Here is a 72,089-nt window from a genome sequence, read left to right on the forward strand (position 1 = left end):
ACAGTGTTAGTATCAGGTACAGACCTCAAAACAAGTGGGGTCTGTAAAAACTAACCCTGTTCTCGGCCGAACTGCGGTGTTGTATCAGGAAACCGAGTGTTGAATTGTGGCCAAGTCGTCCACACGCTGAGTAAGGCGTTGAATTAGAGCTGTTAGGTTGCCATCCATACTACTATCTTCATTGTGAGGCAAACCAGCTTCGGTGTTGGTTAAGAACGTACTTAGTGACTGCGATGGTTGGGTTCCGCTGTTATTAGCCATAAACTGAAAACTTGAAAACCAAAACTGAGAAAAGCAAAAATAACGCACCAACTGCAGTCAGATAAAACGTTGATAAAAACTGCTTTACTACGTGAGCGCTTTCATGCAGATAATCTCCGCACTTCTTCAGACAAACAAATGCACAATTGCTACAGCTTATATAGTCACATTCATAGTTAGATAATTGAACAATTAGCTACAATTAGTTCAGTTAAATTAACCTTTTACAATTTAAAGCAATTAAATACTGAAATAAACTCAAATGATTCAATATAATGTTAAAACATTCTTATATAGTTAATAATGAGAATATATACAAAAACCAACACCATGCTAAAAATAAAAAATTCATACAAATACTTGTTCATATAGCATAATTCCTAAATCATATATGCTTTGAGTAAAATACTTTCAAACTTGAATACATATTTACAAATCTGATAATAATAAGAAGTTATTAGCTTAAAGTTTCCTGATGTTCTAAAGTATAAAAAACAGGTACAATTTTTCTTTTTACTTTTTAGTAACTCCGTCAGAGTTACTATCTTAGAGTAGCCTTGAGTTTTAACAAACATTTAATCGAACAAAACTCATTAAGACCTGGGTACACTTGGGCATTAGTTTTTAATTGCCACAAAAGCTCTTGTTCTTCTAATAGCAAATTCCAAGGACCCCTCTCTTATCTTTTTTAATCTGCTGGACTACCATGAATAAAAATTTGTGTTCTGTGCACATTATAGTGTGTCTTGCCAAAGCGTTTAAAGTGTTGTTTTTTGTGATGGCATATAAATGTTCATATATGCGTTGGCGCAAAGGGCGCTCCGTCTTTCCAAAATAAAACGCGTTGCAAGATTGACATAGTGCTACATAGACCACTCCTTCAGTTTGGCAGTTGTATTTGCCATTAATGTAATATTTTACTCCTTTGATGTTAAAGGTATGTCCAGTTTTGATGTGTCTACAATAGTGACAGAAGCCACATTTAAACATCCCTTTTATGGTTAAGTGCTGTTGTAAAGGTCGTTCCAACAGTGTTTTTAAACACGGTGTTCTTTTGAACACCATTCTTGGCTTAAGGCCACAGCTTACACTACATAGTGTGTCCTGTGCAATTAATTCCCAGTTTATGTTTAAAACATTTCTGAATTCAGAAATGTGTTGATTGAATTGGGTAACCATACATGTGTTATAATTGTTCACCTCATGATTACTAGCTGCTGTAATGGATTGCTCCAGAGTAGATTGACTCTCTGTGTCAGGAACTGGTATAACAATGTTCTGATGTATTAAAAGAGGTGAAAGTAAACCATTATGACGTTTTAATTTAATTTCCTTAGTCAGATCATTGATTAGTTTACTTGGATAACCTCTATTCAGGAACATCTGTTTAAGCAAATCACATTCTTGATTAAATAGGTGATCATTAGAACACATTCTTGTGGCCCTCACCAATTGACCTTTCACAATGCCTTTTTTCTGTGTATACGGGTGGTTACTAGTGAAGTGTAATAATTAATTACTATATACTCTATTTAAGGGTTAACAACATAGTAAAACTCACAGAAAATAGAACTGATACCAAACCAAGTAGTAAAGAAATAAAGTCCAAACCACCACACTGGTAATAAAATCAATTCTTTTTACTTCCAACCACAACAGATGAGCGCTTTCATCTAATAGATAGACTTCATCAGATCTGATGAAGTCTATCTATTAGCTAAAAGCTCATCTGTTGTGGTTGAAGTAAAAGAATCGATTTTATTACCAGTGTGGTTTGACTTTTTCTTAACATAGTAAAACTCACAAACAAGCAGAGATTAACCACTTATAAGCAAAAACAGAGCTCACAGTATGAAACAATATAGTTAAATGGTAATGAAATTCAGTAAAATGTAGTTAAACAGCAATGAATTGCAGTAAATAGCAATGAAATAAGTTAAACAGTAATGAAATGCAGTTAATCAGTAAATTGCTTTAAAACAGTGCAAATGTGATAAATTAGCTCACAATCATAAAAGTTAAAAAAAAATAAGGCTACCAAGCAGAAACAAATGCAACAAACTAAATGTAGTTGAATACCTACGCACAAGCAGCAAAATGAAGTAGGAAGAGGCAAATGTTTTTTCTTTCTTTTTTTTTTTTTTTTTTTGTTAAGTAGAAAGTGTGGAGACAGAAGATAACTCAAAGTTAAGAAGCTAAAGAGGTGGGCCTTCACAACTGATCTAAATGTACTCAGTAGAATGAGCTGATGTAATGGGAGTGGGGGAGTGACCAAAATCAAATTTATAGTAGAGGCGGGAACTCAAAAGCCAGCAAGCTTTAATACCACAATAACAGTTGACTAGGTGGGTGGGATACAAGATCAGAACAGAGCTAAGGATTGAATTCACTAAGCCTAAAAAACAGTTGCACCGTTTAAGCAGATATGCAGATATTGTTTTAGTTAATAAGAAGTGCAGAAAATAGTTGAAAATAAGCAACTTATCTTTTGTAATCTCTCAGCATAAAACAGCAGAGCAAGAGCAGAAGGCCTAACTCACTGTAGCTTTGAGCAAACAAATACAAACTGGATAAACACTGGTATTTAAGGTGGAGAAACAGGAGCCAGCCAAATTATCCAATCAAAAAAAAAAAAAAAACAGAGCCCCGTATAGTAACTGTAGCCAGATCAGATCAGACTGAATCCTCCTCCTCCCATGAAGAAACAGCTAGGCCTCTCTTGACAAAAGATTGTACTACAAGCTCCAAAGGTCACAAACAGTAATAGATATTCATCTCTATGCTAGTGTTTGTCACATACAGCAATAAGTAAAATGCACAGAACAAACAGAGAAGCAAAAAGGAGACAACGATCAGAACAGAGGTAAGGACTGAATTCAGCTCTGTCCATCCCAGCCATAGGACCCACCACACAGAGCCTTTCGTTACATCTAATACATATGGTTTTACTGTATGAGCTGACCTACAATAGGACCCTCCCTAGTCAGTCAGGTGTACACCCTCACTGATTTTCTGTGGCCGGGTGAGTGATGCTTACAGCTGGTCTCAACATCTGGCGTTCATTTTAATTTGGGCAAGTACTTACTGAAATATTGCTTCAGGTAACAGGGAAGTGCTAGTATTCCTTCTTATTTCATTTTTTTAAACTCAGTTATTGAATTATCACTTGTGACAGGCAAACTTACATTTATATAAAAGTAATTAAAACATATTAATAAGTTCACATTTACATACATTGTGCATCAGATATATTGTTATATATCCTGTATTCTAGGCAACATTACATAAGCTATTCAGTTCCTGCCTTCCGTTAAACGGTATTTCCCCACCAAAACATTTTTTTTGCATGTATTGTTCCCACAGTTTGCATTTTTCGATGTAATTTGCACTTACCCTTTTCTAAAGATCCCATCTTCTGTTCTTGTATCTCTTTTACAGTATTCACTGCTTAGAGTATACTTGGTTTAGATTTTGATTTCCATTTTTCTAGTAATTGCTTTTTTTGGCTAACATCAGAATTAAACTTAACAAGGCCTTAATATGTCTAGGCAATTCAGTTCCCGTATCCCATCTCAAAAATATAATTTTTTTAATTACACTCATTTGCTCACCCTGTCTGCTTGACTGAGTACTCTGTATGGAATGTTTAAAGTTTGCCAACTCATTACACTCCCAAAACATATTTTCTAAGTTACCCTCTTTTCCCCCCCGATCATATCTCTAACATTTGCCATTTACCTGAGGAAAAATTCTTTGGAGTCTGTTTGGGGTATAAAAATATCTATGCAAACACTTCCAGGCAAAATCCTAAATCTTCTAGACTTTGCTGCATATTTGGAGACTCCACGTACATCCTCCTAATGTTTGTTTGTGAACTGCATATTTAATCTCTCTTCTCATTCTTTTTCTGACCTCTTCTGATTGATTCCTATAGTTATTGTGCAATATTTTATACGACCTACTAATTATCCCCCTTTCAACAGCAGCGTCTTTTCTAGATTCAATTAAAAACTCATCCAGTGCAGTTTTTTTTATTTAGGATTCTCTGTCTCTTTCTCATTGTTTGTACTCTGATATCAATCCCTGATAGGGAAGGCAATCAGTAGCCTGCAATCCAAGAGTCTTCTTGCACTCTTCTTATTTTATTACCTTTTTTTCTGCAATCATTTGTTCCCAATACCTTGGTTCCTTTGATAGCGTCCTTGAGTAAATGTCAGCCCCCTCTTGTCTAGTCTCTGTACCCCTAGTTGCAGTCATCCCTATCAGCAGAATCTCCTTTCTCCATTCCTGTGTTGGTTTAGTTCTTAGAATACTTTCTGCTAGTTTATGAATATGATATTCTGTATGACTGTTGTTCTCTTTATGGATCTGTGTCCAAAATCCCATTCTTCCCTTATTTATTGAATTGCCCCTGCTTTATCATCATTCTTTTCCTCTTTCAATTGTATTTTTCCATTTGTGTTATGTACAAGAGTCTTAACTGTGTAGCACTAAGACATCCCTTCAAATCAGGTAATCCTAAACCTCCTTGTTCTGTTGGGAGACTCAGCTTATCTCACTTAACTCTTGCCCTCTCCCCACCTTCCAAATTAAATCCCACAACTCTCTATTAATTACTGTCCATGACTTCTCCTTTGGTGTATAAAAATATGCATGACCTGTGTATAAAACTAAAGGGAAAGAAAACATTTTACTGCTTGCATCTTGCTCTCCATATTCATAGGCAACAGCTTCCAGTTTCTCAATTTTTGTGTCCTCTTTTGTTTAGTCTCCTCATACATATCCTTAGCTGCTGTAAATGAACCCTTTTTAATCCATACTCCTAAATGCTTCAGTTCATTATGTCCCCATAAAGATAGGTTTTGTTGGACCAATTCATGTCTGGGTACATAGTTTATAGCTATATTCTTTGTTTTATATTCATTAGTCTAAATCACCCATAGGTGTGTGTGTGTGTGTGTGTGTGTGTGTGTGTGTGTGTGTGTGTGTGTGTGTGTGTGTGTGTGGTACAAATGAATTACTGTGGCAGGACTAGACACCCAGAGGTGTAAATCTTGGCTCAATATGACTGTCACTGCTGAAGTGACACTTCAACCCCCCCCAAAAAAAGTGGAATTGTCTCAGAATATTTCACAAAACTGAGATGTTCTTTTCTTGTTCCATCAGGTACAAAATAACATAATCTGCAAATAAAGCCACCTTTTCTTGAACACCATATATCTCTGAATTTCTGTGTCCCTTATTTTCTTTGCCAGTGGAGAGGTTCTAAATAAAACACAAATAACAAAGGGGAAAGAGGGCATCCATGTCTGGTTCCTCTGTTCAGACACAACTTACCAAAAAGGAACAGTCCCACTTTGTTGCTTCTGATCTAGCATATATCCTTCTAATCAACCTTATTATTGTATCAGGAAATGCAAATGTTTCCATTGTCCTACTCATAAAATCACAGCTTACTCTGTTGAATGCTTTCTCTGCATCAAGACCCACCAATAACAGATGTATTTCTTACATTCTACTTCTCTCTGGATCATCACTGTTCTGTTAATGTTGTCAAATGTTTGTCTTTCCTCCACAAAACCACATTGGTCGATATGTATCAATGTTGGCCATTTGTAGCCATTATAAACATTATCACTTTATAATCATGGCTTAGAATTGAAATGGGCCTATATGAAGCTGGATCAGAGGGGTCTTTACCGTCTTTAGGTATTTCAGACACCATCGTTTTTTTTCCAGGATGTTAGTGCTTTTCCTTCTTTTAAAATACTATTTAACAAAACCTTTCACCTCTTTATCAATTTCTTCCCTCCTAACCTTCAAACTTCAACCAGAATACCATCTATTCCTGGAGACTTTCCTGTAGATTGGTTATAAATGACCACTTTTTTATCTAATCTCCTCCTATCCCAACTCTTAGCAACTGTGCCAAATCTACCTCTAACCTTTGTATATTTAAGTCTTCCATAATATTTTCATTTGTGTTTTTTCTTGATTTCCCCAGTTCTCTGCTTTATACAGACACTCATAAACTTTCCAAAATGTATGGAATACATCTATAAGATCTCTGGTTATTTTTCCTTTTATAGGCTCCCCAAGTTCGGAAACAACCCCTTTCTACTTTCTGTTGCTTAAGTCTTTGTGTAAGGTTTTTGTGCTCTGGAATTATTATAAAAAACAGTTGCTTAACAGCAATGTTTCTAAACGCATGCACATTATCCAGGTACTCCCTTATTTTCTCTTTAGCAGTCTTAAATTGCACCTTCCCTTGTTCAGTGACATTTCCCTTATTTTGCAATACTTTAACATTTGTCAGCCACTCTAAATATTTTTTTTACTTTGTATTACTTCTTAACCAGATCTCTTATTGTTTTATTTCTACCCTGTTCTTAACTTCCACTTTCATTTTATCCCACTCACTAGCTATAACTTCTGGAGTGGGAAGCACCGGTGTCTCATCTTAACCTCATTACCCTGCATTTTTATCTTAGTGATTACTGGTGCATGATCTGGAATACTTATTGGATGTGTGTCAAGTTTCTGAGTTAAATGTACATGTTCCTGAGAAGTATAATGTCTACTAAGTCTAGCCCCATTATTTACTTTGGGGAATAATATGTAAATTCTTCCTGAATTCCCTTGACATAATTTGTGTCTTGCATACCAAATATTTTCATCAATTTCTTCAGAAATCTACCCTCTTTTGTTATATTTCCCATATAGACCCTCAAATACATCTTCAATGTTGCAATGTGAATTTCAGTTCCCACTTATAAGTAGTATTCCCTGCTGAAAACTGATTATTTCTCCCAGTTTTTTAAACTCCATATTAGCAGTTTTAAATGGAATATAAATACATGCCAGTGCAATCCTCATCCATTGCTAGTGGCCCCTTACTACTACGAATCTATCATTATTCACTTTTTTCCTCTTCTATCACTATTGGCGCTCCTCTAGCAATTATTATAAGTACTCCTTTTATCCTTTGTCCCTCATATTCTGCAGAATATCCATACTAAAATCCTTTCTTTATCAAATCCACATGCCCTGTTCTTTCCAAATGTGTCTCCTGTAGTTTTGCTATTTGCATTCCGCATGTCTTAATATAATTAAGTATTCTTCCATTTTGTCTATACCTGTGAGACCACTGACATTCCAAGATAATATGGAAAGTGTCACCATTATGGCAAGAAGAAAGCTTTTGAAATGTATAAATGCATCCAATAATGTCTGGCAGGTTAATCCTTTATACATTTTTCTTACCATCAACATTGGAACATATGTCACATTTTGCAAGACTTTTTGTTTTAATAAAAACCTCAAACAAAAAACTCAAGCACCACTCCTAAACATCCCATAACCTATTAAGTCAATATAAACACACATATGTACATCCTTCAAATAATGCTATTAAACCCTTATAATAGGAGCATTTGTGCCAAATAGACAGCTGCTAACACAGGCCTTAGTTAACCTGAAACTGAGGTTATCCATGCTAAGATGCATGTTAATGCCTGTGCTTCTACTTACACTAATTAGTGCCTGTTCTTCTTTATCTCTGTTCCCCTTCCCACTGATGTGAAAACTCTTTGCATACTTTCAGAAATCATTAACTTTTAGTCTTAAAGAAACCAGTGTTCTGTCTTTTAGTACCTTATTATCAGCTTACATCCACAGAAAAGTAAGAGAAAAAAGAAAAAAATGTATTCCTCTGCTGCAGCTTGAAGGACAAGCAAAAACATGTATTGCTAATGGAAATATTTTCATTACATTCTGTGTTCTCTTTTTACTTGTTTCCACTTAAGATTTGTTATTAGATTAAGACAAGGGTCTTAATCCATACATTCACCTCTGCAAAAGTAAGACAAAACATATCAGCTCTACCTATATTATAGTCTGTGTACTTTTACACTCCATCTCCCACCTCAACAACCCAAAATTGCAGCCTATAAACTTAAGCACGATTTTGTTTAGCATTTCTTCTCTTTTTTCACTGTAATGCCTACATTTCTTAATACCAAAAAAGAGCTTCTCTTTACTTTAATAACATTATCACATACAAGAACAACTAAACATACTTTACTATAAAATATATAATTTATATTATGAATAGTTTCATGGAAATACTGTTAAAAGAAAACATTTTACTTACAGTCACCCTTTTCCTTCCCCCCTCCCCTCAGAGTTCTTCCAAGCACTAATGACATGATGTGAGGAAAATGCATTTCAGTTCCTCACAGATTTAACAAAGTCAACAAAAGTCTCATTTTCCAGTTATTCTTATACAGCCATATTTCACAAATGACTCAGTTTTTTTTTGGAAAATGTTTGCATTTCATCCTTAGCATATTCTGCATTAAAAAAAATACTTTGATTCTCCAGGAAAAATATTCTGAACACAGATGAATACAGCAGCTTGAAGCTCACACTTTGCTCTCAACATTCCCTGATTACTGGAATACATTTCTTTTCTGCCTGGTATATAGTGAACAATCATTTTCCACAAACATTCTTCTGTCTCCAACTTTTAATACTTTGCCCTTTTGCCACAATTCTGTCAGGATCAACTCTTTATGCTGGTAAGTTTGCATCTTTACTAATAAATGTATTGCCTGCTTTCTCATGGCAATGTTTGGAGCATACACATGGTGTGCCCTTTGAACTAACGGTTCTGGCAGTGAAATACCAGTCCAGTTGCTTATTTGTGGCTTCATAAAACAAATACAGCCTGTTCCTTCTACTTTCTCTGGTACAGTAGAAAATATCAGATTTTTCGCTACATGCACTGTCCTCTAATCCTACCATTTTTTGAAACACCTCTTCTTGAGCAGTCTCATACTCAGCCAGCCTTTTCTACATTTTATCCTCTAATTTTTGTAGTTTTATGAGCTTATCTGAGCATCTGTGTAAAGCTTTTTCTGTGTTCAGCCTTTGTTATTTGAGGTGATATATCCCTTCACTGTTTTGTGTATTTTCATCAGCTCTGACCACATTTGACTTATTTTTCTCTAGATTACTAGTAGCCATATATTTCAACAAAGCTGGAGCTTGAATTCCTTTTTGCTTTACAGCTGCAGGATTTTTTCCTGGCCAGTGTTTTCTCTTCACCTTTTCTAGTTCATTTTCTTTGAGGCTCTCTTAGTTTATTCTTTGCAGAAATCCAGGCAGTGTACTTACTAGCAAGTAATTGAATTTTACTCAAGATGACAATATCTCTGGCTGCAGTTTCTCAGTTCCTTTTTCATGGTAGGACAGCTGAGGTTAAGCTAGTGATCAGTGTTTGTCCATCTTAGAAGACCTTGTTTGTTATTTCATGATTTGCAGAAAGGTGTTCATTTGTGGTCAGTGTTGATCTAGGAAGCAGGGAAAAAAAGCAAAGCCCTTGTCTATGGGGTCAGAACATTACATCACTGCATGCATTTTATGAACATCATCTGTCCCCAAAACCCTGGAAATTCCAAGAAAATAAATACCTGCAAACAAAGGAGCAACAGTTATTTTATCATATATGTCTTTTTTTAATATTTAAATTAAGATTGTATTTCAAAATAAACAGACATAAACTAATATCAAAATAAGTATGTACAAAAGTGTCTACATCAAAAACTGTATGTAAAACAGTATTTTAAGACAAGATAATAGCACAGAACATCAAATAATATGTATCTAGTGAAGAATTAAATTTTATTCAATGCTTACAGTCAGATGTTATTTTTATCTTAAAAGAAGATGATTATTTTTGATGTATAACAACAGTAATATTTATAAATTCATGAATGTGTATTCTCTCTTTTCCATTATTTTGTAATGAATTTTCTAGTAATTGTTAAGAAACTCCAAAGAAAATAAAACTGAAATGTAGGTATGTACCTGGGCAGTAGAGCATTAATCAGCACTAAACAGTTGGTTAAAATTAATGTTTCTGACCACAGTACTTGTAAGAAAATGCGGATTTGTTCCTAAAATGTATAAATCACTTTGCAATAGTATGTTATTTGCCTGTTTTAGCTATTGATTTCCATATCAACAGCCCATATTGTCTTTTTAGCTATAACTTCAAGTAATAAATTATCTACTTAAAAACTTCCAAGAATATAATTTCTGAAATAAATATGATGCATTTTTGTCATATATGTCTCCATGCATGACACCTGGGATCAGGAAGGAGGGAGCAGAGGGAATAGGTGTTAAATACCAAGTACTCATTATGTCTGCAAAACTAATTTTCAGGGAGAGGGTTGTGGACCACTAGAGAAGATTACTGGAATTGGTGGTGCAGAGGGAATACAGGGGTGCATTCAAGAGGACAGAGGGCAGATGGAGAAAGGACAAGATGGAAGGTAGCAAAACATAAAAGGTAATGGCGCTTGTTGAGAAGACTAAATAGGTTCATTGGCTGCTGTCATCGAGTGTAATGTAATGCAACATTTAAATACAAATGTATTAGAGTACATACATCATTGCTCAGAAACGAGAAAGATGGGGAAGGTTTCATTTTCCCTGTACTGTGTGGGATGGAAATACAAAGCAAGTTAACTGCAGCAACCAGATACCTCAAGATTAAACCAGGAATCCCTATAAAAATATTTTGTTGGTTGAATACCGCTAATAATCTGGTTTAGTTTGACAGTGATTTATACCAAATGTTGCACAGTGTACTGAAACCTCAGTATAAATAAAATACAGCAGTACAGTGGCACAGTTTTCAAAGAACTCGAATTAACATGTAAAAAATACCTTATTTAAAATACTTAAAGACCATAAAGTAATACAGCACCTGGCATTAACAGCGTAAGAATTTCTGTATATCGTTAGCACTGCAGCGTGTATCACACTGCCTTTGGATGAAAACAAGCAGCACATCATTTAACAAATTACACCACACATGTGCTTGGAAGAAATGGATGCAGTCATGTATTTATTCAGCCAATCAGATCGAATTATGTATCAGATCAGTGCCACATCAGAAGTCAATGCCAATCAGACCAATAAATGCCAACTAAGAATATTCAGATGTGAGCAAAGGGCAGAACTAGTAAGTAAGTCATATCAACCAGGCCGTAACATACCACCACAGTCCCTGTAAATGCTCAACCAACAACAATGGCCAAAGGGATCTACAACCAAACACGGACAGTCCCCTGTCACCATTTAGTTAGATACCAGTGGCTGAAAGGGATCTGCCACTTGAGGGACCCCAGGCTGTGGCATCCAGCCTGTATGCCACACCATGGGGTGTCCCTCCTAGAGAAGGGGCAAGCTATCTGAGCCTGCACCCCTCCCTAGGCCAAGCACAATCCTGTGCAATTTTAGTCTTCCAAATCTGCCTTGCCACCCTTCATGGGTGCAAAACCTACCTAACCTACCCACCACTTGCTGAGAAAGTCAAAAACCTGTGGGAAAAAGCAGAAAATTCCTTCTGACCCTTACTGCAATCACCCTTATGGGTCAACAAGCACCTACCTACTCATGTCAGTCAGCACTTACCACTTCTCACCTTGTGCTATCTACACCTTTTCCTGCTTTTACGAGGAAGGGTGAGATGTGGGTGTTCAACTTTGCCCTGCTCTGCCATTGAAAAGAGATAATTCCTAGCTACCTGTGGCTTTTTATATTCTTCCTCTGTATAACCATCTACCTTTACACAACCCCCCTTCCTCATCCTAACCAACTTCCTACATTCCTGACCCCCCCCATCTCATGCATCTTATTTTCCCAAGGCAAGATAGCTGTGTCTATGATTCCTTGATACTCTCTCAAATATAATCATATGACTTGAAAGCAGTGATCACTGTTTGTCACTGCTGCCATTTCTGCATTATAGGAAGGGAACAAAGAGCCTGACATTTTTATAAGGGGACTATGTTTCCCTTAGTCCTCCCAATATTTCTAGTTATATGTATCAATGGACAATTGAATCACAGACTGCTATGTTTACTGCTGAATACAGATGGGTTCATAGGTTCATAGGTGGTTTCTTGGCTATTGACGCAAAGGCCTTTATAAGCCTAGCCCTTTGTACCCAATATAATACTATAGAAACCCAATATAAAGGATCTTGCCTAAGCTCGAGATCTTAGTTAGCAATGACTGCCCTTATCTAGGAGGGTCATAGGTGAAATCCCAGGCAGGAATTTACTGTTTCCCATCTAGCCATCCAGGCTACACTTAAACAGGGTCATAGAGGGGCTCTGTGTGATGTGAATTGATAGCCTGTTCCAGAGGAGTGGCAACCTCTGAGAGACATATCTGTCTCTCCAGCAGATCCTATTTATGTCGCGGGACACATTAGGGTCCCTGGAGCGAGTGTCCCTTGCCCTATTTGACTTGTGGATGTGTAGCATTTCCATTAGGTTTGGATGCAAGACTGCTCTGTAGGCCAGTCACAAGTCTCCTCTAAGTACTCTGTGCACCACTGAGTACACTGACAGTGACTTCAGTCTGTCAATGTATAACATGTTCTGGAGACCCTGAATTTTCTTGGTTAGAAATCTCTGAGGTCTCTCAAGTTGTTGCAGATGGCTGGTAAAGTACTTACCAAAGGGAGCATTGTACTTGATTATTGGCTTGATGAGGGTTGAGCACAGGCAAGTTATGACCTATTTCACTCTTGAGGCAATGCTTTTGCTAATAAGGTCTGAGACGTAGAATGCCTTCCTTACCACAGAAGATACATGGTGGTCAAAGTTTAGGCTATGGTCAACTTGAATTCCCAAGTGGTACTTAGGGTATTATTATTTATTAATTGTCCAAACCTCTGTGGTTTACCGACCCAGAGACGAACCAAACCATACGGTTCGAGTAATAATTTCAGAAATCTGCCCAGTACATTTACTAGGAAGAGATTTAATGCAAGTGTTCGGTATAGCAGTCCCAACCTCCACGGGATGGTGGCAAGGACAATAGAACTGAATAGTGCACTGCTATTAGAGGGGCAGGGAGATCTACATTACTGGTATAGTAATGATTTGATAGAGACAGGCCCCAGAGTGTAGTGACGGCTCTTACAAATTTGGCATTAAGCAAATCACGGCATAACAAATCCGAAGGTGTCAGATCCATTACATTGCACAATGTATTACAGAAGATGTGCGGACCTGATTTAGAATACGAAAAGAAATTTCTTAGTTTTAAAGTCACCAAACTAGTATTGCATAGCCTTTTTGGGACACACTAGGTAATTCTGCAGTCACATGTAGCCTTACAAGGGATATGCAGCTGCTGTATAAGAATGAATTAACCACACATATTTCAGTCACGGAGGGTGAAGAAATGTCATGGTACCTCGTGGGTAACAAAATAACTGAATGGGTAGGATGGACACCAGAACAGTTGGCAGGTAAGGGCATTCAGGTTCAAAAACTTAACTGGGTTACACAAGCCAGACCGACCGTGCACCTCAGGGAAGACAAACCGATACAATCCCTGGGACATTATGACTATGTCTCCTTACCCCCATGGAAGAATCTCAATTGCAGATGATTCCAAACTCATTATGGTCGCAGGGTCAGCACGATATCGGACTGATTAGAACGGCAGGACAGGTAAAGATTACACCCAAGTCAGAATTTAGACCTCATAGCGGCAGTATCCCTTGAGCAGAAAGGCAGAGGAGGGCATTTTACCGGTAATCACAGCACTTTTAAAGCTGGAGTATTAATTCTGTGCACAGACTCACCGTAATCGCCCTTATTTCCAGTAAAAACCGGATGGGACATGGAGGATGGTACAAGACTTACAGGCAATAAATGCCTGGTGGTACCTCGGGCCCCATAGTCCCGGATCCGTCTATTCTGCTGAGCGATATCCTTCCAACGGATAACTACTTTTCTGTAATTGATATCAGTAATGCCTTTTCTCTATTCCTTGCAGTAAGATAGTTGATTTTGGTTTGCATTTACGTTTATGGCCAAGCGTTATACCTATACCTGGTTACGCAGGGATACTGCGAAAGTCGACCATCTTCTCACAAGAGATGTCCACCAATTTGGCTCAGTTCCAACCAGCCCAAGGGTGCCACCTACTGCTGTACGTGGATGATATCCTCCTGGCTGCAACTACGGAAGAACTCTGTAAGTCCGAGACTATTCGACTACTACACTTTCTGGCACACAAAGGACATAAGGTAAATAAGTCTAAGTTACAATTTTGTAAATTAGAAGTACGTTACCTGGGTTATACTATCTCTGGGAAGGGCAGGCGATTAGATGACAGCAGAAAGAATGCTATTTTACAAGCCCCCATGCCAACTACAAAAAAAGAAATGATGTCCTTTTTAGGCATTACGAACTTCTGTCGTAGTTGGATTCCCAACTACCGAAGAAGTGCACCCGCTATCAGACTTAATTTTGCAATACCGATGGCGGCAAAGATTTGCTGCACTGGACAGACAAGGCAGTACAGGCATTTACTAGGATCAAGCAACTGATAGCTGGGTCAGCAACATTGGGGTTTCCAGATTACAGTAAGACCTTTATACAGACTGTAGATTGCAAGCAGGGATTTATGACATCTGTTTTAATGCAAATGTATGGAGATAAGTTAAGACCATTGGCATTTTACTCTAGCAAATTAGACTCAGTATACGAGCATTACCACACTGTGTGCAAGCAGTAATTGCAGCCGCTTTGGCGGTACAAGCGTCTGCCACGTTGGTATTGTTCCATGATCTTACGTTAAAAGTCCCGCACTCTGTAGCAGTCATCCTTCTGCAGGACAAGTTAACATTTCTGTCACCTAGCAGACATTTATCTTGTATGACTACGCTGTTATCGCAGCCACACATGACAATTGAGAGATGCACTACCTTAAATCCAGCGACATTGCTACCTGTTGCTGAAGGCGGTATTCGCATGTATGCTTAGATCTCATACATTCTAAAGTTCTACCAAGACCCGGATCTTAAAGATCAACCCTTACTACATGCGGACTGGACACTGTTTGTAGATGGGTCAGCCGCAAAACAGAAACAGGCACCACGCAGGTAGGGTATGCAGTTACTACTGCAACTCAGATAATAGAGGCAAGACCACTCCCCGGGAACTTATCCGCTCAAGCAGCGGAACTGATTGCTGTGACAAGGGCATGTCTCCTTTCAGAGGACAGGAATGTCACTATCTATACGGATAGTCAATATGCCTTCTCTACGGTGCATGTGTTTGCTCAGCAATGGAAAAATAGGGGGATGGTTACAACCTCGGGGAAAGACATTATGCACAAAGACCTAATCCTTGAATTACTACAAGCCGTCCAATGGCCACGGGGTTTGGCCATCTGTAAATCGCTGCTCATACCCGTGCTAAGGACCCGGTATCACTTGGTAATGCCCTAGCAGACAAAGCAGCCAAAGAGGCAGCTATGTCCAGTACCTTTTCACTTGAAACCACACCTACAGAATTACAACCAACAGATAAATTTGATTTGCAAACCTTACAAGTCATGCAGGAACTTAGCACAGTACAGGAAAAACAACGCTGGACTAGGTATGGTGTTAGGCAGAACAAAGGAATCTATGTGGGACCGGATAATAAATATGTTTTGCCTACTAATCTTTTTAGATATGCAGCACTAGTTGTGCATGGCCCTTCCCATCTGGGCCCTGCAGCTATGGTTAGAATTATCCACCTTACCTTTTGGACCAAGGGTTTCATTGCATATGCAAAACGTTTTTGTCTATCCTGCATAGTATGTGCTAAATACCACGGGGGAGGGGTCAGAGTTGCTCCGGCATCATTTCCAACACCCCCCTATCCTTTTCATACAATATGTATGGACTTCATCGAATTGACCCCGGCACAACTAAAGAAGTTTGTGTTAGTAATAGTAGATGCATTTACTAAGTGGGTTGAGGCTTTTCCGGTGACACATCCGGATGCTCAATCAGTGGCTAAAATTTTGGTCAATCACATCGTCCCGCACTTTGGACTTCTACGCATCTACTCTGACAGCGACGCATTTTGTCAATCAGATCATACAGAAACTGTCTACAGTTTTCCAAATTGAATTGAAACACCATTGTGCCTACCACCCACAGTCAGCAGGGTTGGTGGAGCGCCATAGCGGCATTCTAAAAGGCAAGTTGAGAAAACTCATGGCGAGACACATCAGTCTTGGATTACCTGTCTACCTCTAGCCCTCCTTTCCATGCGCACAACTCCCACCTCAAAGGAGTCACCCCATTTGAGTTGTTGTATGGGAGACCTTATTATGTCCCAGTGGCAAAACTTGTTGCCTGCCGGGCGTGAGGGGTGAGGAGATAGCTGAGTACATGAGGAAAATGCTGACCAATACTAACAGCTGTTTAACGAATGATTGTTTTCAGGTTCAAGAGGCGACAAGATCACGGAAATCAGACCGGCGAGTGGGTCTGGATCAAAATAATAAAGCATAAGAATTGGGCATCCCCAAATGGGAGGGCCCCTACCAGGTGCTAATCGCAGCTCCAACAGCAGTTCGGATTAAAGAAAGGTCCTCATGGATCCACCTAGCACTGCAAAATCATAAAACATTTTAAGTTAAATAAAGACTTGAGTTCCCCTGAGGAACAAACAGACAGCAGCAATCATGAAGGACAATAATGAGAATAAGAAAATGGTTCTATTGCAATGTTTTATTGTTTATAACTATTGTGATTGTAATATTTCTGTTTTGGACATTTCTGTCTTTTAATGAAGCTAGCCATTCAAAGAGACAAACACACCAGCTGGCATCAAACTTTAATACATATCAAGCGATTAAATATGCATATGCATCCTCAATGAATGTCTCAAATTGTTGGGTATGTACTGCAATACCTACTATACACAGTGGCTTAATGTTAGGGACAGCCCTCTGGGAATAAATGATACTTGGAATAGTTTGTTGTTTGAAACCACAGAAGTACCACTGAGAGACAAGGTGGCGCTGCCTCTTCTGGAGCCAAAATGGAACAGTGTGTTTTCAAAAGATTGGGAAAGTTAAGGTGGGGCTGAGCCAATGTAATTTGACAATAGTTCATAATTGTACCCTAGAAGGGCAGTGTGAGACCAAGTTTGGAGCTATAAAAAAAGACATCAATGTAAATGATATTAGTTTTGTTGAAAAATGCTGTATGTATATGGCCTGTTATTTAAGGGGCTAAAGCCAAATGGGAGTTATGAATTTGCAACCAATATTACCATCAAAACAAATGATTGTTATTTTATTTGTGGTAGGAAAGCATATAAATGGTTACCATATGGCTGGTCAGGAAGTTGTTTTTGGGATATCTGATACCAGCTATCAGGCCGCAAATCGTTGCCTCAAGGTAAAATCTGAAATGCGTTCTCTTAATAAACCTATTAATCCCATTGGTAACATTGATCGTCATGGATTTATCACCATGACTTGGCACACGTCAGCAGCAAAGGACTCTCACATATGGACCTAGGCGATGATGTAATTGCTTGGGCTGGTATTTTGCCAGCATATGGGACAGTAAAATCCATCTGGGAACTGAGAAAACTGTCAAAACTGTTAGAGACACTGAGTAATGCGACATTTTCAGCGCTAGAATTGGTGACGGACGAATTAGCGGCGAGGAGAACAGTAGTGTTGCAGAACCGTATGGCTCGATTTCACCCTAGCGAAAGGAGGTACTTGCGCTCTGATACTCGAGGAGTGCTGCTCGTTCATTCCTGATAACGAGCACGCGATTCAGAGCCATCTTGAAATAATTCAACAAGTTTCTGAACTGACTAAACCTGGTCCAAACCCCTTGACTGACTTTTTCCAAAATCTGTTTGGAAACTGGGGTTCTGTGTTGATGAACATTTTAATTGCTGTATGTGTTGGTGCAATCATATTTTTGCTGCTTGGCTGCTGTTGCATACCATGTATCAAAATGATAATATCGAAGGTTATCTCTGCCAATGCTACAAAAGCATATTTCTCTGATTATGAGAAGGTATACAACGTATCTGGGATTGTGTAAAATAAACAGTATACAAAATGTTGTAAGGAGGGAAATGTGGAAAAATACTGAAGTCAACATATTTTGTATTCTGTATTTAAAGGGTTAAGCAGAAAAATGTTCACTGCGTGCAAACTGAAATGTTCTGGAAAATGTTGATCACTGAGGAATGCAGGAGTTAATCTTAAACTGCTGACAAAGTTAATGGTGCAAGAATAACTGTGGTACTGGCTGGTAAAAACAAGTAATCAAACTATCAATTTTAATGAAAGTCCTCTGTGCTACGTGTATGTACGTGCAGGAGGGTCTATATAAGGAGAACTTAAAGTACAAGTAGCCAGACTGCTGGCATATTACTATCATGTAGCAGATCTCCATGCATGTAAAATAAAGCTGTTTTACTTGCTTACAAGAACTTGGTGTGATTCTTCCAGAATATGTTAGAAGAGTAAAATCTTTCGACAGTTTGTTATTTCATGATTTGCAGAAAGGTGTTCATTTGTGGTCAGCATTGATCTAGGAAGCAGGGAAAAAAAGCAAAGCCCTTGTCTGTGGGGTCAGAACATTACATCACTGCATGCATTTTATGAACATCATCTGTCCCCAAACCCTGGAAATTCCAAGAAAATAAATACCTGCAAACAAAGGAGCAACAGTTATTTTATCATATATGTCTTTTTTTAATATTTAAATTAAGTTTGTATTTCAAAATAAACAGACATAAACTAATATCAAAATAAGTATGTACAAAAGTGTCTACATCAAAAACTGTATGTAAAACAGTATTCTAAGACAAGATAATAGCACAGAATATCAATTAATATGTATCTAGTGAAGAATTAAATTTTATTCAATGCTTACAGTCAGATGTTATTTTTATCTTAAAAGAAGATGATTATTTTTGATGTATAACAATGGTAATATTTATAAATTCATGAATGTGTATTCTCTCTTTTCCATTATTTTGTAATGAATTTTCTAGTAATTGTTAAGAAACTCCAAAGAAAATAAAACTGAAATTTAGGTATGTACCTGGGCAGTAGAGCATTAATCAGCACTAAACAGTTGGTTAAAATTAATGTTTCTGACCACAGTACTTGTAAGAAAATGCGGATTTGTTCCTAAAATGTATAAATCACTTTGCAATAGTATGTTATTTGCCTGTTCTAACTACTGATTTCCATATCAACAGCCCATATTGTCTTTTTAGCTATAACTTCAAGCAATAAATTATCTACTTAAAAACTTCCAAGAATATAATTTCTGAAATAAATATGATGCATTTTTGTCATATATGTCTCCATGCATGAAACCTGGGATCAGGAAGGAGGGAGCAGAGGGAATAGGTGTTAAATACCAAGTACTCATTATGTCTGCAAAACTAATTTTCAGGGAGAGGGTTGTGGACCACTAGAGAAGATTACTGGAATTGGTGGTGCAGAGGGAATACAGGGGTGCATTCAAAAGGACAGAGGGCAGATGGAGAAAGGACAAGATGGAAGGTAGCAAAACATAAAAGGTAATGGCGCTTGTTGAGAAGACTAAACAGGTTCAGTGGCTGCTGTCATCGAGTGTAATGTAATGCAACATTTAAATACAAATGTATTAGAGTACATACATCATTGCTCAGAAACGAGAAAGATGGGGAAGGTTTCATTTTCCCTGTACTGTGTGGGATGGAAATACAAAGCAAGTTAACTGCAGCAACCAGATACCTCAAGATTAAACCAGGAATCCCTATAAAACTATTTTGTTGGTTGAATACCGCTAATAATCTGGTTTAGTTTGACAGTGATTTATACCAAATGTTGCACACTGTACTGAAACCTCAGTATAAATAAAATACAGCAGTACAGTGGCACAGTCTTCAAAGAACTCAAATTCACATGTAAAAAATACCTTATTTAAAATACTTAAAGACCATAACGTAATACAGCACCTGGCATTAACAGCGTAAGAATTTCTGTATATCGTTAGCACTGCAGCGTGTATCACACTGCCTTTGTTAACAGTGTAAGAATTTCTGTATATCATTAGCACTGCAGCATGTATCACACTGCTTTTGTTAACAGTGTAAGAATTTCTGTATATCACTAGCACTGCAGCGTGTATCACACTGCCTTTGGATGACATGTAAAAAATACCTTATTTAAAATACTTAAAGACCATAAAATAATACAGCACCTGGCATTAACAGCGTAAGAATTTCTGTATATCGTTAGCACTGCAGCGTGTATCACACTGCTTTTGTTAACAGTGTAAGAATTTCTGTATATTGTTAGCACTGCAGCATGTATCACACTGCCTTTGTTAACAGTGTAAGAATTTTAGTATATCATTAGCACTGCAGCATGCATCACACTGCCTTTGGATGAAAACAAGCAGCACATCATTTAACAAATCACACCACATGTGCTTGGAAGAAATGGTTGCAGCCATGTATTTATTCAGCCAATCAGATCGAATTATGTATCAGATCAGTGCCATATCAGAAGTCAATGCCAATCAGACCAATAAATTCAGATGTGAGCAAAGGGCAGAAGTTGTAAGTACATCATATCAACAAGGCAGGAACATACCACCACAGTCCCTGTAAATGCTCAACCAATAACAATGGCCAAAGGGATCTACAACCAAACATGGACAGTGCCCTGTCACCATTCAGTCAGATATCGGTGGCTGAAGGAGATCTGCCACTTGAGGGACCCCAGGCTGTGGCCTCCAGCCTGTATGCCACACCATGTGGTGTCCCTCCCAGAGAAGGGGAAAGCTTTCTGAGCCTGCACCTCTCCTGTGCAATTTTAGTCTTCCAAATCTGCCTTGCCACCCTTCATGGGTGCAAAACCTACCTAACCTACCCACCACTTGCTGAGAAAGTCAAAAACCTGTGGGAAAAAGCAGAAAATTCCTTCTGACCCTTACTGCAATCACCCTTATGGGTCAACAAGCACCTACCTACTCATGTCAGTCAGCACTTACCACTTCTCACCTTGTGATATCTACACCTCTTCCTGCTTTTATGAGGAAGGGTGGGAGGTGGCTGTTCAACTCTGTCCTGCTCTGTCAGTGAAAAGAGATCATACCTGGCTACCTGTGACTTTTTATATTCTTCCCCTATATAACCATTTACTTTTACACAACCCCCCTTCCTCATCCTAACCAACTCCCTGCCTTCCTGACCCCCCCCCCACCTCATGCATGTTATTTTCCCAAGGCAAAATAGTGTGTCTACGATTCCTTGATACTCTCTCAAACATAATCATATGACTGAAAGCAGTGATAACCGTTTGTCATTGCTGCCACTGCCACTTCTGTGTTATAAGAAGGGAACAAAGAGCCTGACAAGTGTATAAGGGGACTATGTCTCCCTTAGTCCTCCCAATATTTCTAGTTATATGTATCAATGGACAATTGAATCACAGACTGCTATGTTTACTGCTGAATACAGATGGATTCATGGGTTCATAGGTGGTTACTTGACTATTGACCCAAAGGCCTTTATAAGCCTAGCCACGTGTACCCAATATAATACTATAGAAACCCAATATAAAGGATCTTGCCTAAGCTCGAGATCTTAGTTAGCAATGACTGCCCTTATCTAGGAGGGTCATAGGTGAAATCCCAGGCAGGAATTTACTGTTTCCCATCTAGCCATCCAGGCTACACTTAAACAGGGTCATAGAGGGGCTCTGTGTGATGTGAATTGATAGCCTGTTCCAGAGGAGTGGCAACCTCTGAGAGACATATCTGTCTCTCCAGCAGATCCTATTTATGTCGCGGGACACATTAGGGTCCCTGGAGCGAGTGTCCCTTGCCCTATTTGACTTGTGGATGTGTAGCATTTCCATTAGGTTTGGATGCAAGACTGCTCTGTAGACCAGTCACAAGTCTCCTCTAAGTAGTCTGTACACCACTGAGTACATTGACAGTGACTTCAGTCTGTCAATGTATGACATGTTCTGGAGACCCTGAATTTTCTTGGTTAGAAATCTCTGAGGTCTCTCAAGTTGCTGCAGATGGCTGGTAAAGTACATGCCAAATGGATAACTGTACTTGATTATTGGCTTGATGAGGGTTGAGTACACGGATATTATGACCTATTTCACTCTTGAGGCAATGCTTTTGCTAATAAGGTCTGAGACGTAGAATGCCTTCCTTACCACAGAAGATACATGGTGGTCAAAGTTTAGGCTATGGTCAACTTGAATTCCCAAGTCGTTACTTAGGGTATTATTATTTATATGACAGTCTGCAGGGATATCGTTTTTACCAAAGGGGATGATAATGCATTTTTAGCACCGAGTTTGAGTCCATGGCTTTGGCACCAATCATTGATTTGTGTAAGTCCCTCTTGAAGTATATTGACATTGTCTGGGGATTCAGTGATTGTACCTAATCAGCAGTCATCAGCAAACTTAGTCAGCCACAGCCCCTCTGTTTTGGACTAAACTTCTGAGAAGTATATTCCAAACAATATGGGGCCGAGCACTGGCCCCTGTGGAATCCCACTGGTGATAGGTCTGCTTGCTGAGGTAAAGGCCCAACTTTGAATGAGTGTGATCTGTCGGTGAGCCAGATATCAACCCACCTGACAACATAAGGGTTGATATTCAACTGGGAGAGTTTATCAATGATGCCTGAGAGAAGGATTGTGTTGAAGGCCTTGCCTAATTCAAGGTAGGCTGTATGCACATATTTGCCTTCGTCTGTGGTTCTGGTGACATTTTCAAAGAAGTCCACCAAGTTTAACAGGCATGACGTGCCTTTGACAAACCAAACTGTGTCAGATCAAGGGTTTGGAGATCAACTATATCCTTATTTATAAGGTCCATGATGATTCGTTCCATGGCCTTATAAATAAGGCTGGCTAAGCTTAATGGTTTGTTTCTGTACCCACTTTATGAAGGGGAATGACGGTTGCTGTTTTCCCTTTATGAGAGACAAAACCAGGACTCAGGCTGTAGTTTAAGAGAGCTACTCAATGATAGAAGTCTAAATCTCAAAATGCACTCCCTTGAGACACTCCATAAAATAGGGAACATTGATATCTGTGTAGTGACTGAGACCTGGTTCAAGGGTCCAGAGAGCACCCCTGCATTACCAGGCTATAACTCATACCACACTTTTCGGCCACCTAACCTGGACTGGAACACCAAAGGTGTAGGTGTGTCCATATTCATTAAGGATATCCACACCTCCAGGCTAGTTGTTCAGCATAATGCATCTGAGGTTATCCAAGTGCAACTAACTCTGGGCAAAACTGCAATCCAAATTGTAGCTTGCTACAGGCCCCCACCCTGCCTCAGGATTCCCACTCCTCTTTTCTTGATATACTGAAAAATATTAGGGTTCAACCAAACACCCTAATAATGGGCAATTTCAACTAACCCACCATTAACTGGGAAAATTACTCATGTACCAACTCATTCGCGCAGCGCTTTCTGGAATTCATAAATTCCAGTGCCCTGGATCAACTTATCCACACACCCACCAGGGGCAACAATATCCTAGACCTAGTCATTACCAACATGAGTGTCCGGTGTTCCACACCTGAACTCATCTCCTCGTTGGTCAGATCTGACCATAAGCTAATCACCCCAGATATCCACATCCCACCCCCACACCACCTATTAAGGAAACCATGGTAAAACATTTCTCCAAAGCTAACTTCATGCTTCTTAAGACAGAAGTGACGAACTTCATGACACTCATGCAGATGGACAATACAGTTACGACTGCTGAATCTTACACAAATGCACTCTATAAGCACTTACACGAGTGCATGGATCGATAGCCCAAACAGAACCAAGACTCTAGCCTCCAAAAAAGGGAAGCCAATCTGGTGATCCCCTGCCATAAACAAACTCTACAACAGAGTGAAGAAACTGTTGCAAAAGAGAGTAAAATCCCATAAGTGGAGGAGCACCCTGGTCAGCCTCAGTATGAAACTGAGAGCCCTTCTAAGATCCTCCAAAGCTAGTTATGAAAACAGAATCACCACTGACTGTAAGGACAACCACAAAGCATTCTATAGCTATGTCAAGAATCTCAATGGCAACACCCAGATCTGCTCTGAGTTACAACACAACAGCTGGAAAATTACAGAGCCAACTGATATTGCCAGCATCCTGAAAAATAAGTTCAGTGCTGACTTTCCCTCTCACCCCCTACAGGGCCCATATCTATACAGGAAGAATACAGAGTCCCTGTAATCACAACTACGCAGGTAAAAACTGCACTCTCTAAAGCCAAAAACACAGTATCCATGGGACCAGACAACATCCCAGACTGCGTTTTACATGAACTTCTGAACGAACTGGCTCCCCACCTAAGCACCATGTTCAATCATAGCCTCACGTCAGGCTTTGTGCCCACTGAAAGGTGCACAGCAACAGTTATCCCACTCCACAAAGGGGGAGCCACCACTGATCCCGGGAACTATTGCCCTGTTAGCCTGATGAGCCTGGTCTGTAAGGCCATGGAACGTATCATCATGGAACTCATAAACAAAGACATTGGTAACCTCCAAACTCTGGACCCCACCCAGTTTAGGTTTGTGAAAGACAGATCATGCCTCCTGAACCTGATCCACTTCTTTGAGGCAGTCACCAAAGCTGTAGACGAGGGTTAGGTGGTTCACACAGCCTATTCTGACCTCGCCAAGGCTTTCAACACCATTCCCCATTCTGGAATTATAGCTAAACTCACTAAACTAGGTATATATCCCTATGTCACAATATGGGTTGACAACTGGCTCACTGACAGAATGCACACTGTAAAAGTTGCAGACTCCAAATCTGACTTCAAACCAGTGACAAGTGGAGTACTACAGGGTTCAGTCCTGGGACCTCTCCTGTTTGGTATCTACTTCTCTGAAGTACAGGCTAACACAGAAGGCCTTTGGCTAACAACGTTCGCAGATGACTGCAAACTAGGAGCTATAGTCAAGTCCCTAAATGATGTGGACATCTTACAGAAGGGCCTCAATGAGACAGATGCCTGGTGTCAGAGCCATGGCCTCAAGCTCAATGCCAAAAAGTGCATTGTCATCCCCTTTGGTAAAAACTCTGTACCCATGAACTACCACATAGGTGGTAGTCTACTTAATGCTAAATGTGTGATAAGAGACATTGGGACCCAGGTCGACAGTGGACTCTCCTTTGATAATCACATCGCCACAGTAGTCAGGGAATCCTTCTGTGTAGCACACCTTATCACAAAAGGGGTCTCATCCAGGAAAAAAGAGGTCATTGTTCCCCTCTACTCGACACTCATTAGACCCATTATAGAGTACAATGCCCCTTTTTGAATGTACTTTACAAGACATCTGCACAACTGGAAAGGCCACAGAAGTACCTCTCAAAGAGAATTACTGACCTCGAACAGATGCCCTATACTGATCATCTCAAAAAACTCCAGCTTTACTCCTTAGCATATCGCCTACTCCGAGGTGATCTTTGCCTAACATATAAAGCTATGTCAAACCCAGAGCTGTTGGACATGCTACACCTAAGAAATCCCAATCCCTCTGAGCTACACGCTCTAGGGACCTAAACCTTGTCACCACAATAAACAGGACATGCTGGAGGGATAGAGTCCTGTCCAAGAGACTTTCCATACTCTGGAACAAGCTACCAATTTATGTCAAGCAAAGTTCCTCAATAGCACTCTTCAAGAAAAATCTTGATGAGTGGATGGGAAATAGGAAATACACCCCAGGGATCACTTCTGTGGCTCTGCTCGACAGTGGCACAGGAAAATAACTTTCTTGGGTGGCATAAGCCAGAGAACCTTGTTGGCTAGACTTACTTAGGCCATTGGGCCGATAGCCTAGTACCTACCCATGAATCTATGAACCTAATGGAATTGCTAACTCATGTTTCAGACCATTTAAAATGCAACTCGAGATGTCATCTGGTCTCTTAAAGGCTGTGTTTTGGTCTTGGAGAGAGAGCATTAATGACTTGTTCTTTGGAGATGCAAAGTGGGTTAGATGTAGAGAGAATGCTTTGTGAAATGTTTGGAGGGGACAGGGGGGGTCAAATTTTCACCAAACCTATCAGCTACTAGGTTAGCTATTTTCACAGGATCAGTGTGTGAGTGATGCCATCCACAGTTAGTTCAGCACGTCTCGGTCCTACCTTTTAGGTTACGGCTATACCTGAAGAATGCCTTATGGTTATCCTTGACTATGGTTGCTAAATAGAGGATTTTACAAGTTGTCTTATTTGTTTGCTCAAGCAGAGGAGGGTGTTCTCTACTAGAGCAAACAAATAAGACAACTTTTACAATTCTCTAAGAGCAACTTCAAAAAAAATTAGCAACCATAGCCAAGGCTAACCATAAGGCATTCCCACAGAATAGCAGTCACTTCAGTCACTGATAAGTGGAAAAGCAGCTCTGGTCAATAAACTAGTTTGTAACAGAGGAAGAATTACCCCCAAGCCTCCCTGATGGACAACATTTATTATTTGTCTGGACTTCTTCCTACACACCCATTGTTTTTATCTCTATTGCTTTGTAGCTCTGCTGCACTAAACAGTCTTCATTGTAAGCTCTGTGGACAGGCCAGTGTTGGTCAGCATGCTGCGTGTGGGGGGCTGCCATGACTGTGACTGGGAGGGATTAGCTGCTGCATATCATTTCAGGGGGGGTCAGTAATATACAGCACTGTCCATATGCATTGTATAATTATTTCTGGGAGCTCATCTCATACAAATCACAAATATATTACATTATTTCATACGTCTTCTAAGTACATTTCTCAACATTTCTTCATGAAAATGTGTGACAACTTGTCAACATGCATAATAACTGAGCACTTTGGAGGACGGATGTGGAAGTCAGAGATAAATAAATGCAGAGTGCTGATTTTAATGTTTGAATAACATATTACATCATAAATCATTACAATATACATGCTTTTGAATGCCATTGGACAAATTGGGACATTTACTTCTGCTTAGTAAAGGAAACCAAAATGAGTGACGTTCACGAAGTTTGAGAAAATTACTATAAAAATAGTTAAAAGCTGTAAAATAGAATCAGTAGTGAGAAAGCTGCACAGACTAATGATGACTAATATTTTATTAAGGTATTTTACTGGGTGCTGTGTATCGATTGCACTGTATTTAGTACTGAATCTGCTAAAACATTTACTTGTTTATGTTTGTTTAACTGTATAATTCCATGCTTGTATGCACATACTGCAGACATAGGACTTGCAAAGGATGCTTCTCAGGGGTTTTACATACCTCTCAACATGTAAGACCACGAAATCTGGACAAATCCATATAAAATGGGGGTAAAGGCCCAAAATGGGGACATTTTTTTAAATATTGCTCTTACAAATTTAGAAAGTTGATAGAATAATAGATTACGAATTAGCAAGAATTTTCTGAAGAGTACGAAGTCTGTAACTCAAACACCGGTCATTATTTTTTTTACTTTAATCCTCAGTGGTTTGCCAGAAAACCAAAGAGTTGTGAAGAATAGACTAAAAATACAAGGCAAAAATCTGGACATCCTCTGAAACTCTGTACAGTTAAGAGGTAAACTTGAAATCAAAGATTTAGTGGCGTCATTGCCTCATTAGCGTTAGACGCCAGTCCGAGTAATGTAGGCGTGGCCACGAACCCTTCACACGTCAATCAATAGGTGACGCCCCTAAATGCGCAGTGCCACTCCGAGATGATCTTTCTTGGTTTAAGCCATTTATTTCCACTAATTAATTAACAAAACAAATCTTTACAGACATGCATAATCCAGACTGCACCACGAAAGGTAAGGTAAATCGCGATTAGAAAGCCGACAAACCTTGACCTAAAGTCAGCTGAAGAGTGAACAAATTTGGTGATTACCATACCCACAATGCACTATGTTTTCAAAATAAGTGTCTTGTTTTAAAATGGACTATAGAACGTCAGACATATAAGTTGTATTTAATTTCCTGAATTGATAACTCCTTGAAATGCCAGTTTATGTTTATAAATAGTGTTTGTCTTTGGCCCCACATTATTAAAACGTTTTTTAAAAATAAGTAAAATCGATATATTATTTTTGGTACAATCAACGTCAGACAATTTAGATATAACAGTTCAATTTTTATAGGCTCACTCATGGTGTGAGTGAGGCGTTTTTAACGTGATCAAAGATTATAGTGTTTTATTTTTTTTTAGACGTCTGAGTGGTTTCGTTTTTTCACGGGTAGGAGTCGCCACAGCTTATTACTGTCCGCTCATAATTGGTAGTGGAGTTTTGGTGAATGGACTGTCAATTCATCTTGGACTTGGAAAAGATACTTTGACCAAAGGCTTGCAATTTACCAGCGGTATAATGTCTTAGTATACTATAAAACAAGCCCTGAGACGCATACAACTGAGCACCAAATAAATAAAAAGTCTTGTTACAGACAGTGTATGAGATGATAGGGACTGACAGTAATCCCATTATTTGTCAATGGAATCGGAATATACTACTACTTCCTTATGTCTAGCATGGCTCATATAAAGTAGATGTGAAACGGATTATGGGAAAGAGAAAGGCTTGAAGAAAAATAATATCATGTTGATAAATCAATCCCCAATGACAGCCATTTTGCAGAAAACATTTTAAAATTTTATAAGAAACAGAGTGATTTTTATATGTGAAAAATAACTAAGAAAACAGAAAGAGGGTGAAAAAACAGATTTTTTTTGTTCTAAGGCAGAGTTGTCCTTTAATGTAGCACTAAAATGAAGTAGATCAAGTGCAGCAGTAGCAATAGTTAAATATGTGTACATTGGCCCTGATTCTTTTATTTACTTTTTAAGTAATAAACCAGCACTTCTAAGCCCAGAACCATCCTCTCGAAGTCTTGTTGTCATGGCTTAGTGGTTCTGGGCTTTGCTTCTGATGCACAGAGTCCCAGGTTCGAACCTTGTCATTCATTTACTTCTGTGATGGCTTGGTGGTTAACTATTGTGACTATGGTGTATAGGGTCCAGGTTTTGAGACCTGCATGGTTGCTTCTTTGATGTTGGGAGGGTGGCCTAATGGTTAAGGTGTTTGCATTACAAACACAAGGTGCAAGATTTGAGTCTCACAAGGGATAATTGGCTAGGCTTAAAATGGCTCGCAAGGGCAGTTAGTCTAGTACTAATCTGTGAACCTATAGTATGTCTTAGTTAGACTACCTTGTAGCTAGACACTTGAGTTTAACAGGAACTTGCCAGACAGATTGCGTTGGGTTTCTTTAAACTCAAAAGTCAGAATTAAAGATCAAATAACTGAACCAAGCTGCACACACTACTGTGTGTCTCAATCAAGTAACTCTTTGAAGTCAAAACTGATTCTTCTATCCTTTGCACTGACTAGAACAGCTTGCGTGTGACCCATGACCCCTCTAGGTCTGGCAGGTGTCTGTTAATTTTAACAACAGTAAGAACCACAGCACCAGGCTAATGTTAGTCTGATGGGACAAATGCTTTAGTAATAAAAATATCTGTCACCAGGAAATTAGCTTGTTATTATGTGCAAACTGCATTTTATTCATCTAATCGAGGACCATCTCAATGACAGGACTTTCAAGGAGGTGTAACAGCAGGTGTGAATGCTGCCAGCCTAGCTAGATAGAATTTTGTAGACAATTCTGTCATTTGTAAATATTAATATAAGCCACAGGCTTGTTCCCTTAAATGGAGAAAATGGTGATAAAATGTTGAAAGTCAAAAATGTAACAACAGTGCACTCTGCTGGAGGAAAGCTGACAAGTCAAGTATTGTATAATTGTTTGATCTCAAAACTCAGAGCCTAGATGTCTGAGTGAAATAATTCTTCCTATTGTTTTGAGACCAGAGTTAATGGTTAGAATTTACATGTACAATGCCTTTTATTGCTCTGGCTTCCTGATCAGCTGCAAGATCAAAAGGGCTGTTACACTCTGAGTTTCTGTTAGCGTGGGAAACAGAGAATAATGATAGGTTCATAGGTTCATAGGTTCATACTAGGCTATCTGAGGGGCATTTACAAGCCTTTAGTATGGGGAACTATACCCATTATTTTGCTGTGCCTCTGTCGAGCAGTGACACTGAGGTAATCCCTGGGGTATATCTGCGATCTCCCATCCATTGGTCAAGATTTCTCTTGAACAAGGCCAGCGAGGTGCTCTGCCTCACATGTACCGGGATTTTGTTCCACAGCATAGGGAGTCTTTGGGTGATGAATCTATCCCTCCAGCACGTCCTATTAATAGCCGTGTCAAGGTCTAGAACTAGATGTAGTCTGAAGTGAGTCAGTAGTACTGTGTTTTCCATTTAAGGACAGAGAGAGAGAGAATCAGAGCATTTTTCATTTGTTTTCAGAACTGACAAGATCACCAGCACTGCCTTGCTCTATATGTAAGTTTATTTTAGAACTGTGTTTGCTCTTAGATATAGATAGGGAATAGTAACTGTAGCCTAGTTGTTTTCTGTATTGATGTTAGAACTATTCTACTGTATTATTTTAAGGATTTCTCTGTGAGCTCTGAATTCTTGACTAGCACTGTGTAGTAAGAAGTATTGTCTTGTGTTCTTCTTATTGTTATTATTAATAAATATTTTTAAACCTTTCAACTGCAGCTGTTTTTTATAGAGATAATTTAAGTTCTAGAGTACATTGCATGTATATAATGATACTGGTCAAGCCACTCCAATAAGCCTTAAAAAGTTCTAGTCACATTTACTAATTGGATAATAATATTGCACAGTAATAATTGGACACCCTTTGATAAGGACCTTATTAGTAGCTGCTATTAGTGGCTGGTGGCAAGTGGTACTACCATATAGTCTGGGCAGAAGGGGAATAGCTACAGAACCTGTGCCAGCCTTCCCCAGGAGTGTCTGTGTGTCTGTATATAACTTAAATCTCAAAGTGTGTGTGTGTCAGCTACTTGGACAGGGACAACAAAGCACTGGTTGGACAGAAAGGGTGCTGGAGGTTTTAGCTTGACCACTAGGCTATCTGGACCATATAGCTGTGCCAGTGGGGAGTCCTATTGGTGATCTGGAGAGAAAGGGAGAAACCAGCCCCAGACTAACTGAAATCTCTGTGTGGTCTTAAGGGAAATTGTAGTTTACTGTGTGTGTATTCTCCTTCCCAACATGGATGCCCCTCACTGGTGTTGGTGGTGAGGATTGAGTCTCATTAATTGCTGGGCCAGTGCAAGGGCATCACAGCAGGTATAAAATTCATCTGATTCTCTAAAAGTCAGACTGAGAACAAATCAAAAACAACAAGTAAATGCAGGATGGCTGAGAACAGAACTCACTGCCTGGAAGTGTGTGCTGTGCAGCGACAGATACTCCTACAGCACAGATGATAATTCAGGAAAAAAAATCCATATAATTATTTAACTTTTGGCTGGTTCACCACCCCTATCCATTCCCCAAACTGGCTTTCATGACTTGTCTAATCACTACTAGACAACTACAATCTCCCATGAACATTATTTTTCCTTACCTTTTTTCTTATGGATCTGTTTACAGCAGTGTTTTATATTAAATTTGAAATATCCACATTTGGAGAAAAGGGTGGATAATTTATTTTCCCTAGTATTCCAGTACGTTTTAATGCTGTCCCCGAATGTCTGCTTATGCTTCATGTTTTTTTTACAGAAGTGGCTCTGGTCTCCATAGTACATAATGTGGCCACATTGTTCTGTTTTTCTAAAAGTCATACACAGCACTGCATGCTCTGATCATGGTGTGACATAAATATTAATCTCCCAAACTGATTGGAACTGTCTTCTAGTGGTGAAACACATAGCTATTCTACTGGCTGTTGGTGCCCCCCCCCATAAGTATAATCTTTTTCATTCCGATGCACCTCTCTTCATCCATCTACCAAATCAAATTCTTCAAACCTTTAGTGTATAAGATTTGTGACCTTCAATTATTCCCCTGGAGGATTCTTTGCATCTGTGGGTTCAGGACTGCATTAAAGTCTCCTCCTATGTAAAGTTCAGTATGCTTTTTTATCTCTGATAATGTTACAGAATGTTTTAGATGTGATGGATCATCGACATTGAGACCACAGAATTTTACTATCGCTATTTTACCTTCTTGTGTTTGGGCTAATACCATTGTCCAGCTACCCTTTTGTTCATGATATAATTTAATCTCAGAGCACCCTAATGAATCATGAATGAGAGTAAGTACTCCTCATTTGTAGGAGTACAGATACTCACCCCCCACACACCATGATGTAATTTAATCTTGGAGGATCTTAATGAATCATGTATGAGGGTAAGTGCTCCACATTTTGCAGAAGTACAGATACTTACCTCCCCCCACCTTGATGTAATTTAATCTTGGAGCATCCTAATGAATCATGAGTGAGGGTAAGTACTCCTCATTTTGCAGAAGTACAGATACTCACCTCCCCCCACCCTGATGTAATTTAATCTCAGACTATCCTAATGAATCATGATGAGGGTAAGTACTCCTAATTTTTCAGAAGTATAGATACTCATGTCCCCCACCCTGATGTAATTTAATCTTGGAGCATCCTAATGAATCATGAGTGAGGGTAAGTACTCCTCATTTTGCAGAAGTACAGATACCCACCTCCCCCACCCTGATATAATTTAATCTCGGACTATCCTAATGAATCATGTATGAGGGCAAGTACTCCTCATTTTGTAGAAGTACAGATACTTACCTCCCCTACCCTCTCCATTGTTTCAAAGACAGATTAACTGTTATTTGTTTATCAGCTTGGTCTCTTGTAAACATTCTAAGTGAGCTTGTATAAAGAAGAGCTTTACCTTTGTGGGCAGCATTCCAACCTCATACATTCAGACTTAGTACATTGATAGTTAAACCTGAATAACGAGGTACTTTAGCTTAATTGTTCTTCAGTTTGTATTTTGTGTTATTCTATTAAATGAGTGTATTTGCTGTGAACTCAGAACCGGGCCATTTGCTGGAGAGCCAAATGCCTTTTAGATCCTGTGGCTATGTTCTACATCTGGATCCTGTTTCTGTTTTAATCTGAGGCAGAAATTATACACATCTGTTGTCTAAATTGGATGAATTTATATTAAAAAAAGAATAAATTAAAGGTGAGTAATCTAAGTAATATTTTTTTCTATTGAAATGGGAAATAAAAAATGAAAAACATGCATAGCATTGTCAGACATAACAGGACATATTTATAACTTCTTTAACTGAATATTAAGACAAGGTGTTTTATTTTAAAAATTCAATAATACATAACTAATGTTGTCAAAACTGATAATCCATATCAGACAGAGGTGGTCTGTAAATGCTTGACCAACCATGCACAAACCTACATATACCCTTAAAATACCCACAGGGTATTAAACTTGTCAGATACGTTTGGGAAGCATGGTTAGGCTTAAAAAGACCCCCTGGGGTTGTTACCCTAATAATGACCTATGACCCTAAGACAGTTCTAGTCTTCTACTTGACATCTCTTTTCCTCATTTGCTATAATAGTGAGACAAAAAAGAAAGAAATGATATACTGAACAGCGTTCTTCAAAGTATTACTAATATCATGGGCAAAGCATGGGACATGCTGTTACTAAGTCATGCTGGTATGTAGCAGACACAGGCGGCTTTGAAGTTATTCTGTCTATTTTATTTTTCATCAGTCATTAAAGTATTTATATTAATTCAAATGATGACTTCCTCCATAGCCCGTGTTTTACTTTTATAAGATCACTAAATGAATATGACATGCAGTCTGACACATGAACCCAACAAGTTTATATACACAACCATATGTTTTCCACATGTAAAACCATGCATCATGTGTGATGATTTTATATTAGTTTGTTCAGCTCTAGAGCAGTTATGCATGCAGCACTCCGGTATAATCAATCACCTTTTCCTTCTACGTTCTTGTTTAACAGAACTGATGGTTTGATTTCACAATACAAATGAAAAGGAGAGTTGAGAGAGGTATGAGAGGGGAATCGCCCAACCAGTCCAGTCAGTCTACATCCCTATACATCCAAGATCTATAAAGAGTTGATAATTCAAGAGTCAGACTATGACTCAAGTCTTATGTCCTATATACAGCATAACCTGACTGTGTCAGTAACAGTTTGTCACTGGTAAGGAGGGAATGTATAGGCCTATATACAACATAACCTTGCTGTGTTGATAACAGTCTGTCCCTGGTGAGGAGAAAGAGTAGAGGCCTTTATTCAACATTACCTCACTGTGTGGATAACAGTCTGTCACTGGTGAGGAGGAAGTGTAGAGGCCTTTATACAACATTACCTCACCATGTGGATAACAGTCTGTCACTGGTGAGGAGGAAGTGTAGAGGCCTGTATACAACATTACCTCACTGCGTGGATAACACTCTGTCACTGGGGAGGAGGGAATGTAGAGGCCTGTATACAACATTACCTCACCGTGTGGATAACAGTCTGTTACTGGTGATGAGAGAGTGTAGAGGTGTGTATACAACATAACCTCACTATGTTGATAATAATCCGTCACTGGTGAGGAGGGAGCGTAGAGGCCTGTATACAACATTACCTCACCTTGTGGATAACAGTCTGTCACTGGTGAGAAGGAAGTGTAGAGGCCTGTATACAACATTACCTCACAGTAGGGATAACAGTCTGTCACTGGTGAGGAGAAAGTGTAGAGGCCTGTATACAACATTATCTCACCATGTGGATAACACTCTGTCACTGGTGAAGAGGGAATGTAGAGGCCTGTATACAACATTATCTCACCGTGTGGATAACAGTCTGTCACTGATGAGGGAGTGTAGAGGCGTGTATACAACATTACCTCACCGTGTGGATAACAGTCTGCCACTGATACGGAGAAAGTGTAGAGGCATGTATACAACATTACCTCACCGTGTGGATAACACTCTGTCACTGGTGAGGAGGGAATGTAGAGGCCTGTATACAACATTACCTCACCGTGTGGATAGCAGTCTGTCACTGATGAGGAGGACGTGTAAAGGCGTGTATACAACATATACAATATATCTTTCTCTTTACCCATTCAGTTGTGGAAAGGGATGCTGAAAAGTGTGTTTATTTATATACAGTAGAGCTGGAAATCTAAGCTAAACAGAATAACCTCTTTTCCTGAAATATCTTAAACAAGAATCTAGGGCTTTCCATTTTCACATTTGCACCCCCCCCTCCCCGTTTTCAGAGTCTGACCTAAAGGTCTTGCTTTTAGCATAACATTTTCTTTGACAGCATAATTCAGATATCTAAACATGAATTTCTGGGAAACTTTGGGGTGGATTCCATAAAGTTTCAGAATATAGGGCGGTTAGTAGAGTTTTATGCAAAAGATGTGGACAACCAAATAGTATGCAAATATGACTCAGTGTACAGAGAATAACTCAGTGCAAAGGTCTGTGCAACCTCAAGCAGTCACATCAAATCTGTTTGTCAAGAAAAGTTGTCCATAAACTGAGATGTGTATATGCATTACCAATGTACATCTATGGAAATTATACAAGCTCAATGCACCTGAGTGTAATAAGTGAAAATTACTAAAGGAGTGGAAATGTGCAGTAATCTGTCTGAAAAATGACAAATATCCACAAACAGTTACAACTATCATTAAAATTTATAGGACGGATATATCTAAAAAAGACTCATCACAATTTGAGAATTGAATGGTGTCTGCAAAATTTCTAATTAAAACAAAATTAAGTAAGGCAAAAGGTAAGTATGCCCATATTCACCAGAGGTAACAGTAGCTAACAACTGGTGCAGGAGTGTGGTGAACACAAGTAACGCACACACCTGAGGAAATAGGGTGAAGGTGAAGAAGAGGGGCACACACAAGGTATGCTGAAATAGGAAGGTCTGAGGGAGAGTCAGAGTTTGTTTTTCTGGGAATAGGCCCTATTTTGGTTTTTGAACCGAAGGAATGTAAAACAGAGGGAAAAGAAAGAGGTGGAAAAGAGCAGGTATAACATTATAACAAAATCACAAACATGGCAGACAAAGGTTGGAAACATAAAGGAGAGGTAAGGTACACAGAGAGCACAGATTCAGACTATACAACATGGGTGAAGTAAAAGGGAGTAATAGTGTAGGGATGCATACCAGCCATGGTGCAGTGCAAAAACACTTATGTACCTATGACTTACCTGTGCACATGTCAGTGCTGAGATGTTGCAAACTGTGTGACAGTCATACCTGAACATGTCTGACTGATGATAGGTGGGTGGTTTATACAAAAATAAATAGGAGTGCAGTCACTGCAGTACACAGTGGATACTGAATACAATCATCGGCTAGGCTGGCATCAGTGCAAGTGTAAGCCGAGCAACAGCATGGATGAACAACTCCAGTTAAGGGACTGCAAGAGAAGACAAGTAGAGGGCATAAGAGAACCTCCAATCCTGCATGTGAAAGGCAAACAACCAAGCACAGTGCAATACAGCGGTGCCATAGCAAAGCAAAAATGTGGCTGTCTAATAAATAAGTGTACATAACTCTAACACAGGTTACATGTGATCGATCCAAATATAGGTGAATGTGATTGACCCAAATATAGGTGACAACTGATTCATATGTAAAAGCTATATGTCATATGAGAGACAACACAGATGGGCTGTCAGGTGTACAAAGTACATGTGCGACATGCAATGGAATAACAATCTATTCAGAAAGAAATGTCAGTACACTTACACACACTGATGACATTGAATATTATGTACATGCATGAGTAATGATAGATAAGTAATGTCAGCTTGTGCATATGATGGAAGGAAACAAACCAATTCCTGGGTAATGCTCAAAACACAAGTATAACACAAGGAATGATGAAATCAAACCAGTTAGTATCATGCCTTCCATGTGTATGATGTCCAGCACATTTGCACAAAGTACCATCGTAACAGTACAAATGCATGGCAATGATGGTCATGTTGAGGAAGGTAAACATACATGTAACATATGCCATGTATAACAGAGGAAGGTAAACATACACGTAACATATGCCATGTATAACAGAGGAAGGTAAACATACATGTAACATATGCCATGTGTAACTAGTGTAACATAATGTAGAACTATAATAACATAATGTAGAACTAGTGCCATGCACTAGTTCTATGTCTGTAAGTGGTACTCTATCTTTGTTAAGCCAGTTTAGAAGATGGTTAGACTGTATTAATCTAAATGGACTATAAAATGTGTTATATTTGTATAAATTTAACTAGACTGTAAAATGTGTTATATTTGTATAATGTTATGATGACTCCTGATTTATATGTACATCGTAATGATTGTATATGAAACCACCTCTGGAGTTTTTCTACCCGGGCCTCCGCTGAAAATGGATATGTATCCAGTTGGACTATCCCGGTCAACAAATGTAAAATAAAATAAATAAATAACAGAGGAAGGTAAACATACACATAACATATGCAATGTATAACAGAGGAAGGTAGACATACACATAACATATGTCATGTATAACAGAGGAAGGTAAACATACACATAACATATGTCATGTATAATAGAGGAAGGTAAACATACACGTAACATATGTCATGTATAACAGAGGAAGGTAAACATACACATAACATATGTCATGTATAACATATAGGCCAAAGCTAAAATGGGAGAGGAGATGGACAACACAGGGGCACATTAGTGAGAAAATGCCAGCAGCAGAAGGAAGGCACAGAATAAAGCAGGAAACCTTATCTAAGGGGACACATTGCACATGCATGTGCTCATCACAGTGGGTGGTGTGGAAGTCCTCTAAAGATACACTGAAGCAAATGGCAAACGTATGTCACATGGGCATAATGGATTGCTGATTGCTATAAACATGTCTGGGAACAAACACGAAAAACACATTATAGTGCAACTATTAAATAACAAGATGCAGAGGTAAAAAACAGAAGTACTTTTGATTATCACCCATGAATACTTACTGTCATACAAATGTAATACAACAGGTGCCACAAACACAGTGTTTGATATAATAACACCATCCATGTGTAGGACTGATCAAAGAACAGTCCTGTGAACAAAAGTACAGGAGAGAAAAAGGGAGTAACTGTGTTTACAGAGTGACATATTACAAGAACGTGTGTGTGTGTGTGTGTGTGTGTGTGTGTGTGTGTGTGTGTGTGTGTGTGTGTGTGTGTGTGTGTGTGTGTGTGTGTGTTGATCGCCATACATTCATACACATGTACATCTATGTAAAGCATTGCATATGTACTACAGATATATACACATGAACATGCAGTCAAATCTGTTTATGCATGTCCTAAGATAAGATATTATCAAAAAGACTGGCTAGTGCTAGTGACATAAACAAGATAAGGCCAAATAAGGGATTAAGGAATAGTAACTCTATACATTCACTAACAGACCAATATATGTCTGTACAGTATGTGAAGGAAACCTGTTCATATATACCAATCAAGGTAATTTGATATAATGTGACACAATATCTGCCACTACATGCAACACACAATGCCATTTTGTCAGTGTGACAGCATGACAAAACAATGGTACATAAATCACATAAGCAAGGACCTATCATGTTGTTGAACAAACATGACAGCAACAACCAACTGAGAAATGGGTGCAATGCATACGCAAATAGATAACATATGCAAATAAATGAATGGCTCTGCCTCACTGTGTTATCAGAGAATTATGAGAATAATGCAGTATGTGAGTTGTCATCCCACCTGAGTATAAACCTGAACAACACAAACAGAAGAATTGTGTCTCACTTACATCATGGTAACTGCAGTAGTGATATCTGCCACATATAGGGCCAGAGTCTGTAGGACTTAATAATGTTGTGCTGCATTGCATGCATAGGAGTACACACACACACACACACACACACACACACACACACACACACACACACACACGTATACAGAACTAAGGATTAACACCCGCTGCCCATATGGAGCAATGTACACTGAAATTACAGTATATCACATACATCAGATTAGTTACTGCATGTGTAATTTGGTGAAGTGTGTCATACTGCAGCAGTAGCATAACACATATGACATGATATGTGCAGTGCACATTATGATATACACCAGAATTTGGTAATGTGTGTCATACGGCAGCAACAGCATAATAACACATATGACGATATGTGCACTGCACATTATGAGGTACATCAGAATTTGGTAACGTGTGTCATACTGCAGCAGCAGCATAATAACACATATGACATGATATGTGCAGTGCACATTATGATGCACATCAGAATTTGGTAACATGTGTCATACTGCAGCAACAGCATAATAACACATAAGACATGATATGTGCACTGCATATTATGATGTACATCAGAATTTGGTAATGTGTGTTATACTGCAGCAGAAGGATAATAACACATATGACATGATATTTTCAGTGCACATTATGAGAATTTTGGAACGTGTCATACTGCAGCAGCAACATAATAACACATATGACATGATATGTGCAGTACACATTATGATATATGTCAGAATTTGGTAATGTGTGTCATACTGCAACAGTAGCATAACACATATGACATGATGTGCAGTGCACATTATGATATACATCAGAATTTGGTAACATCTGTCATACTGCAGCAGTAACATAATAACACATATGACATGGTATGTGCAGTTCACATTATGATGTACTTTAGAATTTGGTAATGTATGTTATACAGCAGCAGCATAACAAAACACATGACATGGTATGTGCGGAGCACATTATGATGTACATCAGAATTTGGTAAAGTGTGTCATACTGCAGCATCAGCATAATAACACATATGACATGATATGTGCAGTGCACATTATGATGTATGTCAGAATTTGGTAATGTGTGTCATACTGCAGCAGCAGCATAATAACACATATGACATGATATGTGCAGAGCACATTATGATGTACACCAGAATTTGGTAATGTCTGTCATACTGCAGCAGCAGCATAATAAAATATATGACATGGTGTGTGCAGTGCACTTTATCATGTACACCAGAATTTGGTAATGCCTGTCATACTGCAGCAGCAGCAGCATAATAACACATATGACATATATGGAGTGTACATTATGATGTACACCAGAATTTGCTAATGTCTGTCGTACTGCAGCAGCAACATAATAACAGATATGGCATGGTATGTGCAGTGCAAATTATGATGTACACCAGAATTTGGTAATGTGTGTCATACTGCAGCAGCAGCATAATAACACATATGACATATGTGCAGTGTACATTATGATGTACATCAAAATTTGGTAACGTGTCATACTGCAGCATCAGCATAATAACACATATAACATGATACATGCAGTACAGATTATGATGTACGTCAAAATTTGGTAAAGTGTGTAATACTGCAGCAGCAGCATAATAACACATATGACATATGTGCAGTGCACATTATGATGTACATCAGAATTTGGTAATGTCTGTCATATTGCAGCAACAGCATAATAACACATATGACATATATACCTGTTGCTCAGGCTGCTGCAGAGAGTTTGTCCTACTGCCAGCTGTAATATCGAGAAAAGATAAGTGTACATTCTGATTTTTTCTCTGCATTTTGAGTTAATATCTCTGTAATCTGTACAACTGTACTTCTTCTTCTGTGTTATAGCTGTATATTCTCTTAGTGTTGTCCTCAGTTGTAGTGAAATCCTTTAGAGGCCATGTCTGTTTTCTTAGTGGCAGTAAGTTTTCAAAACTTGTTTAATCCGGCCAAAGTAATCCTGCATCTATATTGTTTGGTTTCTGTCCTGTGTTTTAAATCAGATATACCTGTTGCTCAGGCTGCTGCAGAGAGATTGACCTACTGCCAGCTGTGATAAGTGTTTATTCTCATTTTTGTCTGCATTTTGATTTAATACCTCTGTAATCTGTACAAATGTACTTCTTCTTCTTCTTGTGTGCTATAGCTGTATATTCTCTTAGTGTTGACCTCAGTTCTAGTGAACTCCTTTAGAGGCCGTGTCTGTCTTCTTAGTGGCAGTAAATTTTCAGAACTAGTTTAATCTGTTATTCCTGCATCTGTACTGTTTGGTTTCTGTCCTGTGTTTTAAATCAGGTATACCTGTTGTTCAGGCTACTGCAGAGAGCTTGACCTACTGCCAGCTGTGATATTGAGAAAAGATAAGTGTTTATTCTCATTTTTTTGTCTGCATTTTGATTTAATACCTCTGTAATCTGTACAACTGTACTTATTTTTCTTCTTGTTTGTCCTCACCCACCCTCCCTGTTCTTGTTTTAGTGTTAGTGTTGGTGGCTCTGGAATTGCTTGCCCCTCCTGTAAGTCTCTATTTTAACACTCCTCCTAAGTCCATCTCATTTTCTCAGTTAACCGAATACAGTGAGATCACATTCTGAGTCTAGTGTTCACTCTACATAATACAGAGAGAAGATTTGAGAAGGCCAACCCACTTAGGTTCTTCCTTCCTCTCTCCTTGCACTTTACTAACAAAAAAAAAATAGTCATCTGCTTTTACTGTATTTGTGTTCCCTCCTTCTTTATTTTGCTTTTGCCTCTTCATAAAAGTACTCATTTTATTTATTCTGCTGAACTTATTGCTGCTTGGTAGTAGCCTGATTAAATTGTAACTATTATTCTAAGCCTTTTGGTTCAAGCACTTGGGCTTCATACTGGTTGTTTTACATTAAGAAGGTTTGTGATCCGCACTGTTGTGGCAGGACAGGTAGTTTACATCCTTCTAAGCTGGGAATTGTTGATTGAAAGCACAATGTCTGCTATTCTAAAAGTTTAAGCACTTGGCTTCAGGACAGTTATTCTACATTAAGAAGGTTTGTGGTCTGCACTCTTGTGGGAGGAGAAGCTGGATTCTGCCCTTCTGAGCTGGGAATTTCTGGTCACAGGCTTATTGTGCCTGCTTATTCGAACTGTTTCTTTCTGAAATTGTTGCACCTTGTTGCTGTAGCATAGGACCAGATTCAGGCCTGCTGAATCTAGCTTTTTTTGTATAACTTGAGCACTGATCCAGGCCATCTTTTTTGGAGAAGGTTCCCCTGCACCTTAGTAGTGGGAGTGTGCAGTTAGAACTTGTCTGATTGAAGACTGCTGGAACAGGGCTCAGTTTTGAGTTTTTTTCTAGTTAATTGGGTAACTTGTTTAACTCAGATTGTTCATTTTCTATTGTATATATATATATATATATATATATATATATATATATATATATATATATATATATATATATATATCTACTAAAATTAACCGCACTCAAAAAAATTGAACGAAGAGAAGAAATTTTAACTAAGAAATGAACTTTGTGACAATAAAAGCATTCAATAAAATAGTAAATAACACCAACAACTCTTGTAGAACTTTAGCGCTTTCGTCTTCTTTATTATCAAGACTTCTTCAGAAAGACATGTTTCATAAGTATGAGCAACCATTTTCACTTCCTTTATATACATTAGTTCTAGCAGGCCATTTAAATTAACAACAGTTCCTTTCCAATAGTAAAGTGTGAACAAGCAGGGTGCTGTGTGCATTTTCATTAAAATTACAATTGCAGTTGCATAAGGTAAATTGGTCAGACAGTAATAGCCTTGTGGTGCCGTGTGCATACTAAAAGGGACCGTGTGCAAAAGGGATCCTGTGCAAAAGGGATTGTGTGCAAAAAGAGATTGTGTGCAAAAAGGGACTGTGTGCAAAAAGGGATTGTGTGCAAAAAAAAAAAAAAAATTATGGGGGAACCGGGAAGGTTGACAGTCATGCTGTGATGATTCTAATATAAACACATAACTTATGAGTCTTTGCCTCCAAAGGTAAGTAAAGAAGGGAACGGAGGAAGGTGGAGGGGTCAGGTAGAGAGTCCTACTATGCTTTGGTATCGGTGTGTGTGTAGAGAAATGTGTGGATATGCCACCTGATGGGGGAGTGGGAGGAATGCGGTGTGGACTTGAGGGGGGGCTGTTAGTGGGCCGCCCATGACAAGGAGCCTATGAATAACAGTGTCCCCCAGAAGACTGTCAGTGCAGATGGTACCACCAGTGGGCTGGTTTGGATAGCATCACCCCTTGAATGGCTGCGTGAAAATGTGAGACCGGGGGGGTATAGTTGGTGGGGTCAGTGGGGGCTAGCCTGGTGATTGGCAGCATGTGTGTAGGGGGTATGGGGGAGTCAAAAGTCAGAGAGAGAGAGAGAGAGAGAGGGAACACATTATATTCACTTGCACAGTTGTAAATCCATAAACACATTAAATCTACTTGCACAATTCTTCAAACCCTCTTGCACAGTTCTTCAAACCCTATCACATTTCAATCTCTATACCATTTAAGTGCACATTTAATGTTCAGTGTCTCGTTGAGACCTGGACAGACATCAGCTTTCAGTTCTATCTGCCATTTTAATTCCCAGACTTGCAGGAATGTATCCATGTCCCCTACAAATTCTGTTATTTTTTCCAGCACTGTGAATTTGAATCCTGTGAAGTTTGGGCAAATAGCACAGTGTTTAGCCAAGGCATTCAAACTGTCCTGTTTGTGTATTGCTGCAGTGTGTTCTTTAATATGGCTACTGAGCTTCCTGTTCGTTTTGCCGATATAGAAATTCCCACAGTGTTCGCAGAAAGCACAGTAGACTACATTTTTTGTGTTGCAGTCATAGTGGTCATGTAGACTGACAGTTCTGTTGCAGTGCGGAAGGTGGCGTTGTTGTTTTTGTATGTGTACACAGGCAACACACTTGCCACAGTCAGACATTCCAGGTTCTGTTGATACTTCGCTCTGTGGGGATGGGCTTTTATTCCTCTCGAACGCACCACCAAAAGAAGAGGTTCATTTGAAACAGAAGTTTGGGGATGTCCCAAGTAACTTTGTCAGACCTTTTTCTCCTCCCAAGATGTCCCAATTGTTGGTGAGGACCCCTCTAATTCCAAACATATCGGTGGAAATTGGAAGGGAAACTTGACACCCAGTCCTTTTTGTTCGGTCCGTTCTGTGCCCTTGCTGTGAATCCATTTTCCAGAATTGGTGGGTACCTGGAGTGTCTGTTCTGTATGATCTCTTGGAACAGGTTGTCCACTAGATACTCTGGGTATTTTCTTTCTAGGAACAAGTTTCTGAGGTAAAAACCTTCCTTGATGAAAACCTCGTCCCTAAAATGAGTCTGGGGAAATTCCTAATTTTCAGAAAAGTATAGATATCAAATGTCCCCCACCTGATGTAATTTAATCTTGGAGCATCCTAATGAATCATGAGTGAGGGTAATACCTCATTTTGCAGAAGTACAGATACCCACCTCCCCACCCTGATTAATTTAATCTCGGACTATCTAATGAATCATGTAGAGGCAAGTACTCCTCATTTTGCAGAAGTACAGATACTTACCTCCCCCTACCCTCTCCATTGTTTCAAAGACAGATTAACTGTTATTTGTTTATCAGCTTGGTCTCTTGTAAACATTCTAAGTGAGCTTGTATAGAAGAGCTTTACCTTTGTGGGCAGCATTCCAACCTCATACATTCAGACTTAGTACATTGATAGTTAAACCTGAATAGCAAGGTACTTTAGCTTAATTGTTCTTCAGTTTGTATTTTGTGTTATTCTATTAAATGAGTGTATTTGCTGTGAACTCAACGGCCATTGCTAGAGCAAACCTTTTAGATCTATTTCACACACCTTTTGTAATCGGGCAAAATATACACATCTGTGTCTAAATTGAGAATTTATTAACAGTTATTAACGTGAATCAACACTTATTCTATTGCATTTAATCCAATTGCAGAATGTCCATGTCCCCAAACTGATTATTTATCAGTCTTAATAAATATTAGACAAGTTTTTATTACAATTTTAGCCAAGGCAATATTCATGTTTTTCTGTAGGTGTCTTTAAATGCTTGAGCATCCATGTCATTTTCATATACCTTAACCCAGGTTATTAAACTGTCAGCTACATTTTTGTATCAGGTAGTTAATGACCTGGTTGTTAGCCTGAAGACTTGTTGTTTCTAGTTACACTGCACCTTTCCCATTCAATTCGATCTTAATAAATGTTTGGGAGCTTTTTCAGATTACAAAAGTTCAAAGTTGGGACAGTTTGCAATCATCGGTATTCAGACAGTTTTGCTTATATGTCATTTTTGTAATCTCTAAGTATTATTTATTCAATAGAGTGTCATTGCACTTTCCTTTTTGTCATAAGCCTTGCTTAATCCTTTGAGCATCTGGTTCTTCTGTCTTGTTTATCTCATGTAGAACCGTTCATCTGTTGTTTATTGTTTTTTACTAGAAAGTTTGAGGAGACTCTGATAATACTCCTTTTCAATGGTTTTTTTAACCGAGAATGTGTTTGTTATCATACAGAAATGGGGATGTGGCTGAAGCTAGAAGTATGCCAAGTGGTCTTGTGTAATGCTATACATCACTTAATGGTTATATTTAGAGTGGATATGATGTGTTTTCCATGTACACTAACGACGTAAGTACCACTGGTAAGAGTTGAAATGTAGGAAGTTGCCTTCCAGACAAACTGCGTCATAATTACCCTGTAGAATTATGGCCTGTTAACGGAGTTATTCACTTATCCATTTCCTAGTACTGAGGAAGTTGAAGAGGCCATTTTGGACCCCATGCTACCCTTTTGTTGGTGGTAATTCATGGAATGAAGTTTTTCTAATCATGCTCTGTTACCTGATAAGTTTAATCTTAGCGCTTAGGTTGGAGTGCCTGTTAGACATCTATGAGGTAGTCCTTTGGCGGGGTGTTTGTGTGAGTGTTTACATCTAGGGTACATAAATATCCCATCACTTAGTTTGAAGAGTCATTTAACAACCCAGATCCTTGGTGTAATTTGCGTTCTGTCATGGGGTTAAGGATGGGTCTGTTCTGAAACTTTTCCTTTTCACTGGGATAACATCACTGGGGGTGGATTTTCAGGGTTCTTGTGAACTTGGGATTCAAAAATTACAAAGGCTGGGGTATGACGATGAAGCTTCTGTCTTAGCATCTCATCCCTGGGATAATTCCAAATAGGTTGAGTTTGTTAAGTTTGACTGGTAGTTACCTTTTAACTGTATTACGGGGAAGTTAGGTTTGATAATATTCCTCTCCATCATAACCGGTCCCTGTAGCTTGATTTAGGCCTTGTCCGACTTAGTCTCACTGTGTATCTTCCCTGTTCGGTTAGCACTTTGGGGTAAGAAAGGATTATCCTTTCCCTTTCCATTCATGTGGAAAGGTCATGAATGTGTGTGAGGAGTGTACAGGCCTTATGAAAGGGGCTTGTACTCAGTTTCCTCATCTTCACGTAATTAGTGGTTATAATTTTTTGAACCTCCCGTTACAGTGCCAGGATAAACTTAGTGGCTTTCTTTGATAAAAAAGCTTTAATCAGTATCTTGAGGCTTTCGAGGAACCTGTTGGAAGTAAGTGTACTACCCGTTGGAGCGAGATAGGACATCAGATGCTGATCAGTGAATCGGGTAGGGGAAGAGGTCTGCAGGATATAGAACTGTAGCAGTCCATCAACTTCTTCCGATTGTTGTCCCTCTTCCCTGAATGTTGGTGTGGGTTCCATTTAGTACATTACCCAGTCTGAACTGGTTAAGTCCTGTGAGGTTGTGAGCCTGGAAGTACAAAACTTTCTGTTGTACAGTCTGCTTGGAAGAGTAGTTGATTGGTGGGTGATCAATCTCCTTGATTGATCACACTTTGATTGACGGTGTTGTATAGTTGTTATCCATTAATTAGTAGTGTTATGGTTCTGGTCACTTGGCGGATCTGAGAACAACTGTCATGATGTCCTACAGGAATGTACCATCTTTGGGAATAGGGCATGCTGAAGGGTGGATTAATAGGGTGTACAACTCTGAGGTTGAGTCCTTTGTTCTTTTTCTGAAAGGCCCTTTTGGTTTGACCAGGATTGTAGGGATATGTCTGGCCTTGATTGTAGGACATTTCTATCAGGATATTTTCTTCTAATTGAATTCCCGGAAGGAAGGTCCTTTATAGCGTTCAGCAACCCATTGGAAGTAAAAGGAATTAAAGGACAATATCGATACCAGATGGTTAGTGCAGAGATTTCCCTAGGCTAAGGTTGCCCAGATTGTCAAGTGAAATTGTGAGTCATATGACAAGTCTACTAGAGATATGTGGTGATTATCAGTACAGAATCGAAGATCACAGTAAGGATAGAATAAATCACGAAGGCTGGATGTGCAAGTTCCCAATTCACACATATTGGACAACTTAGTTAGGCTCAAAAATGAAGATGGATAAGAAAAGCTCCAATCTTGATTGGAAGGAACCACAACTCTTTAAAACGTTCTTAGAGGCAAAAAGTGCCAATCCACAGAGTAAATCTAAAACTGGATGTGATGACCAATAGGTAACGTTGACCCAAATAAGGTGACAAGTGACTTGCAAACAATGTCATTAAGAACAGATGGACTGTCAGGAAAAGTTATGTGCTATTGTTTGAACTGGAATGTAAATGCAGAAACTGAAAGAGCTGATAGAATATTATACACAGAGAATAAAAAAAGAATTGAAGCTTTGCAAAGGGTATAAACCATACTTCAGAGTTCAATACACATGTGAAAAAAGAAATTAAGGTTGATCATCCTATCTGGAATAAAATGAATGACTAGACTATGTCACAGTCTGAGGATGAATATGTGAAGTAAACGTCTGAATATATGGCTAGGTTTACAAATACAAAGGGTTTATGATGTGCATAACAGTGGAAGTATATGATTACATGGCATGTGATAGTGTAACATCTACTCCTTAACATAATCTCACTTTGACCTGCACAGTTCACATGTCGCATACCACTTTTCCCCCAGTTGAAGAATAACCGGTATACTCTTATGGATATAAATGGGTGATATTTCAAACTAACTAGAGTGTACATTGTTACTTACAAGTTAGGGACTGTCCTATTATGTAGTCGTTGATCTATAAGCCCCTCTGATTCTACCCAGCTCCCTAAGGGATATACAGTCGGCTACGAACAACAACAAAGAATAGACTAGAGAACATCACCTACATTCTTTTACACTGGAAGGAGACATATAATACATTTAATTATAATCAAGGAAGTACTTCATACATGTCCATAAAATTTTTTTTTTGGTAAACAAACTAATATGCAATACAAGCGTTTAAATCCTTAAATATGTCTGTATAACCTTTGCCAAAGCAAATTGAAGACTTCAAAAAGCATTAGTAGAGCGGAGAAGGTATCATAATAAAGTTTACCTTATTAACGGGAAAATGCATACATGTTCATCCATGGTGGTGGAAGCTTTAATGAAGGAAATGTGTAATTTAATGGCCGTGGATAATGGTATATAATTATGAAACAGTTGGCATATTAGAAAATGTCTTATGGATCTTTAAATAAAAGAGCAAGTTAAAGAGTTTTTTATTTACTATATATTGATCTTTATTGTATAAATAGTTCAAATTTTATTTGTATAATATATATCATTTATTATATTAATATAATCTTAAAAAATACATTGATTATTTACTGTGTTTAATGCATATTACTGTGGTATGGTTAATGTAAATGAGATTATAATATAGGTTGTTTATGCATTTAAAGTGGTTTATGCTCATTTTAAATGTAATTATAAATATGATATGATATAAATATATAAATACCATTAATATGTTATGTATCCATAAGAAAGGTATTACAAAATCAGGGCTAGTACAGACAAGTTAGCCAAACGTTTGGAATAGTAATTATATTCACTAACAGGAAGATATGGCAGTCTCGGAGGATGTTTCACAGCAAAGTAGTTTGATATAATGGCCATTTTCATTCACTCTTGCTTCCATGCATTTTTCATGTGCTGGTTAAGCAAGGATAAATTAGAAAGGAACTATACTTTTGCAAAATAAAGCTACTTCAATGAATTGGGAATAGACAAACTAAAACATAAATCAACATAAATATCAGCTGCACTTGTAAAAGCAATTATGATTATAATCATAGTACTGTATACAATGTATAAACGACACAACACAGTAAAATGTTTACTTACCTCATGGTATGCAAAGGAATCTGCCTCAGCCAACTGGTAGGAATTGGGATTTTGTGCATTGTGATGCATTACACAACACCCTCTCCTCCTACCACCAACACTATACATGGAGAGTGATTTACAGCCAACTGGGTGCCTTTACCTAAATGGATCATAGTCAAGAGAGATAATACTGCATAACCACGAACTGCATACTTAAGCATGCCAAAAAGATAATGCAAAACATATGTAGCTCTAAAAAAATGGCAAAAGATAGCATCAAACAGCATAACAACTAACAAAATCATGAACATATTCAGAAACCTGTTATGCAATCAGAATGCAATAATTAACAACCCACATTAATGAGTACATCATCAGCATTGACATCCCTCAAGCGATAAGGAATAAGCAAGGCCTATGTCACAAACATGACTCAATACAAGAAAAGTGCATATGCTTGTATAACATATGAATAATGCAGTGCCCCCTGTATGAAAAGAGAATGAAGAGCACTGATTACCCAGGCCTATATACCATAATACATCAACCTAAGTGATACCTAAAAAGATAATTTCACAATGGCAAGATTGTGCATTAAAGGGGTCCATGCTGCTCCTAGGAGCAGCCACAACCACCTACAAGACAGCTTACATCACCTTAGGCTTTAAATCGGCCAGTATGCACCCCAGTACCTTTAAGCAAGCTAATGACACACCATATAGCATAAGAATTTGGTTAATGGTCAACTGGCATCAACCAGAATAATCAAATGCACATATATATGCACTCCATTATGAGAATGTCATATGTGTAACGATAATGGTAAGCTCCATATGACCAATCATGTGTGACTACCATAATGTGGCCGAACGGATAAATCATAAGGAGGAGTTATATCATCAGATCACATGTTGTCATGCATATGCATCAGAATTATCCATGTCATACTACAATGGCAACTGCAATATGATGTAATCACTACATGTAACCAGATTGGTATGATTTCGAAACTGGACATAAAGGTCATACAAACACTTAGAGGTGCATTTCAGACAACATAATTGAAATGAACTCATAGTGCTAACACCTTACAACATTCCAATTTGTAAAGTAAATCCTGAACAGTCAAACTCCACTGAGGTGACACACATTGACTGACATCAAAATGGGATCTCATTCATAGAATCACAATTTGGTAGTTGTAAACACATTTGATATACACATTTGCATATGTATCACATAAAATTCAAAATTTGAATTCGTTATTCAGCACATAAATTTCACAACCATGATAAAGTTGCTCTGCAGCTGCAAAATCCTTTCTATGCATTGTACAAAGAATGATAATGTTATCTCATATCAGCATATTCCAATATGAAACATACATGGTACCTGCATAAACAAGCTTAAATGTGATACTGTACAGAAGCATAATACAAAGGAAGACATCCTGATCAGTATAGCAAGAAACTAATCGCTAAAAATTCACACTGGCAGTTTGAAAAACTTCCATGATCATATGATAAAAAGCATTTTTATAATTCAGAATTAGTGCATGCTCAGATCGCTAATTAGTGATGGCAAAGTATGCCAATGATTATTGCCAATCTTGTCGATTCTGCAACTTAACTACAAATGGCCATACATTACGAGTATAAGCCCTGAATTCACATATTGAAAATAGCTCTCAAACCAACAGATCATGGACCAGGGTGTCCAAATTTGTACATGAGTAAACTGTAATAACCTCACCTAGACACTGTAACCACTTCGGCATGTACCCATTGGTGTTTAAATTGATCCGCTATAAAGGTAGCAAAAACCGGCATTGCTCAGCTTGATATTTGCGTAAGGTATGGAGTGATATATGGTATTTAATTTGCTTGGATTCAAACCTCTGACTGTACACTGTTATTTTTTGTATGTCCTAAACCGTCTTTTTGATCAGTTAAGTATTAGAGGCAATGGTTTCATGCCACTACCTCAAAGGCCTTTGTACCATTCCTCTCGGTTTATGAGCTCCTGTCCTGCATTAAACCCATACAGAGTTGCCAATTGGCTCAGGACGAACCACATATGAGAGTGGTTAGTCTGACTCTACCATTAGTGTATTCCAGCTCAGCCCTTTGCTCCTTCTGTTTGGCTAACTTTATGGTCAGATGCATAGTTTATGAACTTGACCGTTACCTCTAGTGGCTATAATTTACCTGCTTACTGCCTCTTCCAAAAGTCACTTTGATTTCTCCTGGTGTAAATCATGGCCTACTTAATGCATAAATGTATCCTATTGAAGCTTTTGTCTCAAAACTAGTTTATCTGTTTTTTCATAAGAATAAGGGTCTGTGTACCCAATGTATTTCTCTTTTAATCACACCTACTGTTGAAATCTTTGTGCCAGCCTGAAATGGTTTGCTTCCAGTAAAATTTAGTCTTGCTCCCTACGTATCTCATACTATAACGATTCAGTGTGTTCACTCTTTGTGTACCTGTCAAGAACTTGCAAAGGAAACCGAGTCTTACAAAGTCTGGCCTCAACAAATCTTTTGCTGCTGTATATCCTGTATTCTTTGCTATTGCCTGTCAAACCTCCTTATAGCTGCAATCGATGCTGGAAGCACACTGCAAAATTACCTACATAATCAACCCAGCACTATGACGTTTCAATTAGTTGTTTAAAATTGAAAGTTTAAATGGGAAGTTAGTATTTTAAGCTTTACGATTAGAAATAGAGTTCTTAATTTATTATTTTATTTTGGTTCTTATTTTAATTGAATTGGTTTAACGACTTGTTTCATTATATTGGTTTTGCCTTTATTAGGGAGTACTGTCATTCTTAAATTTAACTTCAGCTTATTATTTTTGATGTTCTTAGTGCTATGCTTTTTAGATTTAGCTTCTGAAGAGTACATTTGTAAACTTAGAGAAGTCACCTTTTGAGGCTTAACTTTTTTATTCTCATGAATAGAACTGTTTGGAAAACTTCTTGTGACAACTTCTTTGTTCCAGTTGTTGATGTTCATTACTTGTTGTCATTGAATTTGGCGTAACTTGGATGTCATTTTTGGAATCTACCTTTGATCTGAGGGCTTATAGTGCTAAAGAACAGTTATTACTGACATGATCACTTTTGATTCTTATTCAGGTAGGATTCACTTTTCAGTTGATTAGAATTGCAGTAGAATGAAATTTGTTGATTCCTGTAGTTTCATAAGGTAATGAGACATTGTATTGGATCTGATTGCAACTACGGTTTTGTACTTAAGGAATCTTTGGATAAGTTTGTGCAAAGTCTGAATAAGATTGGTGTAAGAAATTTGCCTGGTATAAGAAGTGGGAAATTTTTGAACAAACTCATGTTGGAATGGAGATGCTGTGAAAAGGAGCTGTGAAATAGATTCTAAAATAAAACAATGATGTGAATATTTGCCTTCTGAGTTAAGTTGAGAAGCCTACATGCGAGTAATCTTATAGCATTATATCAGGCAATATTAATGACATATACAGATGTTAATCAACTTGATAAATGCTAGTGGAACTAACTGGGTTGTTTTAGAATGTTTGGCATAGGATTCCAGGGACTTGTACCAAAATTACTGGCTGGTGTATCTGGTGTATGTTTGCATATTTGAATGAATGGTTGAGAAATTGATGTAAACATATATGTTGGGAATGATCAAGTAATGTATATTCCCTTGATTCCACACAATTGACATGGTTTAGAAAAATTTGATATGCAGATTTAACAGTTGAATCAATTTGAAGTAAAAAACAATGTAAAATTGATGTACACATAGACTTGGTCTATTCCACTAACCCATTGCAACATGTTTCTCAAATAAGGACATTTCAATAAGATAGTAGAGCGATTTATAATGATTGGGGCTAATATCTCGTAGCCACGTCAAGTTAGAAGGAACCAGTAAGCTGTTATCCCATAAATGTACCAACCAGGGGCAAACCACATTGGAATGCATCATTGGTCGTAGAGGAGCCCAATGGGTTTATGTTTCCCAAGAATGGAGCTAGACTGAAGTACGAGCAATAGCCCTAGGATGTGTTGGACCTGATGGTTATACAATAGGATTTGTTAGTGACTGATGAGTTAATACTTGTAAGGGTGCTTCTTTGACTATGTTGTTGACATTTTACATCGTCACATTAGATCACTGAGGTTTGTTTAATGGACATCCATTTGAGCAGTGTTTTATTGCGTCAATGGAAGCATGGTGATTACATTATAATTTTTCCAGTGATGCCCTAATGATTTAATCAACTTTGTAATCAGTTGTTCCTAAACACTTGGACTTGGTTTACACCTTGGATTAAGTTACAGTTGAACTATTATGTTCGGTGTTTGGGGACTGGACCTTAGACCGTTGTTCCAGTTTTAATCCCTGCTCCATTAATCCACCTTTTGAAATATGGTGATTGATTTGAACACATGCAAAATATTGTAATTAATTTAGAAAGGGAAGAGCTTTAATTTGTCCTTTGTATTCGCACTGTGTAACCTTAAGGGAGAGCTTCATTTGTCAAATATTTCATGGATACCGATTTAGTTATCTGAATATAGAGATTCAACTGAGTTAACAGGCTTACTCTGTTAGAATCAGTATTGTAGAACAGTTTCTTAGAAGACCCTAATATTGGTACACTAATTTCATCCAGTATCCAGGTTATTGGAATACCCTATGACAAGATCCCCTTGCCTGGGGACCATTTTCAAATTGGTATCAATATTGAAAAATATCTAAAGAGCACATGTAAGGATCATCCTTTAGTAAAATTATCCCAATGGGAAACTGAATTGCTTGACGTCAAAATCTATGTTGCGATGATCATACGATTGATGCCTACCTAAAGTAAAATTCCATAAACTATTGGCTTAGATATTCTTAAATTATCTTCACCACAAGATTTTATCGGGGATAATATTCTTTAAAGAAATGCATTACTTAAGGGGCAGTAAGTACAAGCTCACTAGGGAAACTCCGTTAAAACTTTATATATAAACTGGTTTAAAGATACAGAATATTTCACAGTAAACAAGACTTTCCTCAAGCAAGTATCAATGGTTAACCTCAATCCTTTTAAATTTAATCACATTTAGGTAAAAGCTTATTCGAAGTAGAAGAAATTCCTAAAGATAACTACCTCATAAAATCCAAGCAGCTTGAAGGCAAACTTTCAGGTGCCCACTAATCAGAAGATATTGCTAGGGAATTTTAAGGCAATGCGATTGTATTGGTACTGCTAATGCATAATACACTGCCAAATATTCACATCCTGTACAGTCATGCAACCTTACCTAAAAGGTAACCTACAAGAAGAAGGATTGAAATTCACCAGTAAAAGCCTCAAAGGGAGCATAGGTTTCCTCCGTGTTCCCAGTTTCCAAAATGGACTTAAAATAAATAACTATAATATCACTTTTAAACTCACTATGACAGTTGGATATGAAAAGGGATTTTTACCCACTGTTGGATCCAAAGACCCGGAACTCTGTTAAGCCTATAGTGTACATAAGGAATCATCAAACATGGAACTTACCAAACACTGGACCTTAAGTCCGAGTTACTAGATCAGCTTTTAAGGAATCTTTAAATGTGGAAATTTTAGACTATATAAGGAAAAGTAGGAATGTAAGGCTTACCTAGCCTTAAAGCTTTGACACTTCCCTCGGAAAACACCCACTAAATGTCATTACAAAGAGAACACTGCAGATACCATGGTAGATCAAGTTACTTATCCCAATTGAAACCAGCGTCCTAACTTCTTTAGGAAAACAGCTAGAGGAATAGATAAGAATGACCAACTAGCATGAATTAGGCTTATAACTCCCTAAAGCACTAATGGTCTTGAAGGATCTGGTTCAAGAAATGCCTAAGCTAATTTATTTGAATTAATTAAACTACCACAAGATACCAAATGTATAAAAAAGTACAATGATTGCCTCTTGATATACTTCCTAGTTATAAATCCTTTTTAAATATTATGGCCCATCAAAAAGAGGTCATTGTGCACCTCTACTCATCACTCATCAGACCTATGATCACTCATCAGACCTATGATAGAGTACAATGCCCCATTTGGGATGTACCTGTCAAGACATCTGCAACAGCTGGAAAGACCACAGAAGTACCTTAACAAGAGGATCAATGGCCTCAAACAGATGCCCTATGCAACTCGACTGAAGAAACTCCAGCTGTACTCAGTTGCATACTGCCTGCTCAGAGGTGATCTCTGCCTGACATATAAGGCCATGTCCAACCCAGAATTGATGGACATGCTCCACCTAAAGAACACCTTATCCCCACGAGACACATGCTCTAGGGATCTAAACCTCACCACAACAATAAATAGGATGTGCTGGAGGGATAGATTCCTGTCCCAGTGACTTTCCATGCTTTGGAACAAGATTCCAATCTACATTAGGCAGAGCTACTCACTAGCACTCTTCAAGAGAAACTTTGACGAGTGGATGGGAAACAGAAAGTTTACCCCGGGGATCACTTCAGTGGCTCTACTGGACAGAGGTGTAGGGAACTAATCTAGTGGGTGGTGAAAGCCAACACATTCTGGCTAGGCTTATAAATGCCTTCGGGCAGATAGCCTTGTACCTACCTATGAACCTATGAACCTGTATGTGCAGTTTACATTATGATGTACATCAGAATTTGGTAATGTGTGTCATACTGCAGCAGCAGCATAATAACACATATGACATATACGCATGCACATTATAATGTACATCAGAATAACACACATGATATGTGCAGTGCACATTATAATGTACATCAGAATTTGGTAATATGAGATATTTGCAGTGCACATTATGAGGTACATCAGAATTTGGTAATGTGTGTCATACTGCTACTTTGCATAAATAGTACATACACAAAAAGACACACCTGCACATAAAGAAGTAAGGAAATGAGATAAAAAGTAAGTAAGGAGTAGCACCCCTGCCCATATGGAACAATGTACACTGTGATTACAGTATATCACATACAACAAATTGGGTACTGCATGTGTAATTTTGGAACATGTATCATGCTGCACCAGCACCACAATAACAGACATGACATGATATGTGCAGTGGACATTATGATGTACATCAAAATTTGGTAATGTGTGTCATACTGCAGCAGCATATTAACACACATGATATATGTGCATGCACATTATAATGTACATCAGAATAACACACATGACATGATATGTGCAGTGCACATTATAATGTACATTGGAATTTGGTAATGTGTGTCATACTGCATCAGTAGAATAATACACGTGACGTGATATGTGCAGTGCAGATTATGATGTACATCAGAATTTGGTAATATGTGTCATACTGCAGCAGCAGCATAATAACACATATGACATGATATGTGCAGTGCACATTATGATATAGGTCAGAATTTGGTAATGTCTGTCATACTGCAGCTGCAGCTTAATAACACATATGTGCAGTGCACATTATAATGTACATTGAAATTTGATAATGTGCGTCATACTGCAGCAGCATAATAACACATATGACGTGATATGTGCAGTGCACATTATGATGTACATTAGAATTTGGTAATGCGTGTCATACTGCAGCAGCATAATAACACATATGACATGATGCAATCTCAAAGGCAGAATGTCTCACCCCTGCATGACAAACATCTGAAAATACAACAGGATAAGCAGTGTCCACAAAGCCAAAATTATCCTAGAAAATAAATCCAAGTCCACTAGTCTTACACCACAGAAAACGAAATGTATTAAGCACTTTCTTTTTTCAGATAATACAGAGACTTCATCAGAACGATGAAGTCTCAGTATTAACTGACACAAACGCGCTTAATACATTTTGTTTTCTGTGGTGTAAGACTGGTGGACTTGGATTTATTTTCTAGGAGAATTTTGGCTTTGTAGACACTGCTTATCCTGTTGTATTTTCAGACATATAACATGGTATGTGCAGTGCACATTATGATGTATGTCAGAATTTGGTAATGTGTGTCGTACTGCAGCAGCACATAATAACACATATGACATGATAAGTGTAGTGCACATTATGATGTACGCCAGAATTTGGTAACATGCGTCATACTGTAGCAGCAGCATAATAACACATATGACATAATAAGGGCAGTACATTATGATGTGAATCATAATTTGGTAACATGTGTCATACTGCATCAGCAGCATAATAAAAATATGACATGATATGTGCAGTGCACACTAGATGTACATCGGAATTTGGTAATGTGTGTCATACTGCAGCAGCAGCATAATAACACATATGACATGATGTGAACAGTGCACATTATGATGTACAGAATTTGTTAACGAGTGTCGTACTGCAGCAGCACATAATAACACATATGATATGTGCAGTGTACATTATGATGTACGTCAGAATTTGGTGACGTGTGTCATACTGCAGCAGCATAACAGCACATGTGACATGAGCAGTGCACATTATGATGTACATCTGAATTTGGTAATGTCTGTCATACTGCAGCAACAGCTTAATAAAATGTATGACATGATATGTGCAGTGCACATTATGATATATATCAGAATTTGGTAATGTGTGTCATACTGTAGCAGCAGCTGCAGAAAATCACATATGACTTGATATGCGAGGTGCAAATTATGATGTACTTCAGAGCATGATAGTAATATGCTATGGCTGCATGACAGTGCCTGTACTGTACATAGGTGGATATGGCAAACACCATGTGGCTCAGTTAATTAATCAATGGAGTGGCAAAAGCTGACACACTCTGGCTAGGCTTATAAATGCCCTCGGGCAGATAGCCTAGTACCTACCTATGAATCTATGAACCTATGAACCATGGTAGCAGCATTATATAAGTATGTCACACAGACAATACTTACAGTTCTGAGCAGCTACCCTGATTTATTTATTTATTTTATTTTATTTTACATTTGTTTATCAGGAAAGTCTGACTGGACACAGGTCCTTTTTCAGTGAAGGCCCGGGAAGATAAGCTCAACATTGAACATACAAAATACAAAATAACAGTAGTATACTTAGGTCAAAGAGATTAAATTAAAATGCTAGCTTAGGCACAGTTTGGACAAAGTCTAGATAATGCATAATAAGTTTTAACAATTAAATAAGAATCAGAGGGTTAAACAATAAGCTGAGAGAGGTTAAAACATTGTACATTTCTGTGTAAATAATTAAATAAAGACAGCAATATGATATTACAGCATTTTCTGAAAACAGTTTACAAAAAAATGTAAATGTCTAGTCTTAATATGTGATCAGCTCTATAGCGGTATAGTACTATGTAACGTTAGTAAGCAAAGAGGTGTGTCATCAGCTCCACAGTGGTATAGTACTGTGTAATGTTGGCATGCAAAGAGGCTTATGATTAGCTCTAGAGTGGTATAGTACTGTGTAATGTTAGTATGCAAAGAGGCATGCCATCAGCTCTGCAGGGATATAGTACTGTGTAATGTTAGTAAACAAAGAGGTGTGTCATCAGCTCTACAGTGGTACAATACTGTGTAATGTTAGTATACAAAGAGGCATGTCATCAGCTCTACAGTGGTATAGTACTGTGTAATGTTAGTAAGCAAAGAGGCATATCATCAGCTTTACAGTGGTATAGTACTGTGTAATGTTAGTAAACAAAGAGGTGTGTTATCAGCTCTACAATGGTATAGTACTGTGTAATGTTAGTATACAAAGAGGTGTGTCAGCTCTACAGTGGTATAGTACTGTGTAGTGTTAGTATACAAATAGACATGTCATCAGCTCTGCAGTGGTATAGTACTGTGTAATGTTAGTAAGCAAAGAGGCATGTCATCAGCTTTATAGTGGTATAATACTGTGTAATGTTAGTAAGCAAAGAGGCATGTTATCAGCTCTGCAGTGGTATAGTACTGCATAATGTTAGTAAGCAAAGAGGCATGTCATCAGTTCTGCAGTGGTATTGTACTGTGTAATGTTAGTATGCAAAGAGGTGTGTTATCACCTCTACAGTGGTATAGTACTGTGTAATGTTAGTATGCAAAGAGGCGTATCATCAGCTGTACGATGGTATAGTACTGTGGAATGTTAGTATGCAAAGAGGTGTGTCATCAGCTCAACAGTGGTATTGTACTGTGCAATGTTAGTATGCAAAGATGTGTGTCATCAACTTTGTAGTGGTATAGTACTGTGTAATGTTAGTATGCAAAGAGGCATGTCATGAGCTTTGGAGTGGTATAGTACTGTGTAATGTTAGTATTAAAAGAGGCATATCATCAACTCTACAGTGGTATAGTACTGTGTAATGTTAGTAAGCAAAGAAGTGTGTCATCAGCTCTACATTGGTATAGTACTGTGTAATGTTAGTAAACAAAGAGGCATGCCATCAGCTCTGCAGTGGTATAGTACTGTGTAATGTTAGTATGTAAAGAGGTGTGTCATCAGCTTTACAGTGATATAGTACTGTGTAATGTTAGTATACAAAGAGATGTGTCATTAGCTCTATAGTGGGATAGTACTGTGCAATGTTTGTAAGCAAAGAGGCTTATCATCAGCTCTACAGTGGTGTAGTACTGTGTAATGTTAGTAAGCAAAGAGGCATATCATCAGCTTTACAGTGGTATAGTACTGTGTAATGTTAGTAAGCAAAGAGGCATGTCATCAGCTGTACAGTGGTATAGTACTGTGTAATGTTAGTAAACAAAGAGGTGTGTTATCAGCTCTACAATGGTATAGTACTGTGTAATGTTAGTATACAAAGAGGTTTGTCATCAGCTCTACATTGGTATAGTACTGTGTAATGTTAGTAAGCAAAGAGGTGTGTCAGCTCTACAGTGGTATAGTACTGTGTAATGTTAGTATACAAATAGACATGTCATCAGCTCTGCAGTGGTATAGTACTGTGTAATGTTAGTAAGCAAAGAGGCATGTCATCAGCCTTATAGTGGTATAATACTGTGTAATGTTAGTAAGCAAAGAGGCATGTTATCAGCTCTGCAGTGGTATAGTACTGCATAATGTTAGTAAGCAAAGAGGCATGTCATCAGCTCTGCAGTGGTATTGTACTGTGTAATGTTAGTATGCAAAGAGGTGTGTCATCACCTCTACAGTGGTATAGTACTGTGTAATGTTAGTATGCAAAGAGGCGTATCATCAGCTGTACAATGGTATAGTACTGTGGAATGTTAGTATGCAAAGAGGTGTGTCATCAGCTCAGCAGTGGTATTGTACTGTGCAATGTTAGTATGCAAAGATGTGTGTCATCAACTTTGTAGTGGTATAGTACTGTGTAATGTTAGTATGCAAAGAGGCATGTCATGAGCTTTGGAGTGGTATAGTACTGTGTAATGTTAGTATTAAAAGAGGCATATCATCAGCTCTACAGTGGTATAGTACTGTGTAATGTTAGTAAGCAAAGAGGTGTGTCATCAGCTCTACATTGGTATAGTAGTGTGTAATGTTAGTAAACAAAGAGGCATACCATCAGCTCTGCAGTGGTATAGTACTGTGTAATGTTAGTATGCAAAGAGGTGTGTCATCAGCTTTACAGTGATATAGTACTGTGTAATGTTAGTATACAAAGAGGTGTGTCATTAGCTCTATAGTGGGATAGTACTGTGCAATGTTTGTAAGCAAAGAGTCTTCTCATCAGCTCTACAGTGTTGTAGTACTGTGTAATGTTAGTAGGCAAAGAGGTGTGTCATCAGTTCTGCAGTGGTATAGTACTGCGTAATGTTAGTAAGCAAAGTGGTGTGTCATCAGCTCTACAGTGGTATAGTACTGTGTAATGTTAGTATGCAAAGAGGCTTATCACCAGTTCTACAGTGTTATAGTACTCTGCAATGTTAGTAAACAAAGAGGCTTGTCATCAGCTCTGCAGTGGTATAGTACTGTGTAATATTAGTAAGCAAAAAGGTGTGTCATCAGCCATACAGTGGTATAGTACTGTGTAATGTTAGTATGCAAAGAGGCTTATCATCAGCTCTACAGTGGTATAGTACTGTGTAATGTTGGTATGCAAATAGGTGTGTTATCAGTATTGCAGTGGTGTAGTACTGTGTAATGTTAGTAAGCAATGAGGCATGTCATTGGCTCTACAGTGGTATAGTACTTTGTAATGTTAGTATGCAAGGAGGTGTGTCATCAGCTCTACAGTGGTATAGTACTGTGTAATGTTAGTAAGCAAAGAGGCATGTCATCAACTCTACAGTGGTATAGTACTTTGTAATGTTTGTATGCAAAGAGGCGTGTCATCAGCTCTGCAGTGGTATAGTACTGTATAATGTTAGTATGCAAAGAGGCCTAGTTAATAGAAAAAACTGAGGGAGATGGTTTGGTTAGTAAGTGAAGTGAAGATCTTACAATAATCAGAGGAGCACAGCAAGGACACAGCCGTTTGTTAAATAAATGGGTTTTTATCATTGATTTGAACTGGGCTAGTAATATAACAGCTGTAATGTTTTCTGGGATGGAATTCCAGATTTTTTCTATATAATTTTTGAAGAGGGAATCTCCTGCTTGATTCTTGTTTATACTGATTTTATGTGGTGTTTGTTAGTGGAGTGTAGCGTTCTGTTAGTGGCATATAGCTGAAGCAATATTTGTAGGGCTGGTGTTTTCTCAGGTTCATAGAGGATTTACAGATCATGGTTAACTCATTGTAATGAAGAAGGTGGGGGTGTTCTAGCCAGGTGAGTTGCTTGAGTGCTTTACAATGGTGAACTCTAGCTGGTAAGTTTGTAGTATATCTGTCAATTTTGTTATAACAAGATTCAAGTTTTGCTAGCTGTGGTTTTTTTTGATTTGTGAGCATGGCAGCTGCAAACAGTAGTGTGGAAACTAAGTGAGATTGGGCAATGGTAGCTTTAGTATTTTTAGTGAAGTAATGTTTGTTCCTATACAATGCTCAAAGTTCTTTGTTTACTTTTTTACTGTTTGGGAAATGTGAATATCAAATTTTAAAAAGTCTGGTTTGTGGTGATGGGGAGATGGTGGTGCTATTTAGTGATACAATGTTGAAAGTGTTAGTGGGTGAGGCTGATTTAGTTGGTGGGAAAATCATAAGTTTAGCTTTTTTTGGGATTTAAAATTAGTTGAGAGTTTGTAAGCCAGGTGTCGACTGCAAGAAAGGATTGTTATTTTAAGTTTTGAAGTTCTTGAATTGAAGAAGCAGTAGATATCACCATTGAATCGTCTGCATATTGGATGAGAGAGGCTTATCGGGTTGAGGTGTGAAGGTTATTTGTAAACAGAAAATAGTAGTGGACCTAAGACTGAACCTTGAGGGACACCTAGACTCACTGGTAGAAGCGGTGATAAAGTCTGTTGCCAAGAAACTGCTTGCTGTTGTCCAGTAAGGTAATCCTGGAACCAGGCAAGGGTAGATTGACAGACATTTATTTCAGAGAGAACATGCAGAAGTTTACTATGAGAAACCATATCAAAGGCTTTTTTTCATTCTCAAAATTTTTTTTTTATTTTTCAAATACATTTGAATGAATTCAGTAGTATTTATACATAACATCTTAAGTAACTATGTACACTATTTACATTCGCCTGACACTATAACAGATTTTAATGTATACAGTTACTATATAAGTATGTCCAATCCATTATCAGAGTGTCTGATCAAATATTGCATAGTCTCAATCAATGATAAGACTTTTTAATTTATTTTATTTTATTTGTAGTTTGTTAACCGGGAAAGTCCATTGAGCCATATTGAGCTCTTTTTCAATGGAAGCCAGGGGGAAAAGCTCCAAGTACATTCAAAATTATTTTACCAGTTAATACAAGAAAGTATATACAAACATTTGAACTTTTCCCCAAGGGTTGTTGATAAATGTCTTTGTATAAATTCTTAGTTCTTTAATTTTAATTTCCAATAATGCTGTGGTCTTCAGTAGGCTGTAGAATTCTTCCAAAGTTGGTATTGTGTTTGTATTCCATCTTCTTGTTATACACTTCCTTGAAATTGCAAGTATTGTCCATACTTGATACATGTTTGACTTATTCAAATGAGGATCTTCGTTCACATTTAATAAAAAAAGAGCTTTAGTTAAATAAAATGATTAATTAAATAAAGGTTGTAGAAAGTTATTAATGTTGTTTGTTTTTCTTTCGGCTTTTCCCGGTTAGGGGTCGCGACAATGGAACTCCTGTCCGCTAATGATTGGCAGTAGATTTTTTATGGGTGCCGAGGTGCCAGCTCAATGCTCAACCTTCAACAAAGGCACGCCCATTCTACGCATGTCTTTTGAACTCCACTCGAGAATTTTAACACAATCAAAGAAAATGTGGTTCCAATCTGCATTATGTACTTACATCTCCAACATATTCCTTTTATGGAAGAACTAATTTTACTAATTTTGTCTAGGGTTAAGAATGCTCTGTGCAAGCATTTCCAATTAAACGCTTTCCAGTATTGTGTAAAGGATGTATAGCTTATCGATAATAAGATATTTGTTTTAATATCTTCAGTTAACTGTATTGAGTGTCCTTTTGTTATGAGGTTTTGGGTGTTGTTTTATAGTTTATCAATATTTTGTAAAATTTTGAAATACTATGGACTAGGCTTGTAAAAGGCTCCAGGGTCATTAACCTAGTACACACCGGTGAACCTATGAACCTATTTTATATATGTATTTCGTAAATACAGGTATTTCTTTAAATGAAGAATTGTTAATTATTCTACTTAAATCTTGCAAATATGACAGAATACTCTGTAAAGTTAGCCAGTCCTGTTGTGGAATTTTGTATGTTGTTTTTATTACGTGAATACCTAAAGCTTTTAGTTCTTTAATACATTGGAGCCAACAAACAAATCCTTTCTGTTCCCAAGAATTAATAATTTCTCTATATATTTTATGTGGAAAGTTCTTTGTGACTATAAATGGTGTTAAAAGATCAAACCAAATTTTTAAATCTATATTTGCATTAATAATTTTTTTAAATGAGTCAATGTAACAATTAATCGTGCAAGTTTTAGTGGGTTTAGTTATGTTATATTGAATACTAATACATAATATGTGCCATGGCAAATTGTTTTTATCTATTTGAATTTTTTTTTTGTAAATCAAATTCATTTATTGATATTACAGTTAGTAATTATTTTCAATTTGCAGAGTAATTTGGACTTATCCAGTCTGAGATTGTTTTAGATATTGATGCTTTGATATATGTTTCTATATCAGGGAAGTTTAATCCTCCCTGTTTCCATGGTCTGATATGATGTACTAAAGCTATTCTGTTTCTTTTGGGAAACCATAAAAATTTTATTAGGCATGAATTTATTTCTTTAAGTATATTCCTTTCTGGTAACAGTTGTATTGCCAAGGCTATATATAGGACCTTGGGCAGCAAAACCATTTTTATTAACTGTAGTCTATCTTCAAATGTTAATATTATTTTGTTCCATTTTTCCACAGAGATTTTAATTGTATTGATGATATTATTTAGTTTTTTTAGATTAATTCACTATTATCCTTGCATAACTCAATTCCTAGATATTTTAAGGTAGATTCTTGTTTCCCTATGATGTGATACTGCTTAGTTTGCAGTTCTTTTTTTATTTAAAAATAAAAATTTTGATTTTGATTTATTGAAATGGAATCCTGAAGTCATGTGAAATTTGTCAATTAATATATCTAATTCTTCTAATGTCTCTTTTGTATTAGATAATGTTAGTAATATGTCATCATCAAATAGCATTACTTTAGAATTATATTGTTCATAAACATCTATTCCTTTGATTTTTATATTGTTACAAATTGAATCTGCCAATATTTTAATAGCCAGAGCAAATAGAATCGGTGACATGGAACATCCTTGTTTAGTGCCTTTTGTTATATGTATAGATTCAGAAGTAAAAGGACCTAACTTGACATATGCTAAATTATTTGTATATATATTCTTTAGGAGATGAACAAAGGATGCAGGAAATTCAAATAGCATTAGGATTTTGAATAAATAGTCCCAATTTAAGGAATCAAAGGCTTTCTCTACATCTAAGCCAGTTATGAGTGTTTATTTTCTTTATTATCATAATCTATAAGAGAAATTATCCTTTTAATATTGTCATGTGTGTGTCTATGATATATAATTCCAGTTTGATCATTATTTATTGTTTTGGATGGTGGTATTTTCATTCTGTTAGTTAATATTGTCATGAATATCTTATAGTCATTATTTAATAATGATGTAGGTCTATATGAGGTACAGAGGTTTGGGGATTTGTTTTCCTTTAGGATTGGTGTGATTAAGGAATACCTCCAAGAGGGTGGTATTAAAGCTTGTGACTGAATTTCTAATGGAGATTTTTGGAAGAGGGATAGTATCTTTGAAAGAAAAAGTTTATATATTTCCATAATTATGGCATCTATACCTGGAGCTTTATTATTTTACCCTCTTTTATTGTATCTGTAATTTCTTTGTAGGATATGGGTGCTTGCAAATCTAGTTTTAATTTTTCTGGTATTTTTTATATAGAACATTTTTCATCTAGATTTAATTGATCAACGTGTATATTTTCTTTTTGGAAATGTTCCATATAGTGATTTCTATAGGCATCAAGAATGTCACCTATATCCGAAACATTTTCCCCTTTCTTTTTATGGAAGATACTTTCAATGTTATTAGCTTTTGATTGTATTTTGATTCTTGTGGATAAATTATGTAGATATTTGGGAGAAGTGGCCAAGGTATTCATTTTTAGTTTTTCTAAAGCTAAACTAGATTTATGTGTTAGAATTTCATTGTATTTATTGTTTAAAACTTCTTACTTTCTTTTTCATCTCCAAATGATTTTGATTTTTTTCAGCTTTTACTGACAAATGTTTGGATTGCAGATCTAATAATTCATAATCACATTCTCTGATTTTTTTATACTAAGTTAGGGTTTTACCATATATGTAAGCATTTAATGAGTCCCATATCATTATTTTATTTATCTCTGTGGTGTAATTAATATATAAGAAGAACTGTAATTCAGATAATAACCAGGGTTTGAACTCTTTAATCTTAGTTATTTATGCTTTAAAGATTAATGGTTTGTACCCATTTTGAAGTTTTAGTATCAATGAATTGTGGTCTGAAAAGGGGCAGGGAGTGATTGAGAAATGAATGATTTTAGAGTGTAAGTCATGGGCAGCAAATATTTTATCTAGTCTAGTTTGGATACGAAATCTGTGATTGTGATGGGAAAACAACAAAGATTTATCTTCTTTAAATTTGAAAGTATCTACAAGATGAAATGATTCTACCCACTTGTTTAAAGCTTTTGATACAGCAGATGTACGCAGCGGTCTTTTATTTGTAGTTTCAGAAATATAAATATACAGTTAAAATCTCCTCCTAATATTAAGTTGCCTTTATAATTATTGAAACTGTTTCAGTGCCTGGGAACCAGTATAGATTGGCTAGGATCCATATTCTGTTATTATATTTAACTATTACCAATGCCATAAGGCCTTCTTTATCTTCATACTTAAAAATGGTTTCTGGGTTAATCACATTTGTTTTCCATAAAATTGTTACCCCTTTCATCTTTGTCTTATAAGTGGATTGCGCCAATATAATATATTCCTTAGGATTCCATTTGTAATTGTCATTTGTTTTGAAATTAGTTTCTTGAAGAAAGACAATGTGTGCTTTGCTCAGTTTTAAATATTTCAGTAGATTTGCTCTCTTGCTAGGATTGTTTAAGCCATTGGTATTTAAAGATGATAAAGTTAAATCCGTCTTAGGTTATTTAGACTATGTATTTTTTTGTTTTATTGTGACTACTAAACATTTTCCTCTGATAACTATAAAGTATATGTTTGAGCTTTTAAAGGAAATTATCAGTTTTATACTTTTGAGTGTTTACCAATAAAGTAATGTTTTGGTCAGACATACTAAAATGTTTTTTGTGAAATAACAAATTTAAATGAATAAATGTTAACAAAACTAAGATCCGTACTAACCATGGAATGAAAATCATTCCTAATCTGATGGATAAACCTAAGTCCATCAGATTATCACTCATACCTTGACAATCCGGAACATCTGAGCTCCATAAATTGAATTATCATATGGAGAATATTTGTAATTGGAATATGCAATATCTATGTTATTTTGAACAGATATAGTACTATTGTAGATTAAACAAAATTCTAATACAATATAAATGTCTACTTATTGTATAAGCAATTAATATTTACATGAAATATAGATGACAAGCAATTCAATCATAGTAAAGTAGGATGTATCATATATAAAACCTCAGTAAAAGATTATAGCACACAGTTATTTAACATATTCACCCTTATTGATGAAGTCTTTCAAAACGTATTACTTAATGTAAATAGATGGTAATAATATTTATACCTAATGTTTATAATACAATGTATTTTACTGGATATATCATAGGTTCACAGGTTTGTACTAAATTCCCTGGCTATTTCTTCCCACAATATTTACTTCCCTGGACCCCTGTCTAGCAGGGTGACAGATGTGATCCCCGGGGTGAAATTCCTATCTCCCATCCAATCGTCAGGATTTATTTTGAAGAGGGCCAAAGAGGCACTCTGCTTGACATGTATGGGCAGTCTATTCCAGAGTCTGGGTAGTCTCTGGGTCAGGAACCTATCCCTCCAGCATGTTTTGTTCATTGTGATGACAAGGTTTAGATTCCTGGAGCATGTTGCTGTGGGATTGGGATTTCTTTAAGTGTAGCATGTCCATCAGCTCTGGGTTTGACATGGCCTTGTATGTTAAGCAGAGATCACCTCTGAGTAGACGATATATGACAGAGTATAGCTGGAGTTTTTTTAGACAGTCAGCATAGGGCATCTGCTTTAGGCCTGTGATTCTTTTAGTGAGGTATTTCTGCGGCCTTTCCAGTTGTTGCAGATGTCTTGAGAGGTACATACCAAACGGGGCATTGTATTCTATAATGGGTCTAATGAGGGATGAGTACAGTGGGACAATGACCTCATTTTCTCTGGATGAAAACCTGTTAGTGATGAGGTGTGCCACATAGAAGGATTTCCTGACTGTTGTGGTGATGTGGTTATCAAAGGTGAGACCACTGTGTCCCTAAGTCTCTTATCACACTTTCAGTATTTAGTGCACTGCACCTATGTGGTAATTCATGGGTACATGTTTTTTACCAAAGGGAATAACTATACATTTCTTGGCACTGAGCTTGAGCCCATGGCTCTGGCACCAAGCATCTGTTTCTGTAAGGCCCTTTAGTAGAATATCCACATCATTTGGGGATTCAGTAATGGCTCCCGGTTTGCAGTCATCTGCAAACTTTGTTAGCCAGAGTCCCTTAGTGTTGTACTGTACTTCAGAGAAGTAGATGCCAAACAAGAGCAGTCCCAGGACTGAACCCTGAGATACTCCACTTGTCACTTATCTGGAGCTGGATTTGGAGTTGGCTAGTTTTACAGTGTGGATTCTGTCAGTAAGCCAGTTAGCAACCTATTGAGTGACATAGGGATTAATGCCAAGCTTAGTAAGTTTAACTATGATTCCAGAGTGGGGGATGGTGTTGAAGGCCTTGGCAAGGTCCAGATAGGCTGCGTGGACCACCTTACCCTCGTCCACAGCTCTGGAGACTGATTAGAAGAAGTCAGTCAGGTTCAGGAGACAAGATCGGCCCTTCAAGAACCCAAACTGGGTGGGGTCTAGTATTTGAAGGTTGCCAATGCCTTTGTTTATAAGTTCCATGATAATATATTTCATTGTTTGCCAGCATTTAAGTAATCACTTTGTTTGCTGCTAACTTACTTAAAGCATCAAGTTTGTTTTATGTGAACATTGATGAAAGTTAGTGCATTTTAATTATCAGTGCATCCCTCTTCCCTCCATTTCCTACACATAAGGATTTTCATATCTGTCATTTCTTATTATAAAATGAGTGAAATTATAGGTTAAAAACAACAAATTCACTTATTGTGATTAAGGATTACAAGTTCCCTTTGCATATTTATAAATTGCCATTTTATGGCATATACTGAAAGTTTTTAGATTTAAATGGCAACATTCTATTTTGTATAATCAGCAAAGGTTAAACTGTGTGATTATTGTCAATTTAATACTATTTGTTCAGAATGTGATTGTTACATTTTGTGACATTCCTAGTTCAGGCTTCTATTGTTTCCCCTGAACAACTTTATCAGTTTGATGTCATGTATAAAATATTAGTTAGCTTGGCCACAGCTTAAGTATTATGTTTGGTCAAGATGGGTTACAAAATCACAATTTAAGTTAAAGCAATTACATGACTTGTTATGCATATTTACTTATATAAGAAAATCATCATGCGGAATTCCCCTTGATGTTCAATATAGTGTATGTCATTTATGACAAGTTAAAACAGTAGTGTCATTATACACAAGCCCATGTTATTAAACTGAATGTCTATTTAATACTATTTGTTTAGGATATGATTGTTGCTTTCCGTGACATTTCAAGTTCAGGGTTTTATTGTTTCTCTTGAACAGCTTTGTCAGTTTGATGTCATGTATAAAGCATTAGTTACCTTGGTAACCACTTAAGCATCATGTATGGTCAAGATGGGTTACAAAAACTACAAGTTAAAGGAATTACATGATTTGTTAAGCATAATTACTTATATAAGAAAATCATCATGCTTCCCCTTGATGTTTAATGCAGTGTATGTCATTTATGACAAGTTAAGACAGTAGTGTTATACACAACCCATGTTATTAAATCCTGTCTTTAATATCTAAATTCAGCAGACTGCTTCATCTTATATGATGATTATATATTTTATGTCTAGATTTACTAAAATCATACATTACATAACTATTGTGTGTGTGTTTTTTTTTTGGCTGTTGCTTAGTTATTTGAGAGACCACAGGCTGTAATGCTTATTCTTATTATTACCTCCATCCAAGCATGTTTATACAGTCCACAAACTTTAAATTATGAGACCCTTCTAGTTTCTTATTTGTTATAAGTATGTTTCCATCCTTACATACACACTTATCAGTACTTCAAGCACAGGCAACAATGCCCATCCAGTTTTGCCAGAAGACCATTCACTAGCTCATGTGGTGTGTTTCCAGGCTGTTTTTAAAATATCCAAACCAATATTTGTCCTGTTCCATTTTACCAGCCTGTTCCATGCAGTGGCCACTCTGCCAGTGAACCACTCAACACACCTTCCATTCCCACAGATATTTTCATGAAGGAAATCTGATGACTCTCTAGCACTTCCCAGCAACCCCAAACACCCCTAGAATCAGCTATCCCCATATGCCCAACACGTCCGAGCAAGCTCACCTCCCAAACCACTGCAAAGGGTACTGTACAAGACCACGTGCTCTTAGTCTTTTACAATAATTCAGACTTCTACTCTTATGTATGTCCTTAATGTGTTTAGACCAAAATACATATATTATTATTATTATTATTTTTTATCAAGAATCAACTTGAGCTAAATGAAGTGTTGGGAGACCATCAGTATGTGTACATGTGGTTTAAAACAGCCTTTTTATTTTATACATATATATATATATATATATATATATATATAAGCATTAACGTCACTCTGTCTCAGTTACCATAGCAACTTGGGAGCGTCTTTTTCTGTTAATGTGTTTGCGTACTGCATACCAGAGGCTCACGATGCACCTGAAGCAAAGCTTCACTTCACTGCAACTTCAAGCCTAAATTCGCTCCCTTTCAGTGAGGCAGCAGCCAGGAAAAGAATGTAGAGCAAACAGATAAAAAAAAAAACCTCCACCCAAACTGCCACAGCAAGAGATAACACATTCTTCCAGCCTTCCCACCTCTCACTCAGCATTCTCTGCCAAAATATCCCAAATCACAGTTTTTTCCACCCCCTTCCCCTGGATCCAGGATAAAACACCAAATGTCTCTTCCTAATACACAAGCATCAGTAAACCTCAGTCACAAGCCTCAATCCACAGCTTCCCGGAGACAAAAACGGCAACATACAACAGCTGCCAGACACAGCTGCATCGACACACACCATGTCAGGCTTAATCAAACAGCACTCGAAGCTATGATACCTGCCATAATTGATATTAGCTATGTTTAGACAGAATAATAATGACATTTGTACTTCAGACACTGCTGCATCCACGGACACCATATCAGGCTTAATCAAACAGCACTCAAAGCTATGATACCTACCATAATTGATATTAACTATGTTTAGGCAGAATAATAATGACATTTGTACTAGCTGCCAGACACAGCTGCATCCACGCACACAATATCAGGATTGATCAAACAGCACTCATAGCTGTGATACCTACCATAATTGATATTAACTATATTTAGACAGAATAATGATGACATTTGTACTAAGAACATGCTACTATTATTTTAACCAGGAAATACATGACATTTCTAAATTATACTTTAACTGAAGAAGGCATTAGTCTCCATGACATTTTTTTTCAAAACACTCTGCTGTTAATGCTATTATATATGATGTTAATTTGTTACATTTGAGCCTGAACTCTGATGAATGGTACCTTGCTGAATTAGTTAATTAATTACTTAAATTATTATAAGTAAAATCAATGAAAAATGAACAAGATAAGTATTCAATGAGTTCAAGTAGGGGAATAGAAACTTCTATGTTTGTATTTTATGTTGGTTTGTTTGGCTTATATATAATGTAAATAGTAACCCATCTTGACCTCCCTTTGTTTGTGAAGAATTATTGGACTCTTTGAACATTCTGAATAAATCATTACTGTTTTCCAGTTGTTTAAGAACAGATGACAAGTGATGTACCATATCAGTTAATACTTTGGGAGATGTAGTTGTAAGAGTTATTTTTTTTTTTTTTGGGACAGCTATCTTAGAATCATTTTTTTTGTTTCTTCTTCCTAGCATCAGTCCAAAGATT

Source organism: Protopterus annectens, chromosome 2.part1, assembly GCF_019279795.1.
Source record: "Protopterus annectens isolate FY-2018-M chromosome 2.part1, PAN1.0, whole genome shotgun sequence".
Taxonomy (NCBI): domain Eukaryota; kingdom Metazoa; phylum Chordata; order Ceratodontiformes; family Protopteridae; genus Protopterus; species Protopterus annectens.